The sequence below is a fragment of the Hypomesus nipponensis genome, chromosome 23, assembly GCF_054491055.1.
Source record: "Hypomesus nipponensis isolate SF chromosome 23, ASM5449105v1, whole genome shotgun sequence".
Lineage (NCBI taxonomy): Eukaryota > Metazoa > Chordata > Actinopteri > Osmeriformes > Osmeridae > Hypomesus > Hypomesus nipponensis.
In genome coordinates, this window is record NC_140383.1 from 7,526,999 (window position 1) to 7,598,971 (window position 71,973).

Here is a 71,973-nt window from a genome sequence, read left to right on the forward strand (position 1 = left end):
TAAAAATATAAACACATCAAAAGCGATTCAATTAGATGCCCACAAAACACAAATGGGAGATCATCACATTAGGCAAATTAGAATGCAATGAAGGAGGAAAACAGCACAGTGGAACATGTTAATTAGAAATGCTGAGGCATTGCACAGGGATCTGCAGGGTGGATGTGTGTGTGTGTGTGTGTGTGTGTGTGTGTGTGGGGGGGGGGGGCAGAGGGTGTCTGTGGGGGGTCCCATGTGACTGAGTGTTGGATACTTACCTTAGGTCATTACAAAGTAGTTCTTGTTTTTATCAAAGTTCCTCGATCATTAATTACAGTGTTGAGATCACTGACGAAGATGTGCAGATTGTGAGATTGTTAAATGTTGATGCATAGATTTGTCAGTGAGGCATGTCCCAGAATGTTACTCTTTCAGACGGAGTGACTGCTTGAGCATGACTTCAGTAGAAAAACGTGCCATCCATGCTGGTTTTTGAGAATCACTGTGTGTATGTTGACACCGACAACATCCTCTCTAGTGAATCTATTTTGGGTAACGTACCCAAATACCCTTCCTGATGTGGCTCTGCATGGACTCCCTAGCGAGCGGCACACGTTTGTGTGAACATGTCAGGGGGACTTATGATCACGCTACACGCTGCCTCTCACACAGGAAGGATGATTGGGGGGGGGGGAGGAAGTGGAGGGAGAGGGAGGGGAAGAGCGAAGGAGAGCGCACTGGGGAAGCCTGAAACTAGAAAAACACCTCCTGTAAGTGCAGCCGGCGGAAGGAAAACAGCGAGGAAACAGATAGGTGGTAAAGCCTGCATCACATTGGAACACTCACTCACACATGAATTGTTCCCCGTCTCCGTTAGAGAGCCAGATTTGTGTTCAGAACATGGACGCAAGGTGAGGAAACAGGCAGGCGGTGTTGTTTTGTAGACAGACAGACTGAGGGTCCCTGTTTGAATACAGAGCATATGTACCTTTGTGAATAACCTGTGGAAGGAGATCCTAATTCAACCCTCTGAGAAAATGTGTCTGTGGGTATTGTCAGAAAGAGGTGGCGGAGGTGTGCATGTGTCAGTCAAGGTGAGTTGAGGCAGGACCTGATGACGGGGGAGGGGGGGAGGGAGGGGGGTTGCAAGGGGGGGGGGGGCAGGGGGCGTTGTCCGCTTCATTTGGCCAACAGGGATGAGTTGAGCCATGCGGGGCAAGCTCAGTCGGACGCAAGCGTTTATTGACGCGTGCAACTTGCGGTCGATGTAAGAATGAGTGCTCCGACTGGGCTGTAGCGAATCTCCAGCCACTCGTGTAACGCCAGGACAGCGGGTGGGCAAGGGTCTGAGGGGAGCGGGGGAGTTCAAACCATCCACAGTTTTTCTGGTTAGTGCGTTCAGGTGAAGGCAGGTGGGACACAATCTGGCTGTTGCATAACCAGAATAGAATACAATTGAACAAAATGGAAAAAAAATACAATATACATACTGATACATTGCTATTTGAAAACTTGCTTTCTAACCCAAACTATTTGTAGCTACAGAGCAATCATTTTTCTAACTCCAAAGGATCACAATATTTCTAAATTGTAACTATCCAATTGGCATGTAAAATAACGTTTGGAAAGATTCCACTTGTAAAATGAGGCTGAAACCTAACCTAACTGTGTTTGAAACCTAAACCTACAAGGAGTTCTCTGCATCCTTAGATAGGGTGATGATATTTTGTAAGTCCAGCCTTAGGAAATACGCTGAATAATGTCAGACTCCTGGTGTAACACAGAACAAAACCTTGTCTCTAGAAAAACCTCAACATTTCAACCACGAATTGGTTGTGATTCAGACACCTGACAAGGCTTCTGTCTGTGATCAGAGAGAGAGAAAGAGAGGGAGAGAGAGAGAGAGAGAGAGAGAGAGAGAGAGAGAGAGAGAGAGAGAGAGAGAGAGAGAGAGAGAGAGAGAGAAAGAGAGGAGAGAGAGAGAGAGAGAGAGAGAGAGAGAGAAAGAGAGGGAGAGAGAGAGAGAGAGAGAGAGAGAGAGAGAGAGAGAGAGAGAGAGAGAGAGAGAAAGAACAGCGAGCGAAAAAGGAAGAAAGAAAAAGATGTCCGTGTGATATTACTGATGGACTGTAGCTTTGATCCTCCTGTGCTCTGTTCTGGTCTCTCTCTGCCTCCGAGGGCCTCTCCACTGTAACCACGGGTGATGGCTGACAGTTGAAAGACACCGCGCTATTGCCATGACTCCCTAGCGAGTGGAGGTTGATCCCAGGGCTCATGACCTTTGACCCCGGTGGGTTTGCCGGACCTGATGATGGTGGCGGTGACCACAGACAGACCACTCTGTCAAACACCCTGATCACAGCCTATTCAACAGGACTATGGATGAGGGCGACTCGTCCCCTTTGCACCTTGCTCATGCACCACACACCCACACACACACACACACACACACACACTTCCCACCCAATAAACCTGGAGAATCCTAACGTTATTCAGGGGAGGGAACCCATCCCTCAGGTCCACCATGTTGACCAGAGAGCTCACGCTGCACCTCATCGATTCCATTACAGACTGGGCCTATGATGTATTGCGCACACACTCACCGCAGAAATTGCTTTTTTTTCCATGGTACACATCATCCCCTAACAAATACACACACACACACACACACACTCCCACACACAAACAGGATGCTACAAGATGGCCTGCAGGTGAAGTTCAGAGCTGGGTCTAAAGATAATGATGGCCCTCTCTATATAGGCCACATTAGCATCCTATTAACCTTTAGGGAGAGGTGAGAGAAGGGGTAGAGGAGAAAGGGTCAAACTCCTGACTCTGTCTCTCTCTCCCCTCTCACTGCACACATCTCTCGCTCATCCCTGTTTAATTCTCTTTCGATGGATGCCCCCCTGGCCCCAGCTGTGTTCCCTCCTCACTCCCTCCCTCCCTCCTTTCCACGTTTGCTCCTCTCCTTGGCACAGGAAGGACCAGCGCAGCACTAATGCCGACCCAGCTGAGAATGCACTTTCTCCCCTCTCTCTCTCTCTCTCTCTCTCTCTCTCTCTCTCTCTCTCTCTCTCTCTCTCTCTCTCTCTCTCTCTCTCTCTCTCTCTCTCTCTCTGTCTCTATGTCTTTCTCTGTCTCTCTCTCTCTCTGTCTCTCTGTCTCTCTCTCTCTATGTGCTCTCTCTCTCTCTCCTTCTCTCTCACACACACACACACACACACTATCTGTTTATGTCTCTCTTTCTATCTCTCTCTCTGTCCACTTCCATCTCTCCGTCTTCCTGTCACTCTCCTCCTCTTCCCTTCTCCCAGATGAATTCAGAACCAGCCCCCCCCCCCCCCCGTTCCTGGCCTCCCACCATCGGAAAATGGCACATTACCCCCCCCCCCACACACACACACACACACGTGCACGCACACACACAAACACACACACAGACCCACGCACACACAATTCACCCAGGGCTGGAAGCACCCCCTCTCCCACACTGCCCTCCAAGCCAACCATGTCAGTCTATCTGTAATGCTCTGATGAACTGCCCCGGCTACTACAGTATGAATGACTGCATGTCTCCCTGTGTCAGTAAATATAGGTCTTATCGACCACAGTGAGACCCTCAAGCAGAGCAATATTTGCTCATTGCGCGAGGTCTCTCTTTCTCTCTCTGTCACCCATCCCCCGGCTCACGCTTGTCTCTCTCCTCTTCTCCCAGTCCCCTGCTCTGGCCAGCTGTGGCCAGGATGTGTCAGTTGATGAAGGCTGGGTTTGCCTTCACAGTTCAGTCTCTTCAGCTTGCAGCTCTTCAAACTATCTCTCAGTGGACCTGTATTTGGACCTGAATGCAATCTGCTGTGTCAAAGGGAATCAAACGAACATGGCTTGCATTAGATGAACAAAAGCACATGCCTCAAAATTACATTTGAGAATGAGTGTGTTTTGAATATACTGTACGCGTGTGTAGGTGTGTAGGTGTGTGTAGGTGTGTGAGTGTGTTTGTTCATGCTGCCTCCTGTGGAGTTCCCACTATATCCATTCAAAACAGCTGAGCGAAGCCTAACTCTGTCTCCAGCATAGAAGCTTAGAAGCGTCTTCCTAAAGTCATTTCTCCCTTCCAAGGAGCCTGCCACCAGCAGCAGGACACGGCACACTTCACCCCTGCTGCTATAACCTTCACACACACACACACACACACACACACACACACACACACACACACACACATGCAGACAGGCATATACACAAACAGGCACGCATACACAGCCAAACATATACATGCACACACATAATATACAGGCATTGGCACACACACACGCACACTCAATTCAAGCATCCCCTGCTAAAACCACACTGCTCTCTTCCTAATGGGAGACAAGCCTGTTAGAGCAACATGCCACGGTTTACCAGGGCACAGGGGACTCCTCTCTACTGCACCACAAATCCTCTCTCTTCTATCAGACACACACACACACACACACAAAATGCACACAGTCATACACACTCTCAGGCTTTTCTGCAACCCCCCTCCCCCCCCCCACACACACACACAGAGACACACACCACCACCCCATTCGCACACAAACCCCACAGCCCCCATAGCAACAACCCCACAAGAACTAATTTAGTCACTGACGCAGTGCTTGTCTCTCAGCATGAGTAGAGCGTCCAATTATGAATTCATTTATTTGCGATTTATTTGATGTCAGACATGCGCACCACCTCTGAATTTAATGGCCTACAAGGGTATCGTGTGGTGAGCTTCTCACTGGGTGATTTAACAGTGGAGTATTATGGGAACGGGCTTGTCCCTATTAAGAGTTAGGGATTCGTGGGTGGGTTGCCATTGGTGACTTACTCTGAGCGTAAAAGAGAAGAAAAAAAGATTCACAAACATATTAACGGAACCAACCATGGAAAATTGAACAGCATTTTCCGGCTGTGTGATTTCAATACACAAATGCGAGCATACATAACCATGCTTAATAAGAGCTTGGTTAATGCAATGTATAATCTTCTCTAAATTAATATGTTAGACACAATTGCCTGGTAATTAATTCCTGTGAGTACAACCAAATGAGAAGATTTATTCTCAACTGTCAATCACGCTATTAAAATTGCTTGCCAGGGGGGGTTTGCCCTATATGGCGATATAATTATGATTATATGGTTATGTGGTATTATATGGGCACATCGACTATCTAGGCCATGTATATCTAAACAGCCATTACCTGGGCAGTAAAAAAGGCTGCCTGCTGACAAGGGCTGATCATCAAAGGGAAGGTCACAGTAATGGAGGAACAGGCCCGTTCCTTTATGACTTCATAAAGAAGCTGTCTCGGAGGGGCCGTCAACGCCGGGCCAGAGCTCGTCCCTCACAATCCCAGCATGCATCAGGGGACGCCTTGGCCTCCCCCTCCCTGGTCTCCTCTTCTCTGTTCTGAAAGTACCTCACTGTCCAATGAGGGTTTGATGTACGCACACAACTTTCCTTTGGCCGCACTTGTTTCCTTTGTGTCAAACGCGAGAAGGAAGATTCGTATTCCACTGCAACAGAAATCCGTTGGAAACAGAATGAAGGACAGGACGGAGGGTGAAGGGAGTTCACTAAGACTATTGAAGCGCATCCCTGTTGTGTCTGCGGGCTTGTGCCAGGCAGGAGGGCAGGGGTCAAGGTTAGAGGGACACAGAGAGACGGAGAGAGACGGAGATTGGGAAAATTAAGGAAATAGAGGATGGGAAAGGAGGCGGAGGGGCAGCGAGGAAGTGAAGGAGGATGTTGGGGAAAGGACAGGAGGACAGGGGGAGGGGGGAGGGGCGAGAGGGGGACAGGGAGCTGAGGGGAGGCAGAGAAGGACAGAGGGGATAAGGTAGAGGAGGGGGAGATGGAAAGAGGGAGGGGGAGAGGAGGTGGAGGAAGACAGAAGGAAGGGGAGGAGGGGAACAGAAGGAAAGGAAGAGAAGGGGAGAGGAACAAGGACACAGGGAGGGGGAGAGGAGGTAGAAGCAGGTGGAGAGGAGGACACAGGGAGGTGGAGGAGGAGAAAGAGGAGGCCAGAAGGAAGAGGGAGAGGAGGTGTATGAGGAGGCCAGAAGGAGGAGGGAGAGCGGGACAGAAGGAGGGGGAGGAGGGGGAACCACAGGGGGGCTTTGGTGGAGGCTTTGATCAGGGGGATGATAAGAGCAGGAGTGACAGTCCACCAGCACACAGCTTAGCTCTGGCCCTGGCTCATGCTGCACCCTGCTACAGGGGCACCGCTGCAGGCTGGGTGTCACAGAGCCCAGCCTACTGTGACTGCTCCCCCCCCCCCTCTCCAGAGGCGCGCGCACACACACGCACACACCCGCATAGATAAATAGATAGACAGGACTTATCTGACCGAGGACATGAAGCAGAAAAAGTGCATGCAGTATATGTTAACAGACCGTGTTGCATGCACACACATGCACACACACATGCAGACATAGGCAGTCTCATATCCTTGGGACACTTGCCATCCATTTTAATACTATGTAAATACCAACGGTAAATGGTATCATTATTATTAGTTTTCAGCCAAAGGGCTTTGCTTTTCTCTACCTTCTCTGGAGTGATAATCTGACATTGGCCCATATGGTTTTCTTTATTAAAAATCCGAATGCACAATTAGCTGGAGAATATGCTTAACCCCGTCCACCCCTCCCTCTGTACAGGGGTATATTGTCTCTTCTCTATTATTAATATCACAGCAGAGGGGGCTGGGATGGAACAGGATCAGTAGGAGCTGTGTGGTGGGGAACGCAGAGCCTGGCGGTGGTGGGGGATGTGCAGCGTATTTGGGGGCGCTGGTTGTGCTGCTGGTTGTGCTGCTGGTTGTGCTGCTGGTTGTGGTGGTGGTGTGTGTGTGTTTGTGTGTGCATGTGTGCATGTTTGTATTTGCATCCCTGCCTGTGTGTGTATGTATGTACACACATGGAATTTCATCTACTGACGTGTGTGTGTGTAGGTGTGTATGCTTGCACACGTAATTGTGTTCATACGGTATGTGAGATTGTATACATGCTCCACGTGAAAGTTCTAGTGTGTGTGTGTGTGAAGTGCAGAGAGAGAGAGCTCATGTAACAGATTCTGAGAGCTTTCTGTTCTGATGCATTTGAATCTGTGAAAGGGGGGGGGGGGCTGAAGGCGTTTAGGGATGAAATCTGATGCAGTTATCGTTGCTTTGATGAACCAGTGACCCCTCCCCCCTCCCTTTTCTCTGCACCCATTTAGCCCAGCAAGGGGTCGATGTGATTGGGTCTGTTCTCTATATTGCCTTTGGTTAATGGGGGTCTCCAAGAGGGGAGTGAGGACTTTGGGTGTGTAAGTGGGGGAGTGGGGGGGGGGGGTCAGCCACCAGCAGCAGTGCCCACGGTCCCCTTTTTAAATATTTACACTCTGCTCAACCATGTGGAGACAGGGATGGGGGGGCCTGGACGCAGAGCCACTTTATCTTGGCTCAAACCAGCCAATGCCATTGGATTTGTGCCTCTTTCTTTGTATGTGTGTGTGTGTGTGTCTGTGGGTGGGTGTGTGTGTGTGTGTTTGGCTGGTGTTGCTCTTAGTCTGTCCTTGTGCCCTACTGTGCTAATCTCCACACAGTCAGCAGCAGAGAGTCAGAGAGAAATAGAGAGAAACTGGAACAGAGTGAAGGAGAGAAAGACCAAGAGAGGCAGAGAGAGACAGAGAGGCTGAGATAATGAGGAACAGAGAGAGAGAGAGAGAGAGAGGCAGAGAGAGGGAGAGATAGAGATAGAGAGAGAGAGGTCTTGGTCTCCTTAAATGTGAGCGAGTAATGTGAGTACAGCCCCCCACCCCCACCCCTCTCTCTCTCTCTCTCTCTCTCTCTCTCTCTCTCTCTCTCTCTCTCTCTCTCTCTCTCTCTCTCTCTCTCTCTCTCTCTCTCTCTCTCTCTCTCTCTCTCTCTCTCTCTCTCTCTCTCTCTCTCTCTCTCTCTCTCTCTCTCTCTCTCTCTCTCTCTGGAGTCTCCCCCAATCTGAAGGATTAGGGCAGGGATGCACGTTGGAGCCAATACAAACACACACACATACACACACATGCACACATGCACACACTCAGGGTTTCATCTGGGGATAGATTACGATAACCTGTGTCTTCTATACTCTTATCCCACTTGCTGGGTTTTAGTGCAAGACAAGGCTGACATCGTAATACCAAGCATGTCCAATCTTTTGTGAAATCACCAATTTCCCACCTCTCTCCATCTCCAGCTCTCTCCTTCTTACTGTCTCCGAGGGATGGGTTGATGGGTTGTTTCCACTGAACGATACTAAGAGTTTAAATGGGGTTGGGGATGGTAACCATGTTCCTTATGCAACCCAAGGGAGAGAGGGAAAAAGAGAGGGTCAGAGAGAAATAGAGAGTGAGTGGAGGGGGTGAGATAGATAGAAAGAAAAAGATGGAAAAAGAGAGAGAGCAAAGGGAAGGAGGGAAGGGAAGGAGAGAGACCAAAATTGAGCGAGAGAGAGAGAGAGAGAGAGAGAGAGAGACAGAGAGACAGAGAGAGAGAGTCTGAGGAGTACTACAAGAGCACTATGAGAAGGCACATGGTGTTGGAGGAGAGCGCCTCTCAATATTTTTAATCATGATTGAATTCATGAGATCCACCCTATCGCTTCTCTCCGACTCTCGTATTCACTGGGAGAGACCAGATGAAAGAGCAAAGATAAATGTATTCCCTTTATCATTCAAAGTATCATTCCTTCGTGTTAAATTAATCATTCTGTTCTTTTGAGGTCTCCCGACCCCAAACCCTTTTGCTCAGAGGCCTTTCATGCATTACGGGAGAGGGAAAACCAGTGTAACCCCCCCCAACCACCACCACCACCACCTCCCCCACCCCACCACCAGAAAACCCAGTTAATTTCGTTCCTTCTACCTCTCCATCTCTCTCCCTTCATCCTTCCTCTGTTAAAGGTCTCCTCGCATCCAAACAACGTCAGAGGTCAGGGCTGTGCAGAGAAAGCCCCGGATAAGAGCGAGAGAGGGAGAGAAAAGGAGAGAGAAGGAGAGGAAGGGACAGAGAGCGGCGGAGGAGAGAGGCAGAGAGAAAACAAGAGATCGAAAGGGGGAGTGAGTGAGCGAGCTAGTGTGTTTTTGAGTGTGTGTGTGTGGCTGGCTGAGGGGAGCTCTAATATGAGCGGACGTTTTCATCTCTTCGGTGGTGCTCCAGTCGAACCTAATTGGGACAATTCCCACTTGTAGTATAATTTCATTCTTACCTCACTGTGACTCTTATGATCTCATACCACACATATATACACACACACACACACACTTTTCTCCAATCCCTTTTTACTTTTACCTTTTTACCTCACAACACAAGTGCTACCATGAACATACACACTCATACACACGCACAGACACGCACTCACACCAAGACACACACTCCCAAACACACATTTCCCAGACACATACACACGTAGACACACACTGGGTCAACGTCTGACTGGGATGAACTCTGAAGTTCATGGAGCTGAATCATAACTCAGCTTTCAAGCTCTTAACATGAATATCCCTTCATGTGCCCCCCCCCCCCCCCTTCCACCCTAAAATCATACACACATGAATCACCTACTAACCTATTTAATGCCTTATTCCTCCCGTCAAAATCAGACAGTACATGTCAAGTAATAATTTGTAAGTAGATGAGGTCAAATCTCGAGAGTGGAATCACACGGGCACTAATGGAGAGAAGCTACATGGTGTTGTTGACTTATGAATATGTTATGAGCCCGTCACTCACTTGTCAATTCCATTATTGATGCATACATGTGGCTGTTCCTTGTAAAATGCACACAGCACGTTTCTAGGATGTGCCCACAAGGGGTGTTTGTGTGCTTGCGGTGTGTGTTTGCATGTGTGAATCTAATGCGTACAAACGTGTATGTTTGTTTAGTGTGATGAAGTACTTGGCCTAATTTCCTCTTCCCAGGTCATTACTATGAATAGGAATTTGTTCTTAACTAACATGCCTGGTTAAATAAAGATAACATTTAAAAAAATTGTAATACTGTTTGTGTATGCATGTGTGTGCGTGTGTGTGTGTGTGTGTGTGTGTGCATAGGGCTGTGTTTGTACACAATGGCCCCTTGCCAGTCTTTGTATGGGTATTAGTTTCATGTGGCACCAGGAGGTATGAAGGTAAGTGTGTGTGTGGTGAACAGGGGTGACTTAGGCAGGGGTAGAAGGTAGCAGGGGGTAAGAGAGGGGCAAGAGGAACCCTGTGTGTTTACTCACACACACCAGTGAGCAGGACTGTGCGTGCGCTGCCAAGTCAAGTCACATGATGCCCAGCCCTCCATCAGGACCGAAACAATAGCAGCTTACATGGCTAATTACAGCTGGCATAACAGGATTATCTGTGCTAAGAGAGATATAGCCTCATCCGTGTGTGCTCCTATCCCGTCCTGTCTAGCCTCACCTCCACAAGCACCCAGCTCGACGGACGTGGCTCTGCAGAGATGTGAGACTGTACACCCCATGACTGCATCATATGGTGAGACTGAGAGCACACTCAATTTGTAATGCAACAGACGGTGTGTGGATATTAAACGGAGTGTGTGTGTGTGGGTGTGCGTTTGGGTGTGTGTGTGTGTGTGTGTGTGTGTGTGTGTGTGTGTGCTGCGTGCCTTGGAGGCTGAGGCAGCTGTTCCAGACATGGTGGGACAGAGGGTTACCAGCAGGGGGAGGAGCAAACCAACCATCAGGGGTGAGCGGGCCCAGCTGTGGTCCGTAGCCTGGCTGACACACACACCACACGCACACACGCACACACACACACACCTGCCCTTAACCTGTTGTACATGTAGTCCACACTCACTCTTACACGTCCAATGAAGAGTCCCATACTCAGGAAGTCAGGAAACCTATCATGCAAATTGGCATAAAACTACCCTGACGTGTACACACTTTAAGCAAATCCTCCTACATCCATAAACATAACCTGCTCACAACATGCTCCAAAGCTCACAACCATAACACAACAACCAACAACTAAACACACGCATGCACACCACAAAGAAAGACCCACAAAACACCTGCTTTCTTCCCTCCCCCTCTTCCCCTCCCCCTATGCTTGCCCTGTGGCCAATCGTAGCGTTGCTAGGTAGCTCTACACCACGTTTCGAGCAGCATCTGACCCCCTCAGGATAGGCGGGTGCACACTGAGAAAAATTGCACCCCCTCAGGCACAAAGGCACCCAGCTGCAAACAGCTGGTATCATCTCCTCAGAGTTTCTGTCTCATTTGCCACTCGCACCCCCTTCACAAACACAAACACGCACACACATACACACACACACGCAACCCATTCCCCAACCCACCACCTCCGCTCTACCCTCTTCCCCTTCCTCCCTCCCCCCTTTTTTTTTGCTCAAGCTAATTCCCTCTGGCAGGGAGACCTGTAAAAATCAATGGGGAAAATGTCCTGAAACAGCCAATCTAGCAACCATCTGCCCCCACTCTCCACTGAGACAAAGCCCCAGTCCCATGGGAGCAGGGAGCTCGCAGGAGAAAGCAAAACACAGGTACAAACTCAATTACTCAACAACACTAAAACACTCTATGAATCCTACTGTATGGATGCACAACAGCCTCTCACAGCTTGACAACAGATTTGTTTCATTATTGTCACCGCTGGTTCCTTATTCATTAGGACAAACTGAGTTAGTATCAACTAAAACTAACATGTGATTACAGTCACAGTATGTCCCTGATGATGACATCATACCGTAGTAAAAGATGGCACTCATCGCCGCTAATGTCAGTTTGTTGTGCTGACAGGATGACAGAGGTTAAATCAGCGCAACATGGCCATCACCTTTAACACTGGAAGTGCTCATGTTCGGACACGGACGTGTAAACAGATGTTTGACTCTGTGTAAACCTGAGCTGTAGAGTAAAGCTTCTCATACTGTATGTGACTAATGGTTAAGCCAGTTAGAATATGCACGAGAACCTAATGGTCGTTACGTGTAACCTTTTCCCATGCCCATTGAAATAGTAATTAACTTATTCTGCCTTGCTTTATCTACCCACCGTGGTCTGGCTTTGCCAGCTTATTGATGGCTTTGCCCTACATTGTAAATTGTTACTAAGCGGATGCTGTCTGATTATCAATATAAAGATGGATCGGTGTGCTTTCCCACACAACACTGGAACTGCACAGCTATGGCCAGGTCTAGGACAGGCCAAAACACAGCACAGAATATGTCTTTGAAAACATATTTCACTACAGTGACTATAGAGATGGGCAAGGTTTATCTGCTTCCATGCAGGTTGGGTGGGCTAGTTTGATGGGCAGAAGGACACAAAAAGATGTAGGTATACATGCTGTAGAATGTATACCGTGATGCTTTAAATGTACATTGTGGTTATGTGTGGCCTATATAGTCATGCAGGCGTGTATGGAAAAGATACAATTATGTTGAAGAAAGGTCAGAATGTATTGAAATACATACAGAGCAGTGTAATGTGTTTGCATAACTCCAGTTCTATGCATTTCTATAACAATGCTTGTTGATATTGTCCAATGACAACAATGTAATGTTATGTAATGGAAAACATACAGTATGACAGTATCAATAACTTTGAGTTTATATGCTTATTAGTTTCAGTTTATACATTGTTTTCCAGCTATTTTCTGGATTCTTGGATGGAATATGATAAATTTGTGTCATTGTATCAGTTAAATCGTTTTATTTGTCAGTTTATGTGGCTAATTGCATGCGAGGTTGTATTTACAAGTCAGTATGATCCTACTGAGCTATGTCCAGTTAAATCTTTTCAGCCCTTAACAGCATTGAGCACAGGAACAAATTAACTATAGTGTAGTAAAATCTTTATTTGTTATCTAAAGACTATTACAACAGATTTATGTCTCAATATGGCCAAGCACAATTTACAACCTCTATCAACATGGTTAATACTTGTTATGACTATAACAATGCTTCATAATACGTTAACAGAACAGAGAAAACGTTAATGACTTGTTTTGATAAGGACATTGTATATTTTACCGGGCAGTAAAAACTGTGTGGGAATATATCTGCCTCCTATCGTGCATGCTCACCACGCAGCGTATTTCCAGTAAATGCTTGCAACCTCAAACCACAAGAGAAGTCGCCTGAGAGCCGTGTTGGGAAAGATGTGTGTTATATCATAGACGGAGGAATCTTCTCTCATGGCATGAGTCTTGATCTATCTTAAAAGTGTACAAGAAACACACTGTCCAACATCTCAAAATGAAGGATTAAATGAGTGGGTTTCGTAAGCACCGTACCATACAATATCTGCTTAAAATACTTCGGTTTTAGCAGGAGCGCGCGTGAGATGTTCCCTCTCGGCACGAAAACTCGTTCTGAGTGAGGAAGGAATGCTGCTACATTTATATAGCCTTCTAAAAATAGCTCACCTTTCAGAGCCATCTAAGGGCGGAGTGACAACTGAAAAAAGCCAATGGTGTTGCGCCATTCATTTTAACTCCTCCTTTTTACCCTTTTTAGCGCCGCCTTAATTGGACGCAAGTGAGATCATCAACCCTATTTACCTTACATGGTCACGCACACAATTGATTGACATCAAGCCACTCCCCCTCCCGGAGCCTTGGCTCGCTCTTCTCACTAGACAGCTAGCCCCAGCTACTTGCCTGCTGAAAGCGCAGCGGCTAGGAAAAAAGGCAACCTGGAATTTATAGAGCAAAGATTGTAATCTGGCAATGCGGAAATAGATGGACGTTTCAAGTCAACGAGCTGGCATCCCACTTCTGGACTGAAGACGTGAGAGTTCGTATCAGAGAAAAGAGGATTGCACATCACTTAAACCATAAAACTACTCTTTTTCTATAGCTTTTCAGCGGACTTCTGCATGTTTGGTTTCACTGGCAGAAAGAGCAATACTTTCTGGCGCACGACAGCCACGGACGGATCAGAAGAATAATTTTTGTTAACCCCTTGTCAAACTAAAGTGGTTTGTGCGTTCCCTTGGATTCAGACTAAACTGTCTTCAGGCGCGCATCATCATGGACGTGTTGGCGAATTACAGTATTTTTCAGGAACTCCAACTCGTGCATGACACTGGCTATTTCTCTGCGATGCCTTCGCTGGAGGAGAACTGGCAGCAGGTGACTGCTTTTCCCTACTCTAACTACTCTCATACTCTGGGTTGTGTTATTATAAATCACTTGAGCGCTCCGGAGCTGCGCTCGCACGCAGCCCGCGCTGCCTCTCAACTTGAGCAGTGTGGTCGCGCGGTGATGGTTGTTGAGGATGTTCATCATAGTGTGCTTTGTCTAAGTATTCTAGACAGACAATAATGTTGGCCAGGCCTATCTGTAACCTCTTTAATCTTCCAAAGTGCCATGCTCCTCGCAATGTTTTATTTTATTTTTTGTTTAAGTAGACTGCTCATGTGAAAAGTATAGGCTAAAGATGTATTTGATGGTATAGGCATTTTGAAATGAAATTAGATGTGATGCAAAAAAGGTGCATGGTTTTTTGTGTATTGATCAGAGAATCCCGAGCGGATCGATATGGCCGTCTGTTCGCCGTTCTGTTTGGTTTATTTCTAAATAATGGCAACCTGAGCTCGTGGCACAATAATTGCTAGTCTGCCATATAGGATTTGGGAGGGCGCAGGCAATTTGGGCATGGAAGATAGACAGTTGACTAATAATAAGAGACTTGTTCTTAAATAATGCATCCGCATCTGTCAGATTACTTGGTGTTTTCAACCCGTGGTACGAGGAACAGCTCCCGATAGTGATGCATAATATATTATCGTAACCGCGCGGATATGCGCGTGAGAGATAAGCGAAAGCAAAGGAAGTGTGTGTAGATGCAGCAAAGAGCTGGCTTTTGGAACCAGACTGGACATCCGATTGCACTTAATGAGTCCAGAGAAAAAAGGCTGGGATGTTGAAAAGCCGTAAACGCTTGTTTCGGTTACGTTATCACATGTCGCGCTCGACATTACTCATTCATTCAAATGAAGTCATCCGCAGGGCTGGTCACAGCATGAACACGGGCACGCACATGGCCAAGCAAGTGCCCGTGCCAGGCCGTAGCCACTCGCATCCCACTTCTTTGGGTGACTTACTGACACTAATTTGGATGATTGTCCATCTGACTTCAGACTTGATACTATTTATTTTAAGGCCACTCGGTCAAGAAATGTATACGTCTTATTTTTATTCATAATACACCCAACTGTGGTTTATATAGAAAGGAAGGTTTTTTGACCAGTGATGAGTATGCGGTGGAGCGCGTGGTGAGAGGAGCGCTCATGAGTCCGCATGCGGTGCTCTTTGCCGCTGTGCGCACGTACCGGCTGGCTCCCTCAACTCATTGCCATTCCATGTGCTCAACTGCGGGAAATACAGCGGGTGGTTATTTATCGGTGGTGTGTGAGTCTGAAAGGGATACAGACCCCCTAAGCCCCCCTTACACTCAGACACACCATTTTGTTGGTGTTTCAGCTCTCCCTCTATCTCTCTCTTTCTCTCTTTCTTTCTCTTTCTCTCATTCACTCACACACGCACACACACAGATATACACACCGCCATGTCTCTCTTCCTCTGCCTCTCTCTGTCCACCCTGTACACACACACACATGCATGGCTGGCATGTGCTAATGGAAAGCTGTGGTCTGGCAGGCCTCATCCCGCCACATTCGGCAGTAATTGGCCGCTTGCTGTCAGACAGACAGACGGGTGCGCTCCATCCATCTTTCCTGGCCGTCTCTCAATCACCCCTCCTCCCCCTCCTCCCCCTCCTCCCCCTCCTCCCCCTTTGTTGTCTCAGAGAACGGTGGTCGCTTCTCATGTCAGTTTGATGTCTTGAAACACACGAAGGGATCTCAGTCATGTTGTTAGCTGCAGTACATCCTTCATGTGTGTGTGTATCTCTATTGTCTATGTGTATGTTGTGTGTGTGTGTATCTCTATTGTCTATGTGTATGTTGTGTGTGTGTGTATGTTTGTTTCCCCAAAGTCGTCCTGTCTGTTTGGCTAGTTATATATGACAGGTTTGTGAGGGGAAGCATTGATCCTCCCCGTGGTGGCCTTTTCCTTCCCATCCAGCCAGGCCAGCCATGCCAAGAGAGGAGGAGCAGGGAGAGATACACCGGAGATGGAGACAGACAGACAGACAGACAGACAGACAGACAGACAGACAGACAGACAGACAGACAGACAGACAGACAGACAGACAGACAGACAGACAAACAGACAGAGAGACTCATGAGTGAGTGACAGTCCGAGAGCATGCGGGAGAGTGTGCAGGTGTGCGCGGGTGTCTGTGCACTGTGCTCTCGCTGTGAATTGTGTGAGACAAAGAAAGAGAGAGAGAGATAGAGAGAGAGAGAGATAGAGAGAGAGAGAGAGAGAGATAGAGAGAGAGAGAGAGAGAGAGAGACAGGAAGAGGAAGAGAGCGACCAGGGGGAAGCTCGGCCTGGTGATGACGGAGAGGGACGCGCTCGTCGTCGACCTGCTGGAGCTCATTTCTACTGTTTACTCTCCGCTGGCCGGGGAAATAGACCAGGCCGCACTGCCTGTCCGAGGAGGAGAGAGAGTGAGAAAGGGGGGGAAAAAAACTTGGAAGGGCAAACTATAAATGTCCCATTTGATGGGGTTTGAGAGAGAGGGAGGGTTAGAAAGAGAAAGTGCCAGCCAGCGAGACAGGTGGATAAAGCAAGTTTTTCTAGTGCAGCGTGCACCGTTAACGCCTGATGCTTTTACTGGTGCGGATGGCTTGATAGGGCAGCCCTAGATCTGCCAAGGGAAGGTAAACGGCAGCCTTCTCACAGGAGACAAGATGGATGGCCTTGGCGGGGCCCCGGCGAGCGGAGCATGAATCAGACCTTAATGGTGCTGTGTGGCTGAATTGAGTTTCAGCGCTCCGGCTGGGGAGAAGGCTGTAGATGAGGCTGTAGATGAGGCTGGGGATGGGGCTGGGTGGAGGCAAGGGAGGAGGTTGGGGAAGAGGCTGGGTGAAGGCATGGGATGATGCTTGGTGGAGAGGCTGGAGCCTAAGCTGGAGTTACTGCTGAGGAGGATACAGAGTTGGGCTGGTAGTGTACAGACAATGACCGGGGACAGGGATGGAGTTAAGGCTTTGGCTGGGTTTGGGGCTGGGGCTCGGGCCAAGAGGCAGTAAAAGTGTATGATGGAGCGCTGGAGGCGACAGGGCCATGATGAAGTCCTCTCAGGCCCCACTGCTCCCCTGCGGGGTCTCTGTGGAGATGATGCTGCTTCTGCCTGGGCTGCCCTGGCCCTGCCTGAACAAAAAGCCCATCTCTCACTGTCATCAAGAGACAGAGGGGATATGTACACAGAGAAAGGGGGGGGGGAGGCACAGGGATTGAGAAAGAGAGATGGATCGAGGGAAAGAGTATACAGATAGATGCGGAGGGTAGAAAAAAAACACAGTGACACAGAGGGATGGAATGGAATGGGGGGGGGGGGGGGACAGAGCGTCAGCTCTCTGTCTGGGGTGGAAAGGAGAGCTTATTTTGGCAGTGACCCACGAGAGGGGTTATTCAAAGAGTATCTGTGTGTTCCCCTTGTCGTCCCTACGTCCTCTCCCAGACACCACACGCATGCAAACATAACACAGACATGCATTTAACACCAGGCAGTAACAGACGTATATTGTAATACACACAGGCACAGAATCTCGTTGGCCCCTCCCCCTCCCTGTCGCCTTTCGGTGGTTCTGATTGGCTGTGAAGGCCAGTGGTGGGGAGCAGGTGGGAGGAATGGAGACAGAGACAGTAGAAGTAAACAACACTATTAAAACCCAGGTGAGTCACTTTGCCCAATTAAGCAACTATACCTGAGAGATGGAGCATGGAGAGGGAGGAGGGACAGACTAGGGGGATGGAAAAGGGAGGGATCTGCTTTTGTTTTGTGTGTGTGTGTGTGGTTAGTGTCTGGTTCTGCGGCTCGAGTATCCCTGTGGCTCTTCTACCCAGACAGCACCCATATATTTGTGGGCTGCAGTGAAAATGGGTCACTCTGTGCCTCTTTCTCTCTTTCTTTTCTTTCTTTTTTTCTTTTGTCCTCTCCTCTCCCTTCCTCGTGCCTCGCAGTCCTGTCTCTCACTCTGGGACGTTTTTTGGGTTTTGTTTTTTTTACTCACTTCCTTTCTGTTTTCACAGGGTCTATTTCGGTACCTTCAGGAATTTGAAGCGTCCTCGCTAATTGATTTGTTTTCAGCCGGGCTGTATTTTTAGATCACAAGCACAGTCTCTGGCAGAAATGCAAGCTCCTGATTTCTGCAATAGGAGTCGCAGCAGAACTAAGTCCCGAAGAGCCCGAGTCCAGAGATGGAGTTGGCCTGGAACATGAGATCAGAGAGGAAACATAGCCAGGAGATGTACAACATCATTAAACAAATGTCCGAGTGTCAGAGCTGAGAAGTTAGAGCAGAGAGCGAATCACAGTAGAGAACCAATGCATAGCTTTCATGAACATTGAAATAGGAGCAGGGTCATGTCGTGTTTTAGTCATGGTCAGTCCTGCATGCCTGTGCCATCAAAGGGGTGAAGGGTGACATTTAGCTGGATGGTCTTTGTAGAAGGTCACCAAGGTTGACCCTGAGCTCTGAACCCCCTGTGTCCCTCTCTGTGACCTGAATCCCCTGTCCTGTTGCCCCTTGTCCACCCTCTTGCGGATGCCCTCTCCTCCTCCTGTCCTCCTGCCCTGCATCTATCTCGCTCCCCTCACCCATTTGACCTACAGAGCAAATCCTATCCAAGTGAACTGGGCCATCAAAGGCTCCATCTCTTTAGCTCTCTCTCCATCCTTCTATCAATCGCTTGTTCTCTCAGTCCCTCTCTCCCTCTCCCCCTCGCCCCTCTCCCCCCCCCCCCTCTCTGGCCTGCAGGCAGCCATCCTTACCATGCCTCTCACAGGGTTCTGAGGCCGGCCCAGGGAAGCCAAGTTTGACAAGATAATGAATTGCCCAGCATGCATATTCCAGCGCTGCTGCAGTTTTCTGCGCATTTCACAGCCCAGTAACTCTCAGAACAGAGACAAGGGTGCTGGAGAGTGGAGAGGGATCGAGAATGAGAGCACATGATAGAAATGTAGAAGGAACGACAGAGAGAGAGAGAGAGAGAGAGAGAGAGAGAGAGAGAGAGAGAGAGAGAGAGAGAGATAGATAGAAAGAGGACCGAGGAAGAGTAGGAGGGATTGGACGGGCTGTGGAGCAGGGAAAAGATGAGTGGACAAAACACAGTAACATTTAGAACAGGCTCCGATAGATTTAGGCTACAGCTCAGCCCCCGGGCCCCTCCCCCTTACACACATACGCACACAAGTTCAACCAAAGTTTGAACCGCCACCAGCCTCCACCCATCCCCATAGGTCTTCCGTGAGCAGTGGAGTATGCAAGCATTTGGGGCCTCCGAGGCCGTGTTCTCAGGTCCGGGCAGGTGTGGATCCACGCTGGGCTGCAGTCTCTCCAGCTGCAGGGCCCTGTCCCAGAGAGCTGCTCCGCTGGGCTGGCTCTGCCAAAACTCCTGTTATGCAATCCTCACTGGAGCACAGCTGCTTTCTCACACTCAGACCAGGCTTGGCTGGATGTGCTCCGGGGAGGGAAGTGCAGGAAGAGAGAGGGGGTGGGAGGGGGGAGGGGGGGTAGGAAAAGAAGAGCTGTACCCCCCACCCCCAACTCCACCAACCCACCCCCGTCACCCCGTCCCCTCTCAGTTCTCATCCTGTTCCCCACCAGCCCCCCTGGTCTCTTCTCGCTGGGATAGCTCCAGGGAGAGCTGCGGGGATTACTGTGAGACAGAGCTGCCATGCTGAGGGACACCCAGACACACACACACACACACACACACAAACACAGTTGTGGCACAGGGAGGGGGGTGAGGAGGGAGTCGAAACACCTGGGTAGTTTTACTTGTGGTTTTTGTATTGAGGCTCTGGTTTTAAAGATGGATTACACTGTGAATTACACACACACACACACACAGGTAGGAACCACAATTACTAATCATGCTATGCACGCTATGCCCTACACATACACACACACATACACACACGCAAAGATGTCTAAGAAATGGTCTGCTGTTTTCAATGGCCCTTTGGACTATGTCTTTGAAACAGACCAGTTAAACACAAAAACCTGTTGGACTAGTTGTGGCAGCTTTTAATGGTAACTCAGCAGTATAAAGAGAGACGCTTATTACTGTCATCACGGTCTCTGCTCTCAGAGATTTACATGCTCACTGGGGAAGGTTACCGTGGTAACCCAGCTGTCGCACAATTATCTCACCCTGTAATTGGAGGTGTCTCTCTTTTGAGGCTGACGTACATAGGTATCGCTCACGCCAACCCGCACAGCGAAGTACTACAGTAACTACTGCATTCCCTGACTGACTGACAACACACACACCGACTGACAGCTGGCGGACTCAATGACCCTCAGACAGATAGACGGATACATCAGACCTACTCTGATCAGATTGGAGGCATTTATAGCTTCATTGATCTTACGTCTGACATGTGCGTGAGGGATTCTATGCGGTGTCATGTCTAGAGGCTAGGGCTGAGGCTGAGGCTAGGGCTGGGATCTGGGCCAGGGATATAGCTGGAGCTAGAACTGGGGCTAGGACTAGGGCTGGGGCTAGGACTAGGGCTAGTTCTGACAGACACCCCATTGCATTACAAAACAGCCGTATTATGCCACATATATATCCGTAAATCTAGAGCGTATTAGGTCAGACATTTCCTGTCTGTGCTGTGCTGGCCTACTCAGGGATCCTCACCAGAGCCCCACATGGGATCTCTCTCACTTCCTGGCCTGGGATGACTCAGGGATCTGGGTTCAAGATAGCATGAGGGTGCACTTCAGGAGAGGGCAGCACGCCTGCTGCCGTCTGCCTCTACGGTGTAATGGCTTTCCTGCTGGATGGACTGAATTGAAGCCGGCGGCCTCAATAGATGGGCTCTCTATCCATCGACATAATCTACTACACACACACACACACCGAGACAACGAAAAAAACACTGAAAACTTGCGCACGCACACACACACGAGACAAATACATAAACACATGCCTTAACCAGCTGACCTCCATTAGGGCTCAGGCTCTGTGAGCTGGGTCTTTCATGTGCTACATGGGGGAAAGGTGGGGGGGGGGGGGGGTAGTTGTGTGCGGGGGTGACAGGGGAGTGAGAGGGGGGAAGCTTGTCTCCCTTTGAAGTGGGAGACCCCCTCTACCCACACACAGCTTTGCGAACCATATAAGTTCACTTTGTGCTGGTTAAATTATACACCTCACCTGAACCACAGCACACACTTCAACGCACTCGCATGCACACGCCCATACACGCGCACACACACACTCGCACGCACACACAAACCCGCCTCCGCGGCTACGGAATGAGACACATGCCGTAGGATTTGTTTGAAGATTTTCTAGCTGACTTGACGGCAAAAGTGAAAAGAGAGAAGGAAGAAGAAAAAAAACCCTCATGGTTGTGGAGAGACAAAGCCACACAGACATCAGGAGATCTTCACAAGATCGATTGAAATAAATTCGCGCCCGAGCGCGGCTTTGTTTTCCCTCCCTTTGTTTCTTTGACTTTCGAGTAATCAACGCGTTTGCGTTATTCTCATCACCTCCTTCCTCTGAATGACCCGTATCTGTGCTTCTTAATGAGAAACTGTCGGAGGAGGACAGGAGCTGAGGTCGGCACATCTTCAGCAGGCTAACCAGACTGAAGGAGCCCTTTCTCTCCTATAGAGGAAGATTAGATATGGAACAGCACAGTAAGTACATCAGCTCTAGGTAAGCGGAACAAATGAACTCCGCATAAATGGAGAGGGGGGGTGGAGGGAGGGAGAGAGAGAGAGAGAGAGAGAGAGAAAGAGAGAGAGAGAGAGAGAGAGAGAAAGAGAGAGAGAGAGAGAGAGAGAAAGAGAGAGAGAGAGAGAGGGAGAGAGAGATGATAGAGGGCTGTGAAGCCAGGGTTTAGTGTGAAAGCTATAGGCTTGATCTTTGAGGATGAATGGGGCACCAGAGAAGGACATAGTGGAGTGCCTGCCTCACAGGCCCAGATTACACAGTTTAAAGGGATGAATTTTCATTCTTCTCCACATAGCTAATGTACTGTATATCAAATGGATGTCAGGTCACTCGGCTCTCCCGGAAGGTGAGTTGGTCTCTCCAGCTCATGGCTCCCGTTTAGCGCTGGGGAGAGCAAATCATGTCGGTCACAGTGGACAGAGGCCAGCTTTGAACTGTAGGACAGAGGAGACTGGAAGCTTGCAGGAGGGCTGAGTTCAGGAGCTTTGTAGGGCATGGTTGCACACATACAATTATGCCTAACTGCCTAGCAAACACAAGTATGCCTACACATCAAATGTATCACCATTGTAGATTCCCAGTCTAAAAGAACACCGGCATGCCAGAAATTACGAGTCATTGCTACACTATTATAGGCTATTCAAGGTTATTTTCAGTAAAGTGCTTAATGTGAACCTACCGCATGAAAACATGACACTGGGACAATGACAGGCCGCTCATATCCAGTGTGGCTAACAGGCTCAGAACAAAAGACTTACCTTCCTGAGACCGACATCTTCACCTACCACACACGCACACACATCCACACACAGATGTACACACACAAACACACACACCAACACAGTAAGAGGTGGGATAATTCGCGGGGTAGAGGGGTAATTACAGCGCCGCTCTACAGATGATTGCGTGTGGACGTCAGAACGCTGATTATGAGAGATCAAGAGGTTTTTCACTGGTGGAGATGGAACTAGGAAGGAGGGGGATAGAGAGGGGGAGAGGAGAAGAGCGGCAGTGGAAGAGGAGAGCAGGAGTGGAAGACGAGAGTGGGAGTAGAGGAGGAGAGAGCGAGTGGAGGAGAGAGGTAGTGGAGGAGGAGAGAAAGAGTAGACGAGGAAAAAGGGAGAGGGGAGGAGGAGAGGGGATGGGGTGCTACTAGAAATGGAGAGGGGTTCATTTGTCTGGGAGCTCCTCAAGTGACTGTCAAAGCCCACCCCACACTTCCACCCACCCAACCACTTCCCCCCTGCCCATGGGAGGAGGCGGAAGACAGGAGAGCGAGAGAGAGAGAGAGAGAGAGAGAGAGAGAGAGAGAGAGAGAGAGAGAGAGAGAGAGAGAGATGCATCTTTATGCATGAGCCTCCAAGTCTTGTCAGTCGATGGAGAGGTAGCTCCACTCAGTGCTTTGATTAACAGCCGGGGAGCAGACAGTCATTTTTTCCGCACACTTGCATACTCACAGACACACACAGTCCCCCATCTCCTTCTTTCCTTCCTCCATCTCTGGCTCCAGCCAGCCATTCTCCTCCTCTCGCCTCTGTTCCTCTGCTCAGGTGAGCTGTAAGTAAAGCAAAAGCATTCTGTATTCTACACCTGAGCATGGAAACCCAGAGTTGAGCACAGCACACACTCATACATAATAGATCATGTTCTTATTGTTGTTTTTAAACAGCTCTAAGCACGGCTTCGGAGGTGTCTTAGAGAGCTCCGAAAGAGAGAGAGAGAGAGAGAGAGAGAGAGAGAGAGAGAGAGGGAGAGAAGGAAGAAAGAGAGAAAGAGTGTGGGTGAGAATAACTGAAACTGAAGGGCATGTCTACTGAGAGAGAGAGGCGTCTCATGTTTATTCAACAGCTCCCGGGGATGGGAGGGGTGGTTAGACTCCCACGCTACGCTCTCTCTCTCTCTTTCCCTAACTGTCTCTCTCTCTCTTTTTTTCTTCCCTTCCTCCCCTTTCTCTCTCTCTCTCTCTCTCTCTCTGAACTTGACCTTCGGGATATTCCGTCTCTAAAAAGGCCAGCCAGACCTGACAGCTTCCATATGGTAATATGAATCATAGAATCTTGTCCACATATATCAGGTGCTCTGCAGGTTGAAATCCCCGCCAGTTCAAGAGGGACAAGTGAAATGTTGGCAACAGACATAGTGGACCCTCCTTGAGGGTTTAAGTTGGTTGAGGGGCAGTTCTATGGGCATATGTGAATCCCTCTGTGACATGCTTGCGTGTAAAAAGGGCTCTACAAATACATTTGATTTGGTTTGACTTGACCATACAAGTCAAATTTCGACTTTCTGTCACTGTCACTGTAGTAGAAACCAGGATGTTTTTTTATGAAGTTTAGAAGGCTCAGTTAGGATAGGCGTGTTGTTGACACAAAGGGTGTTTCAAGGGCAGATGTCTGTGTGTAGCTTTAGGAGAGGGTGTCACCATGATTCACATGAGCACACACCTGTTGCTAGGCACATGAGATCATTTGTTTGTTTTCATATCAGCAGAGAATGATGAAAAGGCCCACTGGGTGGACACACACACAACCAGACACACTGGACACACTGCGGGCTAGCTAACAGCTGGTAGGTTAAGGTAGGTTCCCATTCGGAAGGGGCATACGTCCTTTAAGACCTTGAGCTGGAACTCCACGAGCCCTCTGACTCCCAGACTAAACATTTCTTCGAAAGAATGAACTTATAGTTGAGCTCAGACCAGAAGACCATATTCTGACTCTATACCAGCCTGTGAAAGTGGGAGGTTGAGCATTCGCAGTCTGTTATGCGTTTGCTTGTGTGCACACGTGAAGAGGGAGATGGAGAGATGTCAGAAATATGGAGAGGTAGAGGAACAGAGACGCATTTGCATGCCGGGTTGGATATTGTTTCTGGGATGGCCGCGTGACCTGGCTTAGATCCAGACTCCCATTGTGTCAACTCCAGTTTGATATGCCAGCACGCTTTTCGCTTTCGCGTTATCTCTCTTTTCTCTGTCTCTGTCTCTGTCTCTGTCTCTGTCTATGTCTCTCTCTCTCTCTCTCTCTCTCTCTCTCTCTCTCTCTCTCTCTCTCTCTCTCTCTCTCTCTCTCTCTCTCTCCCCCCTCTCGCTCTCTCTCTCTCTCTCTCTCTCTCTCTCTCTCTCTCTCTCTCTCTCTCTCTCTCTCTCTCTCTCTCTCTCTCTCTGTCTCTCTCTGTCTCTCTCTCTCTCTGTCTCTCTCTCTCTTGCCCTCCCCCTTTCCCCATGTCTTTCACTGTATTCAGAGCTGGCACAGACTGCCCTTGCCCAGCTCTCTGCTTGGCTGTAGCTCCCATGCACTGCCCAGCAAATGGATGGCGAGAGAATAAAAAGCGCAGATGCCCTTCTGGCGCGCATTCAAGAAGCGAGCGGGTGCCACTCTACAACGCTGGTGCTTGGCCCACTGCATGATGGGACAAACATAGCTCTTGTCACAAACATACGAAAAGGAGGAGCCTGAGGCATGTGTGTGTGTGTGTGTGCGTGTGTGTGTGTGTGTGCGTGTGACATCATCAGCAGTGTTGCGGGTTTTGACAGAGGCACAGGAAGTGTGTGTTTGCGTCTGCTGACTGCCAGAGCCTAAGATTGGGAGTGTGGCCTCGACCGCGTCCACAAGGCTTTCCAAGATATCCGCCAACCAGCTTCCTCATCCCCCCCCCCCCTCCGTTCTGTCAAATTTCAGGAAACCCTGCCCCTCTTTCTAGCCCCTCCTCCTCCGCACTCCTCTCCCACCTGGACTGACGCCAGCCCCCCACTCCCCCTTTCAACGGCCCCTCCGGCCGCCGCCGTTACAATTGCCGCGGTTGCCGTTTGCCCTGGCGACGGTTGCTAAGTCGTTGGGCATGGCCATGTTGTATTGTGGGCTGTTCCCTCAGACCCCATGGCTGTGTGTTTGTGGAGCTGAGGCAGGTGGCATACTGTACCGCGCTCCTGATTTAGACTTGGCTCTGCAGGGCCGCTGAGCTGTCATCTCCTCTCCTCCCACCTCTCTCTTCTCTTCCCTCTCTCCTCTCCTCCCTTTTTCCTCCCTTCATCCTTTCTCTTAATCCAAAACCTGCTCTGCTGCGAGGCCCACCTGGTCTAATGAGCTGCAGGCATGAACCACCTTTACCTGAGACTAATGACAGATACTATATGGTGTGTGTGTGTACTGTGTGTGTACTGTGTGTGTGTGTTTGTGTACTGTTTGTGTACAGTGTGTGTGTGTGTGTGTGTGTGTACTGTTGGGAGGAGACTCCTAGTCTTCCACACGGTCTGTGAGCAGCCCAGTAAATGGGTCACATGCAGAGCGGAGTGGGAAGGACGACCTTGGGAATTTGTCCTGTTCTCTGCCAGACGCACTCTGTCTCCTGGATGTTTTTCTTTTGTCGCAGAAAGACGAGACTGAGTCTTTGTCATGTATCCGTTTTCTCCCTCTCACCGCCATTCACTTCCCGAAAGGTGGCAGGGCATGATGGGAACTCTGCTAGAGAGGTGGGATGTTCTCTTGGGGCTCCTCGGTCCTGGTTCAACACCTGGTCGTTGGTGACAAGCCCCCCTGTTGCCCTGAGATGGAGGCTGGGGGAGAAGGGGGGACGTGGTGGAGTTATTTTTTTGTTGTTGATGTGGTTTTGTTGTTGTTGTTTTGGTGGTGGTGGTGGTGGTGGTGTGGAGAGGCTGTCTGGCTGAGGGTTCTCTAAGTGAGCAAACTGGGAGTGTGAGCCATCGCCAAGCTGTGCTATGTGGGTCGGAAGCTATTTTAATCTGCAATGTTGCCGGGAATACCTGAGGGAATAACCTAGTGCTGCAGGATGGGGGACATTGGTGTGTGTGTGTGTTGCTTTGTGTCGCAGAGTATGTGTGTGTGTGTGTGTATTGTGCTATTTGTGTCTCCCCTTGTGTCTCCAATAGTCAACTTTGTGCCGATGGGTGCATAGAAGACACTGCATTTTGGTTTATAAGTTCTCAGTGTGTGTCTGTTTGTGTACGTGTTTATGAATGCACGTGTGTGTGTGTGTGTGTATTGGGTTCAGTAGAGCAGTTCACATGCACTCACTCACTCACCACCCATCTGAATTATTTAAGCGTGAGCTGCAGCTCACAGAGTGTCTCAGGGGGGCGGAGGGAGGGAGGAAGAAGGGAGGGAGATAGGGATGGAGGGAGGGAAGGAGAGAGGGAAGGAAGGAGAGAGGGATGGAGGGAGGGAAGGAGAGAGGGATGAAGGGAGGGAAGGAGAGTGGGATGGAGGTAAGGAGGGAAGGAGAGATAGAGGCAGGGGTGTTTTTTTCTCCTTCAAGAGGACTTCCCGGCAAAGAGGGTTACAGGCTCCATTTGCCTGCCTTGTCTACACACACACACACGCGCACACACGCGCACACACACACCCTCTCACACACGCGTTCACACTCCGTGCTCAGCACCTGTGAGTCATCCCTCCCTTGCCCTGTGCTTTCCAGCATGGACAGTGAGATCACAGGCTTCCTCAAAATGCAAAAAGTCCTCAGGGTGAGAGCAGCCACCACGGGGAAGAAAAACACGGATCCATCCTTGGGTTCCCAGCACGATGTTGGTGTGTGTGTGTGTGTGTGTGTGTGTGTGTGTGTGTGTGTGTGTGTGAGTGAGTGAGTGAGTGAGCTGTGTGTATGTGTGATGTCAAAGATGACTCCTCCGACCTTTGCAGATTTTCCTAGCACTGCACACATCTTTGCATCGACACCAGAGGCACACGCTCTGACCTTGTCGGAGAGAGCGACGCGGGAGGACAGGGAGGAGTGGCTTGTGGGAGGACAGCTGAAGGAGGGTGAAGGTGGGAGGTGTTGTGCAATGGTAAAGGCTGAAAAGCGTAGAGTAGTTAGAGTTGGAGTGCGAGCGTATCTGTGTGCCAGCTCCTACCTGCCAGCGGGGGAAGAGGGCGTCTTAAGCCCCCGACGCAACAGAAGCTCCTTCACCTCCTCTTGACATGTCTGCCACGCTCTCTCTCTCTCTCGCCGGACGGCCCGCCCTCGTGCCAGCGCTCTCACGCTCTTACGCCAGCCTTACATGTGCAGGTCGTCCACACGCGCGCGCACATCACGTAACCCCGGGTGACGGAGAAGCTCTCTTACACCTGTGTTGCAGCATCTATACCTTGGTTACCTACTATGATTCGCGCACAGACACACACACACACACACGGTGACACACACTGCCACACACTGCACTCACACAGAGGCGAGGGCTCACCGTGACCTGTCGTGTTGGGTGGCCCCTGGCAGAAGTAAGGTTAGCCCATACTGGGAGCCTCTTTTGTAGTCAGGAACTAATGGAGTGCAGAGGCATTCATCAGCCTCCTGTTAGCTCTGCCCATTGTGTCTGTGTAGCAGCCCTGTCCGCTGCTAGTAATTGGGTTCAAAGTGCCTCCACTGTAAAAGCCTGCGTGGGAGGGAGACTGGAAGGAGGGGGGCGAGAGAGAGAGAGAGAGAGAGAGAGAGAGAGAGAGAGAGAGAGAGAGGGGGTTATAGGGGTTGAAGGGGTGTCTGGGTTTATGTTTTGGGTTGCAGGGGGAGGCAGTGGGGGATGGGGGACTCCATTTTGATGATGATTTCATCCCTCCATTTCAAATCTCAGGTGACCTCACTCTCTGGGCCAGCTGCAGAGGTGGAGGGGGGAGAGTGGGAGGGAGGGAGGAATGAGGTCATTGTTTGATGTGAGCATGCGTGGCTCTGAGATCATGGATATGTCTTTATATGTGGTGTGTGTGTGTGTGTGTGTGTGTGTGAGGAAGAGAGAGAGAGCGCATGAAAGAAAGAGACAGGCTGGGGATGATGTGTGATCAAGAGGAAGAGCTGTTCTGCATTTATTAATGACCCATATGCTGAATGCTTTGTTTTCGTATGTGTGTACACGACTATGGGGACAGATGAGTCATCTGTGTGTGTGTATTTATCTTTGTAATCTACTGTCTTTATTAGTCATTGGGACGCGGTACAGTAGATCCTTTGTGTTTCAAATCTCCCCTCCTCCCCCCTCCCTCCCCCCCCGGACGAGACAGGTCCAGAGGGTGGCGGCGATGGCCGGGGTGTGTTTGTTTGCCGTGTGTCAGATGGAGGGGCCTGATAGCCTGCCTGCCGGAGAGGACAGGACAGGACAGGGATGGATGCACTGATTGAGGCGTCACACGGAGCCAGACGGCTTCCTCTGGGGGGGCCCGAGACACCTTGTTTGGCACGCTCTCCCCTGTTCCTCTTCTCGCGTTTGTCATCGTGGTCGCCGTGGCGATGCATTGGGTTCCAAAGGATTTGCGACTGATCTGGCTCGCAAACAGCAGCTCAGAAGACCTCCCGTGTCCTCAAGTGAGCGCCTGATCCTTTCGAACCTCTGTTCAACCCCTGATCTCTCAGCTGCCTTATGTTTACACTAGAGACCACCTCAGAGAGAAACACACACACACACGCACATGCACATGCCCAAACACACACTCTGATTAGATACCATTGACAATCGAAGAGAGCCTCAAGCAGCTCATCCTATTTGGGAGACCCAGGTCAGTCTGGGGCTGGGAGATACAGCGTCAGGTCGACAGACTGCCTGCCTGCCTGCCTGTCTGAGGAGCCTGTTCACCAGGGCCTTGTCCCCGAGTGCAGCCACAGCCAAGTCCCCAGCATCCCTCCCTCCTCTGAACCAGGAGCCTGAGGCGAGGACCCTCAGAGGACCACACCAGAGGCCTGCTTGCCTGTGGCACCGTCTACCTTCCCCTCTGAAACTGAGAAAAACAAAGAGGGACCGCGAGAGAGAGCCCGAGTGGAGAAACGCGTTTGAGTGAAAAAGAGGAGGGAAAGTGTCGAGGGGTTATTGTCGTCGAGTTTAAAGTGCGGCTGTGCTCAGCCTGCATAATCGACCACTCTGAGAGACAATTAAAACAGAGGGACCAAGGACGGGGCTTCCGAAAAGCCATCTTCGGAGCACACTCCAGTTAGCCGCCGCAATTACCCGTAGTGTCTAACCTGGTGCTGTGAAATTGGGTGGGAGCGAGCTGCCTGTGTTTCTGTGGGTTATCTCAGCAGCCAGGCTGGCCGGCCTTCCCCTATCTCTCTGAGGTGAGCCCCCTCGCAACGACGAGCGGTAAACTTGTTTAATTTTTTAAGCGGCTTTGCTAATCTGCGTTCTTCATTTTGTTTTGGAGGGCTTTGGTGCATGAAAAATCCCCCCCCCCCCCCCCCCCGCAGCACAAAGACTTGTGATGGTGCTGCCGGGGTTAGATGTTGGGGGGTGGGGAGCCGGGGGGGGGGGAGAGGGTAGCATGGAAAAAATGGAGAAAGAGAATGAGGCATTTAGGGTTACGTGATTTTGGGTGTGTGATTATCCTCTTATTCCCTCAAATGGCCGTATCTGGAAACGCAAGATGTAGATTGTGCAGACGGCCCGAGACAGTGATCCCCTGACTGGGTCTGGCCTGCCTACGCTCGCCCATGGTGACCCTGGTCTGGAATGTGTTTGGATCTGCCTGTGTGTGCATGTGTTTTTGTTTCTGTGTGTGTGTGTGTGTGTGTGTGTGTCTTATCAGCATGTGGGTCGCTACCAGAGCATGGCTGCCAGGTGGTGTTGCATAACAGAGGCCTGGTCTGACTCAGGGCACAGGCATGGCATACTCTGACACACACACACACACAGACACACACACGCACATATACCCGTACACACACTAACATATACACACACACACACACCCGTAAAGGCTTGCGCTTCCTGCCCAAAGTTGTGATCCTACCTGGACAATTTCCTCCAACCATTTCCTTTCAGTCCACGGGGCATATAGCTGCGTCCCATCCATTTCAGGGACAGGAAACCAGCTCAGATGAGAGGAATGCGTTTCCTGTTGCTCTCATTCCGATGCAGCTGTCATCGTGCGCTCTATCGACAGGGCACATCCGGCAAAAGGGGACAAAGGAGCAGTAGATACATATTTGAGAAGCACAGTGTGTGAGCGACCGTGAACCCCCCCCCCCCCACTCACACTTCTCAGACAGTTAAATATCCCCCCGTCACACACACACATACACACACACACACACACACACACTTACTGTCCAGGCCTTTAAAAGAAACTCCCCCCAGTCACACACATAACTTCCCAGACTGTAAAAACTCCCACAGTCACACACACACACACACATGGCTCATGCCTAAAGGAAACCGGGGTTGATCCTTGTCCGCTCCCCACCCCCATGCTGTAACTCTGCTCTCTATCCTGCTGACCTCATATCTGCTGATGTACGTCTTGAGCTCTCCATTTGAGGAAACCGGATTGTTCCTACAGCCATCTCTAAACAATGTCCGCCGAGCGAGTCAACATCCTTGTTTACCGCGAACAAATGGGATGGGGTCGGATATGGATCAGCGATACTGTGCTCAGGCGATTTGGCTCCCTCTGGAAGCCAGTCCGAATGTACACAGCAACACGGTGACGCTCATTTGACGAGTTGCATTTGATCCCTCAAGTGTCCCCTCGGTGACCCGCGTCACAACGTACTTTAGGGGGAACGTGCCTTGGTAAACAGGAACGGAGTGCCGGTCACACACACACACTCACGCAAACACACACACTCACGCAAACACAAATCCTCCCACCTGGCGCTGAGACCTAGCGTGGTTTTAGTGAAAGATGTCCCTGTCATCCTCCTCTCATCATCATCATGTGGTCCCAGACACGTCTCATCTCACTGTCTACCCTCTCTCGTCCAGTCGTATTAGTGAGGCGCGTACTGTAAATGGCAGGAATAGATGCTGGCTCGTGTCCCAGAACCTAGACACTATCCAGAAGTGAACCTGGGGCTCTCTTGGTCATGTTCAGGGTTGTTGGGTCGAGTAGAGCTGGGGATTCGATCTGTGTGCTTGGCTGGGACTGAAGCTCCAGAGTGCAGCGAAGGAAGGACTTTTGGCTCTGGAGCTCAGCTGTGGGCTAAGGACGGTGGTTGTAGTTGAGGTTGTGTTAAACCATGTCGAGCAGGCGGAGGATGTGTTCCGCTGTCTTTAAATGCTGTGTACCGCTGGCCTGCGGCCCAGTTCGTCCAGGCTGCTAAGGGAGCGGTGCTGTCAGTGAAATAGAGTCTGTGATTGGAGGAGCAGGTCCTATCAGTCAGAGCCTCTGCCTGGAACCCAGCGCAGTGTAACCTGAGATCTCAATACATCACCGAGCCCAGAGCACTTGTCTGGGAAACAAAACACTTCCACCCTCTCTGCTCTCTGCTCGCTCTCTTTCTCGGTTCCCTCTCATTTCTCTTGCTCCTCTCCTCTCTCTCTCTCTCTCTCTCTTTCTCTCTCTCGTTCTCTGTCTCTCCAGTTCACCTCGCTCTCATATCCCTAACACTCTTTTGCTATGTCTGCCTATGTTATCTGTCCGTAGCTCTCCCTTCGTCTCTCTCTCTCTCTCTCTCTCTCTCTCTCTCTCTCTCTCTCTCTCTCTCTCTCTCTCTCTCTCTCTCTCTCTCTCTTCTTTTGTTCCAAGTCCACTCCCCCTTCCTGTTCCTCTTTGTCCCAGTGTGTTGTATCTCCCGCCTCGCTCCATTCTCCCATCCTCTCATTGCGTTGAGTAATGAAGATTAGCTTGGCACGTGGCACAATAGGGCTCCCCACTGCACCCCATCCCTGTCTCTAGCTACATAGCAGTACCAGCCCCCCCCCACCCCATTCTCCCACCCACCCAACCCCTCCACCACCACCCTCTCTGCAGCAGTCTTATAACAAGCTGTTAACCCTGTTTAAAAGTGTCCCCTTTCAATCGGCTTGTGATGGGGGGTAATCCCGCCTGGACGCTTTAATGATAATCTCTGTATCGTGATGAGATTATCCCCCCTAGCTGGCATCAGATTAGCCCCTCCCATAGCGGGAGCTGGCGGTGGGACAGAGGCTGCTGGCCGTTAGCTCACAGCCCGTACACAGATAAACAGACGCTCCAAACCCTAAATCCCATTAAAGTAAGACAAGGATGCAATCCTCTCTCTCTCTAGCGCTCTCTTTCGCTCTCTCTGTCTCTCTCTCTTACTCTCTCTCTCTCTCTCTCTCTGTCTCTCTCTCTCTTACTCTATCTCTCTCTCTCTCTCTCTCTCTCTCTCTCTCTTACTCTATCTCTCTCTCTCTCTCGCTCTCTCTCTGTCTCTCTCTCTTACTCTATCTCTCTCTCTCTCTCTGTCTCTCTCTCTCTTACTCTATCTCTCTCTCTCTCTCTCTCTCTCTCTCGCTCTCTCTCTGTCTCTCTCTCTTACTCTATCTCTCTCTCTCTCGCTCTCTCTCTGTCTCTCTCTCTCTTACTCTATCTCTCTCTCTCTCGCTCTCTCTCTGTCTCTCTCACACGCACTCGGAGACTCTCGGTCTCACATTCTCGCTCTGTCTTCTAGATGATCCTTTGTTTTGAGAATTTCCATTTCCAGAGTTTCCATTCTCCCCCTTCCCAAACAACCTGCCCACATTTATTTCCCTGCTGCCACTGTTCTTCTGTACTCCAGTCTTCCAGTCAGCTCAATCAGTGGATTATTTCAGTGCACGGTGAGAGAGGGAGAGGGAAAGAGATGGAGAGAGACCAATTGACATTGGAGAGAGAGAGAGAAAGAGGGAGAAAAGGAGAAGGGGCGAGACGGAGAGGGAGGCAAAGAAACAGAGAGAGGGAAAAGGAAGAGAGAGAGAGAGAGAGAGAGAGAGAGAGAGAGAGAGAGAGAGAGAGAGAGAGAGAGAGAGAGAGAGAGAGAGAGAGACACAAAGAAAGAAGGTAGTTCAGACAGTGTTTGGAGAGCCTGTGGATATAGAAAGCTTTGGTGGGTTCTGAGTGTTTTTGCTGTTTAGTCAATGAAAGGTGGCTGCTTTCCTCCCTGCTCCATTATGTGGAGAGCTCTCTGGTGCCCTTATCTGCCCGCCAAGCGGATGCACCTCCTAAACATTATTACAGAGAAAAAGAGATTTACCATCAGCGGCGTCAGACGGTTGAGGAAAAGAGTGACTCAAGCGCTGTTGTTTTGTCGAGCCGGTGAATGCTATGTTGACCATCTCAATCCCTGCCCTCTATGGGAAAACTGAGTCGGCACAAAGGTTTTGCAGTCAATGGTTTATTTCGGAGTGATGCTAACCCTTCTCTTTCACCCACTACTCTCATGTACCCCTCTGTCTGGTATGAATGTGACCTGCCAAAGTCAAGTGTGAACGTGTGTTAGAGTGTGTTTGTGTGTGTGTGTGTGTTTTAGAGTGTGTGTGTGTGTGTGTGTGACACTGCAGCAGTGTGTGCAGATAGTGGTGGGACAGGATCAAGAGGGTATTGTGTGTGTGACATGTTCCTGCTGATGAAGCGTCTGAGTGGGGTTAACACAGGCCCTCTGTGACCCAATGTGACCCTGTCCCCTCCTCTCTGCCCTGACCCCTGACCCCTGGCATGGGGCTCACCCCCCCCCCCCCTCCCCCACCACCACCTGGAGAAATGACTGTTTGGGTGTATGTAGAAATAGCTGTCACTCTGCCCACATCAACACATCCGAAGGCTGACTGACACACACACTGATGCACACCCATACACCCCCCCCCCTTCTTAAATGAGTGTATTCATTAGCTGCAGCTGCACACTGTCAGAGGTAGAAGTCACTCTGTGTGTTGCTGCACAGATGGAGGGGGTCACACACACTGTCCTTCAGTGTCACCATTCAGACTCACACCCACCCACTGACACACACATATATACGCACACACACATATACACACACACAGTGTTTCACAGATTGGCATCATCTATGACACATCAGTCTTACACAGTTAACTGTAGCTGACACAAACAGGCAGTTAGCATTCAAATAACCCCGCTATATTTTATTCAATGAACAGTTGCTCACTAAATAGGAATGTGGACGGTCAGTTGGCCAAAGTATTATGGCTCGTACTTGTTGCTGAAACCAAATAAGGTACCTGAAAAACCCTGCTCACTCTGACTCACCTCTCCCACTGGGTGTCTGTTAGCCTGCCTGCCAGGTAACCCTGGAGTCAGTCATGGTTGTCCGGCCAATGCCTCGGCCAACCCTTTGAAGTGCTGTGCTGGCCCCACCTAATTATGACACAATGAGAGCCTCTGGGCTTTTCATTAGTGCTGTGCCGGGCGACCCCCTCCCTCCCACACACACCCCCACCCATCGTTGCACTCTGTGTGACTTGGTGATCACACTGCAGCCTCAGGAGTGTGTGTGTGTGTGTGTGAGGGGGGTAAGGGGGTGAGTGGGGGTTGATAGATAGAAGACTGGGTCCTCACATGTTCATCCAGACCATTAATATCGGAGACATAGATGTATAGCATAGCTAATAACCCCGGCTGATATCCTCCGGCTCTATGATGCATGAACAGCCGAGCTAACACAAAGCTCTGGTGGACATGGCTAATTAGCTACTGCGGCTATTAGCTATGTTGGGGTTTGGCCAAATATACCTTGAATTTGCTGGAGTGGGCGGCCCCTCTGTGTGCCGTGAGCCTGCCGATGTGATGAAAGCAGAGCGTGTCGCTGCTCCACTGGCGTGAGACCTCTGAGGAGGAGGAGGGAGGGTGGAGTTCACTGATTGGTACTCTCCAGGATAGGAACTTTTGTAGCACAGAGCCTAAGATGAGAAGGCAGCTTCAGAGACGCCGCAAGAGTGGGCCTGTCTGCCTGTCTGCTAGACTGCCTGCCTATCTGCCTGCATGCCTGCAAACCGACAAGCCTGCCTGCTTGTCGGTCTGCCTGTCTGCCTGCCTGCCTGCCATCGCTCTTTCCTAACACGAAGGAATGCCACTGCCTCTTCTCCATTTTGTTGCATAATGCTCTCCTTCAGTGCCTGACCAGAGGGTTATCATTAGGCCTGCGTTCAGCAGGGGAATGTGGATACATGAGCCGCCGTACGAGAGTTTGGTATGTTCGTGCCGGGAGTGAGCGTGGACAGGTTTCACAGCTGGCGCTAAGATGGAGATACTGTACTAGTTAAGTTAGTTATCAAGCCCTGAGTGAGTCTGTCTTGTTCTTCTCCAGCTCTTGGGGTGGTGCGATGGCTCGAAGCATGTGTTCACAATGCATAAAGTCTAATAATCTTTCCCTCCATGGGGCGGAATTATGGAGATGATTATCTGTTAGTAATTAACGTCTGCACAATGGCACGGACTAGGACTGTGCCTCCTTACAGCTGCCTTGTACCCTTCTCCTGTTAAAGTCAGGGAATGAAGAATGACTTTTACAGTGGTTTTTACAGCCTCACTCTGTCCGGTTATATTCGCCAGTATTTTGGGGTTTGTTGCTGGTTTTATTTGCTGCAGTTAGTTGCCACTGCTTTGACATCAACATTACGGTTGAGGATGATGATTTTCCTGCCGACTCACACACACACACGCACACACACACGCACACACACTCCCTTTGGCCTCATAAGTGCAGATGTCATAATAAAGCTGTCTCAGATAGTTTGTGAACCTGAACGTAGCCCCAATGCTCTGCCAGAGAAATGTCACCAGGTATCATGTCATACACAGCAAAGATCACCTCCTACAGTTTCACCTCCTACAGTTTAGGCATTCAAGAAGAAATGATGTAACCATTTCCCCCCCATGCAAACTTCCACACCTGTTTTATTTCTTAGCCAAAGGCAGCCATTTTGACTCTGAAGCAGAACCCCCAGTTTCCTCCTAACGAGGCCTGTTTCAAGAGACTGGAAAGTGCTGTGTCTCCCTCTGACAGAACATCCTCTTTTACACAGAGAGACACAAAGCTACCAACGTGTGTCAGTTGTTTCTCTTTAAAAAAAATCCCATTCGGCCGTCTCCTAGCAAGCTGCCATGGTAACGCCTGTGCGTGTCTGTTTCCTTCATCTGTGTGAGCGTCCGTCTGTTTCATCCTCCCTCCCTGAGGAATATCTCTGCAGCCTGCCTGCCTGCCCACACACACACACACACACACCGGAGAGAAGCCAGGAAGAAGAGAGAAGAAACAGAGCACGCTGGCTCGGAGGAGGAGAGCAGGCCTGGTGGCCGTGTGCATGTGAGACACAGGCAGAACAGGGATGGACAGAACAGGGATGGACAGAACAGGGAGGAGAGGCAAAGAAGCGGATGGGAAACAGGCTGGGGGACTGAAACAGGACGGTGTTTCCCTCGCGATGGTGATCGACAGCGCAGGGAGAAATGAGACTGAGTCAATATTGAAACACGCTAGTGAATATGTAGAGTCCTCCCTTATCTCCAATACAGAGCTGAGCCTAACTAGCTTTTATAGGACTACTTAGCAAGATTACATTAGGGCTGTGTTTATTGGGTACTTGCATAGCCAATTTATGTGTGAGAGAAACTAAATAAGGAATGGAGCGAGCGTGTGTGTGTGTGATTATAGAGGTGTCTGTTGTGTCGCACCCACTGAGACAAATGGAAACAAATGAAACAAATGGGGGCCAGGCTTGACTGTGTGTGTGTGTGTGTGTGTGTGTGTGTGTGAGTGTGTGTGTGTGAGTGTGTTTGTGTGTGCGTGTTTGAAGAAGACTGAAGTTACGTGCAAGCTCTAATACGTCACATGTTCCTTGGATGACTGACAGATAAACATCAGGAGCAGTACAATGAGACAGATGATTGCAGAACGGTACATTCTCTCCCCACACCATCATAGCAGACTCGACTGGTCTCTCTGCGCAGTCACAGGCATTCTTGACGTTCCTCCAGCACTGTGATTACCCAAATCGCTCCAAACTTCTGACACAGTCTGACACCCAGCCTCTGAAACACTTGCCGTGCAGACCGGACCAGTAACAGAGAGGTTACGGAGACCAAGCGATCTTGTTTGGAACTTCCAGACTTGTTTGGAACCTCTCAGGCTTTAGCCTGGAAGGCTAACACCGTATGGAGCAAAACCAGACCCAGGCTCCCCCCTCCACACACACACACACACATACACACACACACACGGTGAGCCTAGGCCAGCTAGCCGGATAGACTCCAGAGGGATGGAGCTGGAGGGCTGTGCTGTGTGGGCTGGGAATCTAATAGTGATGTATGGATCCAGGCCCCCTTGTCCAAACCTGGCAATACTGAGCCCTCTGAGGCTCCGAGCCTGCAGTGAGGAGGGCCTGCAGGGCTTGTTTGCCAGCGTGCTCCCCCATAATTCATGGAGCACTGTAGCTAGCTGGCTAATAGGGCCATGTCCTCGGTGAGCTATCGCTCTTCCTTATTTCTCCTGTGGCCCCTGCGAGCTTCTCAGGGGGCCAGGGCCATTTGACTTTTCTTCTGGCTGCAGGGCATGGAACACACACACGCAGGCAATAACACACATATAGTACACGGCCCTCCCACCTCACACACACACACACTGTAAAACACATGTACACACAGGCAATAGTGTACCTTTAAGACCCCATCATGCTAAATGACGTATGCACGCACACACACACAATGCACAGCCCCACAGTGAATCAAAACCACACGCTAAGAGGACACGCATTGAACATCACAGGCATGCGGATTCCGAGCACGCTCACACGGTTCCACCGACGGCCTCTGTACTGTATCCCCCTTACACCTGAGCTTGCGTCAGGTGGGATATTTTTAGGCAAGGCCAAATGAGGCAGTAAATCCAGGTTTTTACAGTCGTAGGTGTTTCTCTCCCCCGGTAACAAGAACAATATCTCTCCCTCTGGCTTTCTTATTGGTTAGCGGGACATGCCTTTCCCTCTGTTCTTCCTCCTGTTTGTCCGATAGGGGTGACCATGGTGGTGTGACTGCCTGACGAAGAAAAACCCAGACAGAACCCCAGACAGAAAGCATCCTGATGAGAGTCAGTGTGCTGGTTTTCACATTCTAACTGAGGCAAAACGGAGTCTGCCTGATTTCCGATTCTCTCCATCTTCCTCTTAATCTGGATGTACTATGCCTTTCAATAAAACCCTTAATGTAAGTGCTAGTGCTCTTTGCCCCAATGGCCTCTCTAAGAGATGGTTCAACTTATATATGCTCCCATCAGGAATAATATACGTATGGCAAGTCAATGATATTCAAAAAGTCAAGTGTTCATTATTAAACAGTGCGCATACTCAGAACTTTAGTGGCTTTCCAACGATGGAGTGAATCTGTATATGAAACAGGCACTGCACTCTGATCATAACAGTCAAGAATACCCCATCGTTGTGCAATGAACCGTTCAGCACTGCTCATATGAAACAATAGGGTGATTTACCTTCATTCTAATATTTTTCCTTTTAATGGCCTTCCATTACTGTTGCTAGTCAGACAGTGGGTAGCACACTGTACATTAGGACTTGGTAGTGGTCCCGCTCTCAGAATCTGCAGTGTCTGTCAGAGGTTGGGGAATCTTGCTGCGTGCAGCAACCATCCCTATAGAAATGGATTGTGGACAGCAAGCACATCATTTTTACAACGTCGACAAATGCCGCATGTTGGAGGACGAGCTGCCTGAGTAGACAAATAACCCGGCGGGAGCGAGGGAGGGAGAGCGAGGGAAGGAAGGAAGGAAGGAGACACCCCCGTTCCAAGCCCTTGTCATCGGTGGCTTGCCTACGCGCGTGCCAGTGGCCAGAGGCCAAGAGAAACAGGATTAAATTATCCCCCAAATTGAAAGGGCATATCTGCCTTGTCTCTGCTAACAGATGTTTGCATTTCTCTTCTGCATGTGTGTCTACGCTATTCATTTATTTTATGACCTCGTGTTTATTAGCCAGGGCCAGGGGTGCACTAGAGCGGGGGGAATGGGAGGGGGGGGGGGTGTCAGGGGGTTGGGCGGGTTGGTGGGGTGGGGTGTACTGGGGTGCTAATTGCTTTGCTGTGAGAGAATGTGTCAGGGACGTGTGCTTTGTGAGAGGGCGGGCTAAGGAGAGGGTGGCAGAGGGGGTGAGAGAGGGGAGAGGAAGAGGGAGGGAGGGAGGGAGGGAGGGAGGGAGGGAGGGAGGGAGGGAGGGAGGGAGGGAGGGAGGGAGGGAGGGAGGGAGGGAGGGAGGGAGGGAGGGAGGGAGGGAGGGAGGGAGGGAGGGAGGGAGGGAGGGAGGGAGGGAGGGGTGTGTAAGGGACAGCCGCTAGCACAGGGGGGAGACAGGGGAGGGGCTTGACACAGGTGCAGAGATGGGGGGATGGACGGATGAGAGAAGGAAGGAGGGAGGGAGGGCAATTACACAGCGGGAGTGTCTGAGTGGTGGCCCTCCATCATAGACTGTTGATTAAAATTTCATTGGGTGAGACTGGGGGTGGAGTTGTGGGGGTGGGGGTAAATGGTGGCAGAGGAGGGGATGTTCTCCGGGACAAAAACAAGGCAATAACAGCCTGAGCCTTCTTGTGACGGGCTAGTATTTATTAAGACGTTATATATGTTCGCTATTTACCCATGTACATGAGTAATGTGCGGAGGTTACTTCTGTATGGCCCCAGAAACAGCGTGTGGAGGTAGAATGGGACAGCTAGGAGACAGTGACACGGTCAGAGGATGACTGGACGCTCAGATGTGCTTCTCTTGTTCTCACTGCTCTGAACAGACAGCTCTTCTTTTTGCTCTTTGGGGGAGATTAAATTTCTGAAAGAACAAGACATTCGATTGGCAGACCTTGGTCTTGTCTTGAGAGAGAGAGAGAGAGAGAGAGAGAGAGAGAGAGAGAGAGAGAAGGAGCGAGAGAGAAGGAGCGAGAGTGAGGAGACAGGGGGAGTGGATGAACGTTGTTTTCAGATCAAAGAGAATCACCCGGAGTCGAGCAGCCCTATACAGAGCGGACGTATGTTGGCTTCTCACAAGGGTAGTCGGCGCAACAGCCATTAACCTCTAGTATTGAGCTGATCTCCCTCCTTTTGTTGGGTCTGTTTGTTGTCAGAAATCAGCCTCTGATGGTCTGCAGTTCACTGCTTTTTACGACGGCTTTTCAATTAAGGCAGGCAGAGCACCCACACACACACGGCCGTGTGCTCCCGCACTGAAGGCTCGTATTTACTGCCTCCCTCAGTAACTGTATCCTCTAAATGTCAGCAACCCTGCGGCTTAGATAAGGGGGGGATGGGTGGATGCTCTGTGTGTGTGCGTGTGTGTGTGTGTACGTGTGTGTACATGTGTGTGTGTTCCATGTTCGATGCGCGCAGCGTGCATAAGGTGCTGGGTTGCCGTGTGACTCTAAGCTTGTGCTTCGGCTGTCAACTCTTCTTTGGCCTTTGTGATTGGGGACCCTCCCCTCCCCCCTACAAACACACAGTCCCCTGTTGCCCTCTCATGTGACAGTACCTCCCCCTCCACTGCTCCCCCCTGACCCCCATGTGACATCACCCAGTAAGCTAGGGCAGGCCAGGCCCTGCCAGGCCCCCAAAGCTGGCCCTCAGACCTGGGAGGAAGTGACAGAGACGCTCCCCTAGACATGATCCCCAGCCAGAGAGAGGGAGGGATAGGGAAAGGAAGAATGGAGGAGATTGCAAGCTGGAAAGAGCCTATCCGTGAAATCCTATTGGAGCCGGTGTGGGCTGCAGACGACTGCGATGCTAGCCTGCTGGGATGGTGGTTAAAATGTCATTGGGACAGATAGGATCCACCTCTGACTGAGAGATGGATACGAGACTCTCTCTCTCTCTATTTCCCGCTCACTCGCTCTCTCAGTTTCACTCTTTTTTTCTCCCTCTCTCCCAGGAATATGGAAGGGAGCGAGAGGGAGGGAGACAGAGAGAGAGAGAGAGAGAGAGAGAGAAAGAGAGATAAAGGAAGGGATGGAAGGCGGTAGAGAAATGTAAACTCCTGCTGTTGATGCTACTCAGGCTTGTCACTTCTCCACAACGGCCCCCACCCCGGTAATTGTGCCGTCATTACTGAGCTAATGGTGCAGCAGGTTCCGGAGGCTTCTATAAGCTCTCTCCCTTCAGTCCCCCACCACTACCAAGGCTGCCGCCGGAACGCTAAATGGCGAAGGACTGTGTCCGTGGGGCTGAGCAAACAGGGAAATCATCTCGGAGATGAATCAAGTTCGCCGGCATCCAAATTTTACAGGGTAATGGTTATGATCTTGGACGCGGGCGACGCCGCGCCAGGCAGCATGGGAGGATAATATTCATGGCAGAGTTACAGCACCCAGGCCTGTTGTTACGGGCACCAGAGGGAAGAGGGGGGGGTGGGGGTGGTGGTGGGGGGGGGGTTACGATTCACCCGGCCTCCTCTCTGGCTCACAATACACTGGTGAAGACTGGCTCTGGGGGAGGAGGGGGGGGGGGGGGGTTAAAGTAGAGAAGAAAGGCTGGATGGACTCCACAGACTGGGGGCGCAGATTCCAAAATGGCCCCTCGGTAAGACGAGCCACTAGAGCCCCTGAAGTCCCAAGGAGGACGAGGAGGTGTTCTGCATTGAAATGAAGGGCTCTGGCTCATAGGCCACCAGTCATTATACACTTCTCTGTTATGCACACACAGACGCAAACACACACACACGCACAAATTAGCTGAATAAAGAGTCTCTCTTTGCTGGGTCGTTTGAGTGGCTAATTACTCATCAGTGCATGCTGTGTAGGGAGAGGAGAGAGCGTCGGAGAGATCAGTTTAGCATCAAGAGGTAGAGCTTCAAACGGCATGTGATGAAAGCCAAAGAGCTTTAATTAAAACCTATTTGTACGCGAAAAAAATATTAATCTGAACCCCCCCAAAAAAATGGTAGGGGGGGGGAGGCAAAGAGAAAACACACACGCTCCTACTAGATGTGGGGAGGAGATAATATGAAAGCATTAGTTTAGATAATGTGCTGACTTTATTATCCCGAGCTTGGAGCCAAGGCGGGGAGAGAGGATACTAACCGACTCCGATACTGGCGATAATTTCCCCTTTGTGTGCCGTTGGACTCCAGCTGGATGCACTAATAACAGTTTGCGATGCTACGTCCTCGCTGCTCCTTTGTCTGACAGGGACTCTTAGCGCCGGGGCTACGAACCCCCTCGGATCCACATCCATTATTGATGGCTGCTCAGCAGCCACCAAATACACTCCACGCCAAGCTGTGTGCCAGGCACCATGGAGGAGGGAGGGGAGGAGGGCTTAAGGAAGAAGAGGAGGGCGTCATGGGGGAAATGTACAAATTGTATCTTTTTTATTTAAATGTAGGCTAGTGGAGCTGACATGACAACCTCATCGGGGAACACAACTGATGCCAGTCTTTTAACCTTCATAGTTTAGTTTTAAAGCAGTAATACAGTCGCATGATCCCTGATATTCTCTGATATATTGTCTGACAGTGCAGCTTTGGATTAGTGTGTGGGAGATCCTGTGTTTAACATGTCACATTGGTGCTGCAAACCCAAACAGAAGGTCATTGACTGTCGACACGATGGCAGTCATTTTTCCTGTTCGCTCCAGTTTGTGAGTTCTGTGTGGTGTCCTCTAACCATCATAGGCAGTGTATGTGTGTGTGTGTGTGTGTGTGTCTGTGTGTGTGACCTTTCTCCGTATGGTATGGGACAGAGCAAGCAGGAGGTGAGTCCCCTCATGCTTAGAGACAGAGTCGTGAGCCAGCAGGCTGCCACACTGTACACACACACACACACACACACACATATACACGCACACATACACACACATATACACACATATACAGACACACTGTATCACTGCAGGCCCTGTGTGTCTTTGTTACCTGATACACATATGAGAAGATGATAAAGGTCACTAATGACATTCTATCCAGTGTATTGTTTAACAGATATGCATGTTCCTCTTCACTTTCTCCTGCAACGCTGGCTCAGGTACTTACCATACTGATATAATAATGTTACTCTCCAGATTTTGGGGCGACAGTTTTGTGCCAATCAATGCGCCTGTAATAGTATCGCCCCTTCCACGGCTCATTAGAGTCCTGCTCACTCTCTCACTCCAAAACACTGTCCTGGACTGGGTTTAGATAGACCTTTAAAAAGCTTCTTTAGATCACAATGGTTATTTGGTTTCAAAGTTCCATTAGTGATGATTGATCCAAATGAGAAAGGGCGTAGGTACAATGGTCTGTCTTTTGTATGCCTGGCTGCATATTATATGACTTACAGCGAATACTGAAAAGGATACAAGTGTTTGCAAATCACAGCAATGAGTTGGACACCAGAGTGGCCAGAATCCTTGCCTTAAGGCAAGAGTCAGCGCTATGCAGGACATTAGTTAGTGTTTGTCTATCTTCACATACTGGGTATCTACACACTCCTGTGTACAGTCTCTACACACACTGCTTATCAGCCAAGTTTGGTTTGAAACCGTCAACCCAGAAGAAAAACACTTTGATTTATACTCATATGCAAATGCGCCTCCCCAGGAAAAAGAAGACATTCTCCTACAAAAGAGAGAGAGAGAGAGAGAGAGGGAGAGGGAGGGAGGGAGGGAGGGAGGGAGGGAGGGAGGGAGGGAGGGAGGGAGGGAGGGAGGGAGGGAGGGAGGGAGGGAGGGAGGGAGGGAGGGAGGGAGGGAGGGAGGGAGGGAGGGAGGGAGGGAGGGAGGGAGGGAGGGAGGGAGGGAGGGAGGGAGGGAGGGAGGGAGGGAGGGAGGGAGGGAGGCCAAGCTTATCGCCATGCAGCAGACGCCACAGCAAATGTGTGGGACTCTGGCATTGTCATATGGACCAGTTAGCCGGCCAGGCCACAGAGTGAGTACAGCACAGCTCAGGCCATGGATGGGTGGTGTCACAGTGCTGAAGTTAGGCTAACAGAGTTATGGCAGCTGTAATTTGCTGTGATGATCTGCTGCCCTGCCCGGGCCCCTCTCCCACCCCTGCTACAGTGCTTTAGCTCTGACATGCCAAACGGAACCGTCTAATATCCCAACTAGCCACTGTGACTGCAGGACAATATTGTAGGACCGTTTCCAAAGAAAGTGCTGAGTGGACGCTTAGTGAGCCATGCACTGCTCCAGGCTGTGATCTCTCTCTCTTTCTCTTCCTCTCTCGCTCTCTCTCTCTCTCATTTGCTCTCTCTTTTTCTCATGGCAGGGCATTTTGTCAGTGTAATGACCCGCCCTGCAGAAAGAAACCCACATAAAGGCCGCGTAGGCTGGTCGCATATCGGCGGACGAGAGTGTTCATAAACATTCTATTTTTCTTGGTTTCACTCCTGGCGTGCAAGTTCAAGTGAGAGGTGAGAGGGAGCGGTGGAAATAGAATAACCTTCAGCTGATTGTTTCCTACACGCCCCTCCAGCCTCTCTCTTTCTTTCTCCGTAATGTATGTCTTTTTCTCTCACCGTCTAATTCTTCTCTTCTTCCTCATACTCACTACCTACCTACCTCTCTCTCTCTCTTACCCTCCATCTGCCTCTATCTCTTGCTCTCCCCGTAATGAAAATTCCACGGCTGGTTGATTTCTCTGGCTGTGTGAAGCGAAGCACAGGGAAACAGGCAGGCCGGCACAGTTCACTTCTCCAGAGAGCTCGGCAGGCACACTCAATCAATCACAGAGTAATCTCTCCTCTCTGAGGACTTGCTGGGGCAGGTGACATGGTCAACAGCGACCGAGAAACAGAATACATAGTATCAAGTCATGTGGAATCCAATTCATGTGCAAATCCGTGGTCTACCCATAGCTCCGCTTAATAGTATGCATCAAGCTGGGGCTACGGATGCATGTTTGGGAGTTGTCCCTGTCATGTCATACTTATTCATGTGAATCGAAGAGACGTGTGCGGCTATAGTCGCTGTGAGTGACTGATCATAGTTGTGTTCCGTGTGTCTGCTGTGGTTATCCTGACCCGTGTCTGTGTCCGTCTCTTCCAGACATGTCTGGAGCTGGAACGGTACCTGCAGACAGAACCCAAACGTCTGTCCGAGTTGTTCGACGAGGAGCTCGACTGCCTCCTCACCCCGGCCTTCATGCACGGCACGGCTGGCGACAGCGACGAAGACCTGATGGATCCCCTCCTGCCCGGCCTGTCCGACCAGCCCAGCCCCCCGCCCCTCCTCGTCTCCCTCCCCAAGGTGCCCAGAGTCCTCCAGGCCCCCCACCCCAACACCAGCAAGACCCCGGAGGCCGGGACCCAGGCGAAAGACGCCACAGCCACCAGTGGAGTCAACGCCGCCCAGCTGAGCGCCGCCGTCACCTCCCTCACGCCGCCCTCCTCGCCGGAGCTGGGCCGTCACCTGGTCAAGCCCATGCAGACGCTGACCGCCACGGCCGACGGCACGCTCACGCTCAAACTGGTTCCCAAGAAGGTGGGACTGGGGGCCGCCAAGCTGGTGGCCACACGCTCTCTGCCGTCCCCGCCCAGCCGGGGCGGGGCGCTGAGCGACAGCGAGCAGGGAGGGGGAGGCTCTCTGGGGCTGGGGGGTGACGTCCCGGAAAACAAGAAGAGGGTGCACCGCTGCCAGTTCAACGGCTGCAGGAAGGTTTACACCAAGAGCTCCCACTTGAAGGCACATCAGAGGACCCACACGGGTGAGACCGACTACACAACACCAAACACACACCAGCAACACTACAGACTACACAACACCAAACACACACCAGCAACACTACAGACTGCACAACACCAAACACACACCAGCAACACTACAGACTACACAACACCAAACACACACCAGCAACACTACAGACCACACTACCCAGGTCAATCACTGACACAACACTACAGTATTTCTCAGTGTTCCAAATTCTGTCTAACATGAAAGTGAAATGCAATCCGACATCGTCTTGTTGTTCTCATAGAAACATTGAGAACATATTTGACTACCTAAGGGCCTGTTACAGCCTGTACTGTCAGTAGAACAGTCCCTCGTCTTCCTCAGCCAGTCTCTAATAGCAGCCAGGCTCTAATTGAGAGCAGCACAGTCACCACCCAGTCTTTGGACGGACACTGCTCCAGGATTACCACATGACTGATAGGCTGACAAGGCTAAATGACTTCGCTCTGCTAATTCAGACATTTCTGTGCCGGTAGTAGCTCATAACCACTTCTGCACTCTCGTTGAACTTCAGACAGAGAGCATCCCTGACTAGGCTAATGCAGCCTTGGGAAATGCAGTGTAGCTTTAGCCTAAGTGTTAGCCTAGCTAATCTAGAGCAGCAACCCAAGGTAACATGTCGTCGGGTATTAGCATGGCTAATGTGGATCCCAAGGCCCGCTGTTGACTCGGCAGGTTTCATCAGCTCTGAAGTGGGCTAGCGATGCTAATCACCAGCAAGCTGATGCAAGGCGCTCAGTCCCCCCCACTCCGCCCACCAAAACAGGAGGAGAGAGCAGGGAAAACAACACCCTGAAGACACTGCGGCTGAGTGTGTGTATGTGTGTGTGTGTGTGCGTGTGTGTGTGTGTGTTTGCCCAAACGATATGTTCATTACAAGAGCAGTACAGTGATGTAATTAGCTTAATCCTCTTTTTTGGTTATTATGTCCATAAATCACTGACACAGAAAGAGATTAAGATTAGTGGAGGGCTAGAGGGAGGCAGAAAGGAGAGAGGAGAGGTCTGTGTGGAGATGGAGTGCTCCATTAGTCTCGTCAATAACAGTATCACAGCTGATAGAAAACCTCCATTCGTTTTTTGGTGGTCCTCGTGGCCGTTTATGTCTATGTGTGTTTTCCTATTCACAAAGAAAGTCAATAAGAATTGTTGAGATATTTCCTTCATCGTGGCTTTAGGGTACAATTCAATATTCATGTCTCTTAACTATTCAAATGCAGAAGCTTAGTGTCAGGTCAGCCAGTCAATGCTCCTCTCTGCAACTGAGATGGGGCAGCTTGCCGAGGATTGGCTGTGGGCTGCTTTGATTGTGACGGTCTCCCAGCAGAAGCTGTGCCTGCAGCGAGCTCAGAGATCATAATAACTCTGCCCCGTCTCCAGCTGACTGAGGAGATGTAATTAACTGCAGTCGCGGCACCTGTGATGCTGCTGGGAGTATGGTGAGGTGGGCGAGGGCTGGAGGGGGGATTGGGGGGGGGGAGGGTTGGTTGGTTGGTTGAAGAGGACCGGTTGCTAGGAGACCATTGCAAAAACAGAAGAGAGGCAGAAAATGGCTGATTTTATTTATATTTTTTGGGGGGGAGGGTTCTTGGAGCACTCAGACTGTCCAACTACCCACCAACACCCAACCTCCCCCAAATCTACCCCCCATCCCTAAATCCTCCTTCCACCCTAACCTGTGCTGCCTCGGTTTTGGGTTGCCAGGCAACTGAATCACACTCATCCAGCGCTAGCAATAATTGGCTGGTGGCACAGGGTGTCCACGGCTGCTAGATTCAGCTGGCTACACCTCTCTCTCTCTCTCTCTCTCCGCCCCTATTCTCTCTCAATCTCTTTTACCCGGTTGCTAGGCTACTCCATCATGCATCCTCGCCTCGTCGAGTTATAATTGGCTGGCGTTTTGGTTGCCGTGGCATTGGTGGTTCCAAGCTGGCCCCTGCCTCCCCCTCCTTCTGTCAAAAAATTGAAGGGTGTTTGTTTGTTTGTGTGTGTGTGTTTGTGTGTGTGTGTGTTGGTGGGTGTGTGTGTGTGTGTTTGTGTGTGTGTTGGTGGGTGGGTGAGTGAGTGAGTGTGTATGGCGGATGCATGTTGAGAGCAGAGGAAAAGAGGGATGGCCAATTACAGATAGGGAAAGAGGAGGTGCGAAATGTTTCTCTGTCTGGCACCTGCTTCTCTCCTCTCCTCTTTATCCCTCTCCTCTCCTGTTATCTCCTGTTCTCTCCTCTCCTCAGTGAAGGTGTGCGAGGGGGCGATATAGAATAAGACAGTCCTCTTCCGAAGCCTATCACTGAGGGTAGAGGGACAGTAACCTGAAACAGTATACACAGCATGTCCTGTATCTGTGGTGGGCAGTATATCCTGTATCTACAATGGACAGTATGTCCTGTATTGGTGATAGACAGGATTTCCTGTATCACTGGAATCAGGTCATGAACTGAGGTAATGTTGAGGTCAATTGTCATCCTGCAAATGTAAGAAAAGACAGGAGGAGAGATGGAAGGAGGAGAAAGGAAAAGTTCAATGATAGCATTCAGCCTCACGTTTTCCGCATTGTCTCTTCTCTCCTTATTTCTTCTCTTCTGATCCCTTTTCCCCTCCGTCTTCGAACGTTCTGCCGTGTCATCCTTTACTTCCTATTGCATCATCAAATGCTCAGCAGATCATAGGCCTTCCTCGCGTTACATAAGCCAGAATCCCCCCGTCTACGCCTGAGAGGGGGAGGCCCACGCCGCCCCTGCACATCCCTCCTCGACGCTCCTTCATCTGTCTCTCGAGCCGCACGACAGCGAGCGTGTCACGTGGCGTACGGTCGCCTGTGATTTGGAACGTTACCGCCGCTTCCGATTGAGCCGCTTAGATTTCACTTTAATGGCACTTTAGTCTAGTTAGGAAGATTGGTGGACACGGTGATCAGGGGAGACGGTGGCAGCTGGCCCACTGGAAGCGCAGTATTACTCCCCATTAGGCGCCATTAAGACCCCAATTATCGTTACCACCCCAGGATCTGTATCAACTGTCGCCGTCATAACATACCCGAAACCTCCTGCAATCCCCCCCTTCCCCGATCTGTGCCCGTCCCATTTGAGACAGTCTGCTTCCCCTTGAGGGGATCTTCAGGCCCGGGACCCCCCTGCCCCCCCCCCCCCCCTGCACCCCTCCCCCTCATGACACCCCCCCCCCTTCCCGCCGGAAGGGCTTTTATCAAGGAGATAAAACTACAGCCTGTGAACAATAGAAATCTCCTCTCCCATCTGCTTAACAGGGGAGCGCTTCATTTGAATTACAGATCCATCCTCAGGGGCATGGAGGGAAGGGGAGGTGGGGGGAGAGGGAGGGAGGGGAAGTTTCATTTTCTGCGTGATTCGGGGGGATTATGAATTAACGTGCCTTGTCTGAAAGACTTCATTTAGAGCTCCCGGGCAGGCTCATTTTCCTGATTGGTTTATTGAAAACTCTGTCGTATCTACCTAGCCTTATAGGTGTGTCAGCCAGCAAACACAGGTAAATGAATCTGTCATATTAACCAATCTTTGTCTGGGTTTATTAACAGGAATATTACACAGATGGACCTCTCTCACGCCGTGCGGCTCCTCTCAAAAAGGTTTCATGTTGATAATGTTTCTGACAGACCTCTCTCTCTTTCTCCCTGTCTCTTTGTCTCTCTCTCGCTCTCTCTCTCTCTCTCTCTAGGTGAGAAGCCCTACAAGTGTTCCTGGGAGGGTTGTGAGTGGCGTTTCGCCCGGAGTGACGAACTGACAAGGCACTACCGCAAACACACTGGGGCAAAGCCCTTTAAGTGTAACCACTGCGACAGGTAAGACCCATGCTGACATACAACAACACATTGACGCAAACGCACACAAAAACATATACAGTAAGAACACACACACACATTCCTTATCGTTACACACTTAGCAGATGAGGTTTGGATGAGGTTATATTTATTAATATGAACCAAGCTTGTCCCTGTTCCCCTTTCCATCATCATGTGTTTCTCCCTCCTTCGTCCTTGTCACCCTTTCCTAACCTCCTCCATCCTTGTCATCCCTCTCTCCCTTCTCCGTCCTCCCTAATTTTCGTTCTTCCATACGTCCTCCCTCCTCCTCAAGCTCTTCGCTACACGGCTTGGTCCCGTGATTTCCATTACCCAGACTCTGTGAATAGACCAACCTTACACTCAAAGCTTGTCCAAACCTGGGTGCTGACATACACTGAAAGTAGAAAATAGAAAGTTGAAAATGGTGTGTGTGCTTAAAAATGTACGAAACAAAAGCATTGGGAGCTTTAGAGAGAGAGAGAGAGAGAGAGAGAGAGAGAGAGAGAGGAGAGAGAGAGGGAGAGAGAGAGAGAGAGAGAGAGAGAGAGAGAGAGAGAGAGAGAGAGAGAGAGAGAGAGAGAGAGAGAGAGAGAGAGAGAGAGAGAGAGAGAGAGAGAGAGAGAGAGAGAGGGAGGGAGGGAGGAGAGAGAGAGAGAGAGAGAGAGAGAGAGAGAGAGAGAGAGAGAGAGAGAGAGAGAGAGAGAGAGAGAGAGAGAGAGAGAGAGGAGGGAGGGAGAGAGAGAGAGAGAGAGAGAGAGAGAGAGAGAGAGAGAGAGAGAGAGAGAGAGAGAGAGAGAGAGAGAGAGAGAGAGAGAGAGAGAGAGAGAGAGAGAGAGAGGCTACCATACACACGTAAGGTTGGGGATATATCATTAAAGTTGCTCTGGCACACACACACCCACACACACTCTCATCCATTATGAAGCAAAGTGTGACACTCATCAGACCTCTCTGTCCCCTGGAGACTCAAAGATTCAAAGAGCAGCCCTTTGTCTGAATCTAATAGCAGTGTGGGTGTGTGTGTGTGTGTGTGTGCGTACGGTGGACTTAAATTTGCATTAGAGAGAGGAATTGACTGATAGGCTGTCATGTGACAATAGCAGGAAGCTGTCATCAACCTCACACACACGGCGCCGCACTCAATTACACACCGGCATCAAGACACACACACTGAGCACACTCTGGGTGGAACCCTAATTACCAAGCGCTTGTTTCTCTCTCCAGAAGGGGACAGCTTTGAAACACGCGTCCTTTATCCACTCCAATGACACGGAGCCTGCATATCCACAGCTTGACCAGGTCCAGCCTTAGCTACTGTATCAGTGGAGCAGAGAGCCGGGCTGGCCCTCTCACCCAGACAAAGACCAGGGGGAGTGCATAATCTAATCCTTGTTCCAGCACTCATTACCAAATGTATTCTGGCTATTGGCGAACAAAGGGTCCGTTAGGGGCTGGCATACTGTTTTGGTTAATTGACTAAGCCCAGATGCCAGGTCCACTTTACCAGTGCCTGGAGTCTTGGATGTGTGTGTGCGTGTGTGCGTGTGTGTGTGTGTGTGTGTGTTTGAAAGTGTCTCCTTCATCCCGCCCCTGAGGGAACCTTAATTGGACCCTTTCGGTTCCTTCTCGTTTGGATTTAAACTTAAAGCCCTCCAGAACACTGCTGGAGTCTTCTAATCCCACCAGAGCACTGGGTGTTGTAGTGCATGTTCTGGCACAGGCACACACGCACAGAGAAACACTCTTTAACACAATTAAAGACATACACATAAATAGACACAAGAAAACACATTCCCGTAGATATACATCAGGAACACGACCAATCACAGATACAGTATCAAACACACAGCTACCAACACTCACACACACACACACACACACACACATTCTGGCAGGGGGTACAAAAGCTGTAAATAAAAGGATGGGAAATAGACAGCGCTGCAGTAGGAGGAGATGATAAAGAACACCCAGAGTGGAGCCCAATCAATACCATAACTCCTCTGCTGATTATGTGTTTGGACAATTACGGCACACACACACACACACACACACACTGTGAATTTGTATGATTGCATGCCAAAATGAAGTGTGAATGGGATGGGAGGCGTTTGAAATCAAAGCCATTGTCTCAATAGAACCCCAGTGTTTGAATGGGGGAAGGCGAATTAGCTGTCCTATTATAAGGTGGGCGAATGATATAAAGCCTCATCCAAAATGGCTACCTTGTTTACGTTCTCCAGAGAAACAGATTGCGGCCACTCCTGGATGGATGCTAATGATACAGTTAAGAGATAAATATGGATCACAGTGCATTAGGCATCTGTCCCCACTCAGTCAGATGTCTGCAGCTCGTATAAACAAGAGGCTGGCACAGAGGTTAACTCAGCTCCTTTTTTTAACCCCCACACACACACACACACACACACACGCATGTCTGCAAACTCTCACACACCCTTTGAAGGCTCAAGTGAGGGATGTGCCACTCAGCAGACAGACTGATTTCCCCTCTGTGCTGCAGCCTGTTCAGTCACCTTAGGGAACAACTCGCCGTGTTGACCAGGAGGTGCACGCATACTGTATACACACACATGCATGTGTACACACACACATACATACACACACACACACACACATACATTACCATCAGAATGGCAGGCAAAATGGAGTGACAGCCGTGGAAAGTTGAACAGTAAATACAGTGTGTTGCCACTTTCTCTCTTTAGACACACACACACACACGCAAACAGACACACAAGTCCATCATTAATCCTGCCTAATCAAGCTGGGACCCCCTGCTGGGCAAGGCACAGGGCAGGAGGGAGATGGAGGGATGGATGGAGGGGTGTAGGAGTGAAAGGGGGCAGGGGCATGCCAGCTGGTGTGGCGGCCCCCTGACAGTGACTCGCAGGGCCATCTGTCCAGTGACCCCCCCACCCTCCTCAGCCCCCACCAGATCCTCCCTCTCTCTCTCTCTAACCCCTACCCTCACCCTCACTTACACCCCATACTACACCATACAAGATAGACAGGTACAGCACAAGCTCCTCGGGGACAAGGGGATAGCAGCGGTGAGGGGAGGGGGGGCAGAGGAAAGGAGGAGTACAACAGAGAAAAATGGGCAAGACCGAATCAAACAATAAAAGACATAGGAGGAGAAAAGGAAAGATAGAAAAAGAGACATGGAAAAAAGTCATTTATCAGAGACCCGAAATAGCAACCTGCATGCGGCATGCTGCCATTTCGAGCTGGTCAGTTCCCACGCTTGAAAGAAGAAATAAGGGAGGAGGGGGGACAGGGAGAGGGAGAGGCTAGCTATTTATCTCTGTAACTGACTCCCATAGTTCCTTACCTGTTCAAATCTCTGCTTCTAATTGGCTGAGAAGCCATCTTTTCTAAGGGGCTCACCAGGGTTTGTGCTTTGTTTCTGGACTAATTAATAATGGATACTGCCTTTGGCAAAGTAACATTTTAATTATTTTTTTTACTCTCCCACATTTTGTTTTCCACTCCTTTATTCATATCATTGTGATACTTTGTTATGGCATGGCTGAAGGTAATACAATAATCCTTACAAAGCCACAACACAAGTAATGTACAAGTGGCTTTTCTGTCGCATACATTCTCACCCACTGCTTTTATTTATCGTTCTTACCAGCGGTGGTAACGAGTGAGCTAAATCGATTTGAGCGCCCAGAAGGCCCTGCGGCCACTACCAACGCAAAGTCACCACTCAAATGTTGCATTACTAATGACGACTTGCGTTTCCGCGATAGCGTTCCACCTCCAGCGGCGTATGAATCCTAAACTCCGGTATTCAGACGCTGATTTGTGGCGGCGTTGGGAAGAATTACAGCCGCTTCTCTTAATAAAGGAGGAAGCCGAACGGTTTCTGCTGAACTGACGTGTCCTCATTCTGGAACGTTAGTGCATTAACGTGAGAAAAAGAAGTGAGATCTCAGATTCATTATTCATTTCTTTAAAGGGAGCAAATGCTGTCGAGTTTTCTGTTGTTGTTATGCCACAGCTCATGTGTGTACCTCTCCATCTGTAATCTTACGCTGCCAGAAACTGGTTATCTGCTGTCTCTTATCGCTGGTTATTTAATGAATATCACTCCGTTTCGTTTGCATTTGTAGTGTTAAGTTATTTAGTATTCATCAGCTCTCTAAAGTATCAAATATCATGCCTCCAAACTAGTTTCCACAGAGATTATTGTATACACTGGGTCCTATGCAGTGTCTTTGAATATAGTTATATCTCTCTCCCTTGTTTACATTTTATTTAGTCAAAAAAACCTGGCCAAGAAGGCAGAAAACGTCCCATGGCATCCCAAGTTAAAGCAGTTGCAGAAATATTTCAAATTAGGGACAGAACCAAAAACATTTGTGTAGGGATATAATCTATTCTAATTAACACAATTACTATCGACATTAAAATCATTTATCACCAGGGACTCATAAGTGGCACCAGTATCTCCAGACAGACGCGACAGTGAGACATTCCAAGGTGTTGGAATGAGGCAAAGGAGCAATTGGCCCAAGCTTGCTTAAATAACACTTTATTTTCCCTCCCGTTCTCCCTCTCTCTCTCTCTCTCTGTCTCTCTCTCTCTCTCTCTCTCTCTCTCTCTCTCTCTCTCTCTCTCTCTCTCTCTCTCTCTCTCTCTCTCTATCCAGGTGTTTCTCCAGGTCAGACCACTTGGCCCTGCACATGAAGAGACACATCTAAGGGGAGAGTCAGGAGAGAGAGAGGGAGAGAAGAAGAAGAAGAGAAGGAGAGATAGGAGAGAAGTGAGGCAGGACATGTCGAACCACACACCAGCTCCGCCTCAGCCCGTCCAGAAACCACCCTTGCCAAGACCTGACACCAGGGGAGCAAAGCATTGTGGGGGATCACACCCCGGAACAACTGGCAACAACGGATGGTCGGCGAGGAGAAAAGGAGAGGGGCTAGTTGTTGTTTTCTTTAGATTCACACTTCCATATTCCACAACTTTCTACAGTCTACACAACACTCTTTGATTGCATCGCTTGGTAAGCCCTACTTTGGGCTATGGACTCAGACACTGCCAAACCGAAACTCTGGTCCGACAGGACTCATTTTCACCTGTTTCTTTACTGTACATTCAATAGGAGTGGAGAAAAGATCATAAGCCCCTATGATGACTGTGCTCAACTCTCACATAACAATCATGAGTGACTAGCAGAAACAGCGAGTGGGTTTAAAAAAAACGTTTCTTCTTTTCAGTCCATTCAACCATTTCCTTCTCAATTTTACTGTTTGTTTTTTGCAACATGTAAAAAAAAAAACACACAATACTGCAGCTATACAGGAATCTCAGCAAACTACTCTGTGTGAAGTCAACAACCAAGCCAAAACCGCACGAGAGGACGATGATGGCGAAGTTGGGGGTGGTGATGATTATGTTAAGGATGAAGATGGAACTATCGAGGCCAACAGCAGAGCCCCCACCTGGAGTGAGCCTGGGGTCATGTGATTCCTGGAGTGAGCCTGGGGTCATGTGATTCCTGGAGTGAGCCTGGGGTCATGTGATTCCTGGAGTGAGCCTGGGGTCATGTGACTTGGGGGGAGCTCTGCTGTGACCCCCTGTCTTTCCAGGCTCTCCTCTGGGGGGAGCTCTTCTGTCTCACCTTCACGCCTGCCACCTCACAGGCAAACTAACAAATGCGCAGCGACACTTTCTTGCCTTTGTGTTTTTTTTAAAGACATTTATTGTTATAATTATCAAAAATGATGGTTTGTTTTTTTCTCTTTGGCTGAAATGTCTTAAAATTCACTGAATGATGATAGAAAAAAAAAAAGAAAAAAACTAACAAAAAACATTTGGACTACTTCATGAGGCAGAATGTGTTGATCTGTAAACGGGAGACCACAGAACAGACTTTCTCTCCTGAGCAGCACAGACTGGACTTAGTAGCAGCTATCTCACACTGACGGCAAAGGAGACAGAGGAACAAGGAGAAGTCACATAAACTCTGAAAATCGCAGGATTTATATCGTTGGACTGAATTGAAAGAGGAGGCCGTCTGGTTTTCATTCAGATTTCCTCCCATGCTCACAGCCTGAAAACAAGACCTTGGCTTGACCCCGCCGTGGCATCGCTACTCAGCCAAGAAGGCCAGGAGAACTGGAACATATTCTGCAGCTTTGTGCTGGTTCTGGAACTTTCCACCATGGAACCTGTGCAGGGGAGGGGCATGCTTACAGCCACACCTCCTGCTAGGGGGACTGGGGAACTGGTTGGCTGGACATGAGTCTGGGACTAAAGACAGCCAACCCCAGTCAGAGACAGAAAGAACATGTCATGTCTGCTACATCAGCCTAGAGGAACCTGCCTGTTTCTTATTCATTGTCTGCACTGACTTTTTCAATGTTATCTCGACTTTTTTTCATACAGTCAAAAAAATCAGAAAAAAAGAATACAAAGGAAAAAAAACGTCATAAAAATACAAAAAGAAAATTCACAAAAATAATTCTGTCTCTCTATGACATACATAGAGCCGGTGCACACAAACTAACACACACACATACACAACAGTTTTTTATTTATTTACTCATTGCTCCTCTTTCAAGATAAGACCTGTAAAACATACGAAAATAATTATATTGTTAATATACAGTTGAAAAACAAAACACTGCATGGCAGCCTTTTTGTCACTCACACACACTCAGATAACACACACACGCACACTGCTTCCTGGAATTATTTGTTCTGCTCCAAATGTTCTCACAGTGGGATTTTAGCAACTGTTGTTTTGTACAAAAAGATCTGCTGGAGGGTTGTGGCTTTGAAGTGAGAAACAAGCTCATTCTCATATTCAAATAATCGCCATAGTTGGGCCTAGGCCTCTGTATGTTAACAATCAGCTTTTAAAAGCTTGGGACCAGATTTTGCTTCTGCCCCAGGTATGTGAATTCCTACATGGCCTTGCAATCAGGGCATTATCCCCTCTATGCCAGACTCCTTTCACCTACTGCATATACACTCCAAGGGCCCCTTACTGGCATCCTATGCTGGCTGCTGTATAAGAATGGGGTAGGGTGGGGGGGGGGGGTTATGGAGGTGGGGGTGTAGATTCCATTAATGACTCTGCAGTACCATGCATCAGCCATGCCAGACTCTACTAGCGGATCCCAGAGCAGCCCTCAGGGGCCACGGTGCAGCTCAGAACAATCGATACCAAAAACCTCCAGCGCAGACCTGCCCTCCAGCCAGGGACAGGTTTTGGCACTCAGACCTATCTGGGGGGATCGCCTCCCTATGAGGCGTACTGGCGGCAGCTCCTTCTCTACACAAACACACACAATCACACACAATCACACACTCACACACACATCCACACTCCATATCTCTACAAAAAGACAATGTAAAACAACTAGAGATTAAGATGACTGATGTTCTGCTTTTCCGGATTCCGTTGGACTTCTCTGTTTCTTGTTTTTCAAAGCTACCACAATGTTTATTTTTCTCCAAGTTGGTTGATGCGAGGTCATGCCAAATTAACAGAGAAATGCAGGGGATTTTTGAATGGCCCCTCTCTTATATAAGTACGTACAATCATGTGTGGATTGTGGCACTTTTCGGAGAGCTTTGTGATGGTATGTCTGTGAGCGTGCCCATGTGAGAGCACAGCACAGCTCAGCTAGATGCTGGCTGGAGGATCGACATACAGTAATGATGATGATGACCACTGCTAGACTGCTGGTTGTGTGTGTGTACAGAGAGTGGGGAACAGGGATTGTACTGTATGTGGGTTGATGAGGTGAAAGCTTTCAATCTAGCAATGGCTGACGATGCTTTTGTTTGGTTACATTCTGGCCTTGTTTCTTTGACCCTTAAAATCACCCAGATCATGTTCATTTAATTAAAGAGCTTACATACCTTAAAAACACACTCTGCTGCATAGGTGTGAGTTAGCCGGTGAGTAAAAAAATGTCACTCGGTGTCGGCTAGGTAAGCTCTCTCAGAGCCCCTCACTCTACAAAGCTAACACACATATTTAGTCACTTTCAGTCCCCTCATGCAGTCCCATTAGCCATGGACCGATCTCAGCCTCACATAAAAAACAAACGTATTCCACAGTTAAATGTATTCCATTTTCATGGCATTCCCAGCCTAGTGTTTAAGCCTCCTGTCAGAACAGGCCTCTGTGTGCTGCCATGGAGATGCTCTTGGTTCTCTGTGGTGTTCCCAGTGCTACTGAGCTAGCTTCCCACGGCTCTGATTAGCATTAGTGCTCCAGGCCCCGACATGGAGCTCTCTGGTCTCTCAAGTCGCAGCCCCACTAATGAGATAGCTGTTGGTCACTGAGAAACCAAGAGGATTGGGGATATGACAGCATGAGGGACTGTTAGTGAAATGGATTTAAATAGTCAACAGCACTGAGAGAACCCAAGGGGAGAATATGCCATCCAACCAACATGAGCCCAATAGCTGTAGTTATAAACCAAGAGATATATAATATATTTATCAGAAGACATGATTGAAATTGAAGAGATATTTTTTGAAGAACAAACAAATGTTGTTTACCCTAGGGATTAACCAAATGACAAAATTAGCCCGGCATTTGTATCTCATGGATTAGAGATGGGATTAGCGTTAATCTGGAAAACCCTTTTAACTATTTAAAACACAGTCTATGTCACCCCCCTCTATCGCTCCCCCCAGCCCTTCCCCTCCTTCCCTTACTCTACAAGTGCCGTTCAGACAGCCCTTTCTCTCTTACTTCCATCCCTCCCTCTCTTTCTCTCGCTCTTACTCCATCTTGCAGCAGTGGTCCATGCACAATCAACTGCAGGAACTCTGTATGCACACTTACACTTTGCCCAAAGATTAGCAGATTTGCAAGTAAACTGCTGTGAATGACAGGAGAGACCTGAAGAAGAGAATCCCTAACACTCAATTTCAGTTTAGCCCTACCTTTTCCAACTTTACTTTCAACCCCACATGACATTTCAATCTCTGATGTTTGATAAAGTTACATTCATGGTTGTTCACGGTTGTAAAATAATGGTCAGAGATCTTTAGGGTGGCAGTGCAGGTCGACTAGCAGCCTAACCACTCTAATGTAGTATTAGTTTCCATTAGCTTCTTAGTACAGTGCAGATAGTACAGTGGAGTATCATATTTCAAATGTCAATTCAGAGTCAGACGGTAGCTAACTGTTGCCTGCAGCCAAGGTAGAGCATAATGTGCTGGGCAACAGTAATGCATTCGGTGGCTCATCCAGAATCTCACTCATTTTTAATGTTTCTGCTCGTCTTCGCAAACATGCCGTGTCACTACATGGAAATTTACCGCACACACTACATGTGCACTGCTAGCATAGCCTGTTGGAGCACTTTGTCAAATATCCACTTAACATTTTGTGACACCTTATGATGCACTTATAACAAGAACCAACTAGATCAACTAGAGATTTGGACCAGTCCACCATCTTGAAATAACAGAAATAGCCATGTTGGTTTACATCCTGACTCCTTACTTGTGGACTTGTTTGTTCCTGTTTTGGCAATTGTTGTCATGGTGGTTCTGTTGAAGTGCATCCTGATGTGACTTTGTCTGTATCTGCTGTGTTTGTCCATGCTTGATGTGTCAGTATAAGGGATTCACAAATCTTATCCCTTTTCTCCTCCCCTGCGTCCGTGTCCCTCCGCCTCACTCCTCTCACCCCCCTCTCACCCCCCCTCTCAGCCACCCCCTACCCACCCACCTTCTGAGCACACTCTGATCAGGAAATGGTATCAGATCTACCCTAAGGAAATGACTGTACTGTAGCGCACGTAGCTTTCTCCGCGTGAGCTACCAGACTCGAGAATAGAGGAGTGCTCCTGTGGGTCGGGGTGGTCAGGCAGCGCCCGGAGTATGTAACAAACAATCCTCCGAGACAGCAGCCCTGGGTTTTAGGACAGCCAACTACACACCTCAGTGAGCTGTAGATGAATGCTGAGCAGACAACCTTCCCTGTAGTTAGGCTTCTATTACTCCTGCCGCGGAGGCTCGTTAATGCGGGCTACACCTACACGTACATCTACTTCCTCCCACCTCTCCACACCCCCACACAACCCTCTCCACTCTCCCTCTGTCCCTCTACCCCGTCCTGTCCCGTCCCATCACTCATTGCCATGATCACTTCCTTATACTTTCTCTTTTTTAGTTCCTTCTTTTTTTCCTATTTTGCTGTACAAAGTGTTTAAAATATTATTATTTGTATTATATGATGTTAGTACGGTAATGTTCTTTATTAAGGAAGAAGAAAAAATTTATTTTTGTTACTGGTCTGTTTCATAATTCTTTTTTAAATTGGTATTGTAAGATATCTATGCAAGAACTGTTCAGTGGAGCGTTTTTATTTAAGAATGTAATATGTGTAATAAATGGTAGAACCTGCCCTGGTCTCTCGTTTGTACTCTCTCTGCAGCCTTTTATGACCAACAGCAAAGTGTCCCATGGACAATACCCAGAGAAACACCTCGTTGCACCTTTTCACAACACTACACACACCTCCGGCCAGGCTTTCTGTAAAAAAGCGCAGCCTCATTATAAACTCTGGCTCTATATAGAAATGACTAATACAGCTCAACAATTGCTCCCCGCACTGGCGCCCAAATGACTTCCATTGTCGCACACGGGACATTATTCTGGATAATGGTTGAGCCGTACTGAGAGCGCGTAGGCGCGCGGTGAACACCACATAACCATCACTCGCTTGTCCTTTCTGCCTACATCGGTGGCAATTCAGGGATTTTACTACAAATGAGAGATTCTCATGAATATCCATGGCCCCTACCAAACAGTCTCTCCAGGGCTCGGAGACTAGCGTATTCCTTAATTAGAGCATTTACTAACTCGTCAATGACCCTGCCGCCATTTACAAAGCCAATGCCCATGACTTCCAGATTAAAAGGGGTAATCGAATAACTAATGGCTAATTAGGGTGCAATTACGTAGAATAAAGGGGGTTCTTCTATACCATATCCATTCTGTAAACGTCCCAGGGTGACTGAGAGATTTCCCTGTCAGGTTTCTCAGTCATGGCTAATATGTCGCTAATTTAAATGATCCCCGTCTTCAGTCGAGACTTCAGCGACATGCTTCCAGACCACAGGCGTCTGTCTTTCGGAGTGCTGAGGTCACCTGTTTTGATGTATGTAGCTGTGTATGCATAAGCCGCCCATCCACTCCACATTCTCATAGAGCAAAGTCATTATATTCACATTTATTTCAATAACCCTGTATTTGCTTTGCCCGTGGAGTGCATATGTGCATATGGAGACATTTCACAGGTAGTTTGCGTTGACTTGAGATTATGCTTATTTCCAAGGCAATAGAGATACTCTGCGTTGTGCTAGCTAACCAAAAACTGTGTATCGTTAAGTTTGATTGGGTCAGACATTTCAGCATATTGCAAGCTTGTTCATCTCTTGTTAGAGGAAAAGGAGGGGAGTTAGCGGTTTCTAATCTTATTTAGCACAGTGTTGTGTAAGTGAGGGTGTAATACAGCAACCATCAGCTCTCCTATAACCAGAAATCAACAGAAATGTGATGAATTTGCCTTCTGCTTATTCCCCACTATCTCTCTGGAGGGCCATGTCAGCTGCTTCCTGTGACCCACAAACCCCACAGTCCACCAGTAGCACAGCCTCAGCCTTACACCCAGCCTCAGCACCAACCCCAGCCCCAGACCCTCAGCTACCAAGCCCTGCCTTGCTGTGTCCCACAGTGAGCCCTACTCCTGGCCCCAGTCAGCCCAAGCCCCCTAGTCCCCGAGACCCTGCCTGGCTATTTCCTTTAGCTTATCAGCAGCAGGTCCTTTGGACAATACCCTTAGCTCCCCAGTCCCAGCCTGGCTGTGTAGAGGAACACTAGAGTGGGTGGTACAGAGATGATGACCACAGCTAAATCAGCTACCTCGATATGCTTCCCTCTGCCCTTTGAGTCTGGTGATAATGGTGCTAAAATTAGCCTGTTGATTGAAGGGAAATTACGGCACCGATGCGATTCTTGTTTTAATTTAGCTGAGCCCTGTAGCGGTGGCTGATTAAAAAAAGGTCATTTAATTAAGCAGATGACGGTATCAGATAATCCATAATTTTCTATATTAAGGCCTTGAAGGCCCTGTAAGACTAACTAATGCTACTGCTGCTGTTGCTGTTGTTGTTGTTGTTGTGTACAAGTCCCCTAGCCGTACGCGCTCTCCTGCTGGAGGTGATGTAAACATTTTTGGTCTCTCTCACCGGATCTCAACCACAGAATTGAAGAAACAGCAACCCGGGCGAAGCCGAGGGAATTTCTTGTCTGAAAAAAATTAGACGAGGCTGGCTTGACTTCCACATCTCATTAGGGAAGGATAGAATAAGGAGAAACATGACTAATATGGGAGATGCTCTTGTAGATTTAAGGACTTCTTTATTAATCTATCTTCCATAGGAGCGGATATTTGCTCGGCTCTCCATCACCCCCCAGACACAACACACACCCACGATAAGCTTGCAGATACAGCTCATCCTTTACAGAAAGTAGATTTATAGACACTCAGCAATCTTGTCTTTATGGTTTAGTTATTGTCAAGTGCCTTCCGGTATCACCTCAAGGCTATTTTGACAATGTTGTACATTCAGTGTGCAGAGCTACAGCTCTGAATGTGTGCTGTCTGTCCAATATACTCTACACTGCAGACATTTTCTACAAGATAGGCTAAGATAGGCTCTAACACAAGCTCACCATAGGCAGAGTCTTCCTGTTACTATGAGCAATGCCTCTAAGATAGATAGTAATGTTTGGCTCACCCCTCTGATCCGTGTTTCTCTAAACATTATCTGGCAGTAAAGTTACACTGCACACAGGGTAAAAATAGACTTGACGGTAAGCATGCAACTTGACTGAAACACAGGAAGATCTACCAAGAATAATATTTACTATGGTTGGGAGGGGCAGTGAGGGTGGTAAGATAGCTTAGGGGGCATGTTTTCATTATGTGACTTGACACAGGAAGTGGCCCCTGTGGAAACAGGAAGTAAGAGGACATGTGTTCATTTAATTAGTGTTTGCTCCAACAATACTCTACATCCCATAACCCTTTTCCGCTGAGGTTATGTTGTTTAGTAGGATTGCCAGTCCTCAGCCTGAATGAAAACCTGAATGAATGAATAAATGAACAGACAATAAATTGACATTAATAAACACAATCATTTGTGTTCACTGGGCTTGCTCTAATGAAAGCAAACAGTGGCGAGAGGCACCAGGTGGTAGGAGCACACACACACACACACAATTCCTTCCAGTGTGACTTCCCCTCTGTTCTAAGAATGGCAGGATGTAGGGTCTTGATCCTTCTCCAGCCAGGAGCAAGCTGCATCGTAAACAGATAACCATCTGGTCTTCACACGTTTACATCACGTCCACATGCAAACACACTCTAACTCGTAGGCTCACATACAAAATATCATTCAAACTCTTGCAACAATTTTTTTAAACATTGTATTCATCCAACAGATGCTTTCATCCAAAGTGACATATAAGTGCATATAAAAAGTACTGCAGAACATCAAAGATCAGAAGTGCTTTGTTCTAACAGTATTTCGGTAGTCAGAATCTAGGAACAGTTTATATTTTTTCCAGGCATAGTGCAGAATAACCACATCCCAGCCACCAGACATATTACAACAATGATACAATCTCAACTACAGTGCAACAACAATATCTCAACTGCAACATCACATAGTACAGAGCAGCAAATAACTTATTCTGTGCAAAAGGAAGTATTACATAGGTGGTTAAAGGATTTGTAACATGGCTCTAAGAATATCAACTCAAGCACATCTATTGGAGCATTTTCCATCTATCTCTCCTCCCAGACCTGCTGTGGCAAATAGAGGTATGTACGTACGCTCTGAGCTGTTTATCTAGAGGTCAGGGGCCATGACCCCTAATGGCCAGGGGTCAGGGATGGGTCATCTCAGCTAGAAGACCTTAGTGGAAACTTCATAGTTTAAATCCTGTTCAACATATCCAGATGAATGAAGCAATTACACCGTTGGTATCCAAGCACTCAGAGACAATAGCTTATTTACCTTATCTCCCTGAAACAGCTACTCAGGGGGTCAAATATACACAACATGGTGGGAGTCTGGAACTATCTCCACTCATCACAATCTCTCTTTCTCTCTATCTCTCTCTCTCTCTCTCTCTCTCTCTCTCTCTCTCGCTCTCTCTCTCGCTCTCTCTCTCTCTCACACACACACACTCTCTCTCCTTTAACCCCTTTATCTACCCACTGGCTTAATATTGTTCCCAGGATCTTTTTTTTAGTACACGTGCACATGCACCAACCGCAGCCACTAACTCGTGCTCACACACACACTAAAACACACACTCATGAGGCTTCCAGTCATCTCAGTCCTGTGTCTAGCCCATAGACCAGACCCAGCACACTGGTTGAGGAGAGCTTGTACCTTGTCTGCATCTCCTTTGCCAAACACAGGCTGCAGGAGACAGAACTAGTGAAGAGCCAGTAGTGTTTCCAGATCATGTATGCTTTCTGCTATATGCTAAATACTTCCCCCAGCATTTCCTTTATGTCTGGTGGTTTGATAACACCTCAGAAGCAAAGCTGTTTGTTTTATGGAAATTGATAAGAGAAAATGACCACAGGCTCCCTCTTAGAAATACCACTATTGCGTATATTCTACATGGAGGGTGAAAGGCAGTTCAACCATTTGTTTCACATCTCTTCTCATTCTGTCGGGCTGTGCAGGGCTCACAGCCCACACATGCTGTTATCACAATCCTCTTAGGAGAGGCCCGCGCCTGCAGCAACGTGCTGCAGCATCTCCTTTTAAACAACAGCTTTTGGATTGAGATCGAATCGAGTAACATTGAACATAATCAGCAGCAATCTACGAAATAGCCTCTTTGTGATATTGCTGACGAGCACTATAGAGCTTATCAATGAGATCCAAATAGCCAATAGTGGTGCTTCTGTGGCTATCTCTCGGTCGCTGGTGCACATTGATGTCATTTGGCTTCCTTTATCAGACACTGGCTCTACTGTAGGCCTTCAATTATTCAGTGCAAACATACCGAGATCTGAGGAGCTAGGGAGAGGGATTGGAGGGAGGGAGAGAGAGAGATCTGAGGAGGAGGGAGAGAGGGGCTTATCTCAGATGGCAGCCTCTTGTTTCTCTACTCTTCCATCTCACTGCACATCAATTCAGGATGTGTTTACCGGAATCATCCTCCTTCCCTCCCTCCACCCCCCCCCCTCTCACTTTCTCTCTATCTATCTATCTCTCTCACTCTCTCTCTTCCTCTCTTCCATTCTCTCTCATGTTCTTCCTCACCTGTTTGAAATGACATACAGGATCAAAAGCTTTTGCATAATTGTAATTGGTCTGCTTTTGAACATGGGCCCATTTTCTCTCAGGTAAAATGTGGTGTGGCTTATTTCAGTTGGTCTGGTTTGTCCCGACTCTGGACCACAGAGCGAGCCTGTCAACCCCACCGTGAGAGACATCCCAAAATTACGTTTCCCTTTGATGAACAACATAAAAGAGACTCCTGTGCCCTCGCCCCATGTCAATAATAAGAGGGATGAAAACGCCAACCCTGTCATCATCCAATGATATAATAATAATAAAGCAAAATCTGTAAAACTAGCAAGTCTTTTTTTTATTATTATTTTTTTTTTTCTTTCTTTTTGCGGAACAACGTTTCTTTTGTTTTCCACCCACTCCTCTGCTTGGCCCATGTGCCTGCAGAATGGAGAGCAGGGAACTTGGCAATCTCACTGGCCGCCTGTCGTGTCTGTCATTCTGTGTTTCTGCTCCCTCATATCTGGCCCTGAACGGAGAGGAAGCCCAAGAGAGAGAGCGTGTACGTGTGTCCACATGGACTGTGTGTGTGTGTGTGTGTGTGTGGGTGTGTGTCCGTGTCTGCGTCTGTGCCTCAACATCTGCGGTCTCCTTCGCCTGTTGAGGAAGAGGAAAAGGAAACTGAGGCCAGCGCACGTGGTGATAGCTGCCGCATGTGCTTCCACTGGCCCAAGGTCCTGGAGCATTGTTCAAGAACCACACGGGGATCCCAGCTGTGAAGGATGAGGACGAACAACTCCCTCCTCTCGTCACCCTCTTTCCTCCGCTCCCCCTTTGGGTCCTCTTCTTTCTCTCCGCCCACCTCTGCTCACCCCTCATCCCCCTCGCACGTTGCTCCATATTAGACTGTCCAATGGTCTCTCAGCCCAGGGGGGTCACAAGGAAGAGACTCATGTTCCATAGTGTACACTTCAGTACAAAAACAATCCTAGAGGTCATGGAATATTGGGATTCTCCAACCCCGTGGTAATGTGAGGCCCAGCAGAGCCGTTTCCTCAGACCAGGCATGACCCAGTGACAAGCAGTGAGCCCTGAGCTCTGAGATGAGATGCTCTTAGTCTGTGTATTTAGAGAGTGTCAGTGTTTCTGTTGGGGCAGCGGATACTGGCCTGTCAGTCTGGGCCTCTGAGGACACGCTACGGTTTACTTCCCTGTTATGGAGTTGAATAACCGCAGGAGCTGAATTGGAATGTGGACGAGTGACCAGACGAGTGGCTGGTGAGTCGCCTGTGAGGGGGTTTTGTCTGATATCATCCAGAGAGGAGAGGGGAGAGTCTCCCTGACAGGCCATCAAGCCTGACCGCCAGCCCTCTCCTGACAACTGGCCTGGTTTCCTCTGCCTGAACGGCTCTCAGTGACATTCCCTCACCCACACATTCTCTCCCAACGCCTCTCTGTCTCTTTCTCAATCTCTTTCTCTCTCGTTCTCTCTGTCTCTCTGTCTCTCTTTCTATTTCTCTCTCTCTTTCTCTCTCTTTCTCTCTCTTTCTCTGTCTCTCTTTCTATTTTTCTCTCTTTCTCTCTCTCTTTCTCTGTCTCTTTCTCACACACATACGGATATGAAGCGGTTGACACAGAGACACAAACATTAAGTCTCGTATCCTCAGACACACAACATTTGCACATTTGCATACACCTACATTCACACACATACCCTCACATACACAAACCTGCACACTGTAACACACACAAACCACTGACACACACACACACACACACACATATATCCCCCAGCAAGCATCACTGGAGAGTGCTGTGTTTGTGCATGAGTCATCTCTCCCTTGACTAAGTCTTCCCATTCACAGCAGTGGCAGAGCAGGACAAATTAGGATGCTGGCCTGCCAGCCACAACCAAAATGAATCATGTCACCCATTGAGGAAATTTCCCAAGCTAAGGGAGCAACAGAGCTTGGGAGGGGCTCTGACAAATGTATCCTTTCCATTCTCTAATTGTCAGCTATTGTTGTTATTGTCAAGAATTTCAGTAAGATGAGGCCATAGGGACAGTGCATTCTGGGGTTACACCAGAAAACTTCTAGAACTCTGTGATATCACAGGAAAGCTTCATATTTCAGAACCATAGAACCACTTCACAGCATTTTCGAATATCACACATCATTATGTTATTGTTGAGAAGTTCCCTTTGAAGAATGCTCCATTGATTGATCAGACCTGGGAACACCACAACAAAAACGGAAGACAGATCCATGATGCGTTTCTTGCTGAATCAAACAGGTCCTCCGTCCTGTCTGTTTACCGGTGAATTTCACCAAGCCAAAAGGGCCTTCCAAGAAATGTTTTGGCCTAACATTAATCTCACACACTTATCTTCCCTTCCTGACTCTCTCTTTAGAGACAATGAGCCAATTAGGAGGTGGCTTCTGGCTTCTGCTGATCTTCCAGTTGCCTGGAGATGGGTGGAGAAGGTGAGGGGGGAGGAGGAGAACGCCTAATTGCCTTCATAATTGCCAGGCTGATACACCTGGAGCTCGGTGGGCGACCCGAGAGCCTCTCCCCACCCGGCAGCCTGGCTACAGAGGGAGACGCCAGGCTCGGGCAGCCAGCGCAGGCGCTAATGAAGACGCTGCACTGATCCACGCCAAGCTCCCCCTCCAGCGGTGTGGTGGGGGAGTGGAGGGGGTGGGGTGGGGGTGGGTGGGGGTGGGTGTAATCCGGTAATTCTGGTCCAGCAGGAATGAAAAGTGGATCTGGGGGGAGTAGGAGCTTGTCCCACCGGTGGTCTGTGCTCGGTTTCACTGCACTTCTCCTTTGTTCTCTCCATCATTCTCTCCTTTCCATCTCTCTGTTCTCAAGGACGAGGGGTTAAGGCCCCAGGATCAATGCTGCACGGCCCTACAAATGTGTGTGTATGTGGGGGGGGGGGGGGGAGGTGAACTTTGACCCTTGTTCTGCCGGTGATTCATGTTCATTTAAAGCGCTAGCAAGTCAATTACAGGACAAAGCGCAGACATCTGTCAGGAGAATCAATGACAAAATGTGCTCTGAATTTATTGGGGTGGTTTTTCTCCACAGACCTAATAACTGTGAGAATGATCATGGATTTTGTGATTTTTTACTGACGAAAACACAACATCAACACACACTCCTATTTTCTCATCTTGACCAGTGTCAATAATAATCAATGGACAGGATCAATATCATGAGGCACAGACAGATGTGCCAGTGTTGGTCTGTGGCTCTAAGACATGTTGAGGCCTATGAGGCCTCAGAGAGAACCAGGTGGTGTGAGACCTGGAGTCTCCAGAGGGGTGGAGGGATGCATGACTGTCACACGACTTGTGTTACTTCCATAGAAACAGAACATTTCCCACAGGGAACCCAAACTGTGACCCTGAGGTCGGCAGAAAATATGACATCCTCCCTCTCTCATATATTTATGATGAGTCGAGCTCAGAGGTGCATGATGGGAATGTTGTGATGGTCTCAGGACCATTAGCATGCAGACAGCGTGCTGCCCGACCCGCCCTCTTGTGTACCCCCGCCATCTCCCCATGTCTGGCATGGTGTCAGTCCTCGGACAAAGTAGTATTCAGGCTAGCATGCTGACTGTCCGTACGTCCTCTGTGTTGTCCTTGTGCTGATTGGGTATGCATGGGACATAGTGCATCGCTAATACCAGACGATTACTGCCGTACCCGGCTCTGGGACCCAGACATGCCAGGCGAGGGATGACACTCCAGTGTGCTCTCAGCCAGAGTGATTGGATTGAGAGGGATCTCTTGGAAGACAGACATCCACTCCAGTGGTCTGGGCCTCGCTCCAAGATGTTGGTGCCTTCAAAGGTGGCTCTCCGCCCAGCGTGCATCTGCCGGAGAGGTGCCCCAGGTGTGGATCACAGGAAGGGAGCAGACACACAGTCGTCATGTGCACGACTAGGCACAAAAGCGCACACACACACACACACGCACACATACGGGCATAGACCATGAAGCCATAAGACCCTTTCATCAGAGCAGGGTTGGGCATAATCATCCGCAGGTGAGCCGTGACCTCGCACCCTCCCCGCAAGGCAGGAGGCAGAGCCACCGTCACCCTTGACACGCCTACTGGACAGCCCCGGCATGACCCTCAGCTGTGACCCCAAGCCTGACTCTCTCATTGGCTGTTCCTGTGCACAGAAAGAGACTGATTAACATGTCTAATGCCCGTGTGACAGTGTGTGTCTCAGTCGAGGAGAGGAGACGGGGGTGTTTGCTGGCAGAGGAGTGTGAAATCTGCTAATTAACGTGACCTCGCTTTGATCCAGAGAGAATACACACATGACATCTGAATTGGGCTGAGCAGAAGCGCAGGGGGTGAGGTGGGGGTGAGGTGGGGGGATAGGGAGGAGTGTTACTGGGAATGAAATGAGGCGGGGGGGTTCTATTCCTGCCCATCCATGCCTGGGCTTGCCGGGGCTTGGTGTGTGGGTTTAACCCTGCATGACTCCTGCCCAGAGCGAGGCTCAGGCTGCACGGCTACGCAGGGCTGAACACAAACAAACACCCTCTCCATCACTCCCACTACCTCCCCCGCCTCCGTACGACGTGCAAAACAGCCCTGCTCGCTTTGCATCGTGGGATATTTCTGGTCTAGCTCCTCCATGTCAAGCACTGCGCGTTAGTCTCGGTGTATTGCCAAGTCTTCAAATGTGTCCTCTTTGTGCAGTTTCTACTTGAAACCATCTGCTTTGACAAGCTTTGCTTTCTCTTTTTTTACCGACCACTTTTCATCTCAACAACGGTTTCATCACCCCTGTTTTTCCGGTCTTATCTTCCCTCAGTCTGTACCGCTGCTGTTTCCTCCGAGCCCTACCTCCCTCCTACCCCTTCCTCCCTGTACCTTCATCGTTCAGCCCCACTCATCCTTCACTTTCTCTCATCCTCTTGTCACCTCCTGGGCTGTCACAGGAGGGACAGGTGGGGACCAGGCCGTTACTGCCACCAGCCTGTGTCACGGCTGTTGACAGGCCACCCCCAGCCCCCACCCCGGCCCCCTCCTCTCCCACAGTCCCCCAGATGGTAGACGCGGGCTCCTGCCTGTCTGGAGCTGGACTGTTGTTGTTGTGGTGTTCACCCAGGCACATGTGATGAGGTCAGAGACGAGGATCCATCTCTTCCCCTCAGCGTCCCGCATGTGGAGCCCAGCACCAAACAGCCCACCTGCTACTACCGTCACACACCAAGCCAGGACATGACATTTCTTACCAGTCATGCAACATTTGATGTATTCTGTGTTTGTGTGTGTGTGTGTGTGTGTGTGTCTGTGTGCCAGGAAGACTATTCCCATGACTACTGTGTGTCGGGGACCACAGGGAGCATCACGTGAACATATGATGTCGGTTTACCTGGAATCCGCTGTGGCCCCTCCCCCACCCAGAATCCCCCCCCCCCCCACCACCACCTTTGTTCCACTCTGCCAGTCGCGTCTGACACCAGAGAGAGCATGACTCACCAACACTCAGGATGGGGGGGCGGGGGGGAGGGGGGGGGGGAGAGAAAAACCGAGCATGCACCCTAACATCCTCACCAGGCTGCAACATTAGCAGGCATGTTTACAAACACACCAGGTGCCTCAGGTCACGTGACTGCTGGTGAGATCATAACCACCAGAGGGGGCTTCAATGACAGCACTCACAGCACACGCAGCGCCACCTAGAGGGACGAAATAAAGTGTTTCTAGCTGTTTCCGGGATGAACCCTCAATCATAGGTGTGCACTTTGCAAAAGAGAGAGAGTGGGTGTGGGGGGGGGGGTGAGGGAGGGAGGGAGGGAGGGAGGGAGGGAGGGAGGGAGGGAGGGAGGGAGGGAGGGAGGGAGGGAGGGAGGGAGGGAGGGAGGGAGGGAGGGAGGGAGGGAGGGAGGGAGGGAGGGAGGGAGGGAGGGAGGGAGGGAGGGAGGGAGGGAGGGAGGGAGGGAGGGAGGGAGGGAGGGAGGGAGAGAATTGTGTGCGGGGGAAAAACACAAAGCTGTAACTCAGTATCTGCCCAGGACAGCCCCTATCTATCGCCTCTTACCCAGCAGAGAGATCAGTGTGTGCTGTCAGATCAGTGGCAGCCTGTCCAGCCAGATTAAGGACATTATCGCTGCATCGCACCATGTCTACGAGCCCAGCCACTGGAAATAGATTAGAGACTTCCCTCCGTTTATCTCTCTCTCTTTCCTACTGTCTCTCTCTCTGGTGTTTCTGGGCTTGGAGTACCGATGCAAAGGCTGGATCCAGGTTTAGAAAGGAAGAGGAAACGATTTCTGTTCAACTGTGGCCACCATTTAGAAAAACAAGTCACTGTAGAGAGTCAGGCTTTGATGTCAATTTACTAGGACTAAACCAAGACAACTCTGTATTGGGCATACACGTTTCCCATGTTGAAGGTACTAGCGCTCTAATCACTCCATTCATATCAACTTTCTTTACCATGGACTAAATCACGGATTAAAGGGGATTACAAGTGTTCTATGTGTCGTGAGAAGATGAGAAGAGAAAGAGATTTACCTCTGATCACTGATCAAGTTAATCTCAGATTAGCAGAATCCAGGTGCGGTAATCTGATTGATACCC

General features: G+C 49.4%; 1 protein-coding gene across 1 annotated transcript; it reads left to right on the top strand.

Moving 5' to 3' along the window:
• Positions 1–13,627: 13,627 nt before the first annotated feature.
• Positions 13,628–57,056, top strand: klf7b (Kruppel like factor 7b). Its single transcript, XM_084689741.1, has 4 exons — positions 13,628–14,141; positions 45,524–46,181; positions 49,897–50,020; positions 54,699–57,056. The coding sequence occupies exons 1-4, from the start codon at positions 14,040–14,042 to the stop codon at positions 54,748–54,750; spliced, it is 936 nt and encodes a 311-aa protein (XP_084545867.1). The 5' UTR covers positions 13,628–14,039; the 3' UTR covers positions 54,751–57,056.
• Positions 57,057–71,973: the final 14,917 nt, after the last annotated feature.

What these genes read in the sequence shown, in the direction of transcription:
- klf7b (XM_084689741.1), top strand. Translation starts at nt 14,040, where the DNA reads ATGGACGTGTTGGCGAATTACAGTATTTTTCAGGAACTCCAACTCGTG. An exon ending in TGGAGGAGAACTGGCAGCAG is followed by an intron (nt 14,142 to 45,523) that starts GTGACTGCTTTT and finishes CGTCTCTTCCAG; the next exon opens with ACATGTCTGGAGCTGGAACG. An exon ending in ACATCAGAGGACCCACACGG is followed by an intron (nt 46,182 to 49,896) that starts GTGAGACCGACT and finishes CTCTCTCTCTAG; the next exon opens with GTGAGAAGCCCTACAAGTGT.